The sequence below is a fragment of the Saccoglossus kowalevskii genome, chromosome 1 (assembly GCF_978046115.1).
Source record: "Saccoglossus kowalevskii chromosome 1, keSacKowa6.1, whole genome shotgun sequence".
Taxonomy (NCBI): domain Eukaryota; kingdom Metazoa; phylum Hemichordata; class Enteropneusta; family Harrimaniidae; genus Saccoglossus; species Saccoglossus kowalevskii.
Genome location: NC_140641.1, coordinates 10,674,355 through 10,746,443, shown reverse-complemented (window position 1 = coordinate 10,746,443; position 72,089 = coordinate 10,674,355). Strand labels below are relative to the sequence as shown.

The window sequence follows — 72,089 nt, the reverse complement described above, 5'->3', positions numbered from 1 at the left end:
TCCATCTTTGATGGTACGGGCAAGGTAAAAATGATGTAAAACCCTGGGTGATTACTTTCCAATTTATATATATGGTTAATCTGTATGCATAGATGACTTTCCCCACCCTATGATCTTATGCTGTGATCACCCTAACATATGTAATAATACCCTCACTATACACTAAGATCTGCCCACCCTTACAAATACAGGACAAGCCATGTGTAGTTTAACTATGTTTTTTATGGCTACAAGTCGGCTTAATTTCATTGAAACATTCAACCCAATTCAGTCTTGACCTTTGTACCAAACTTAACATGTCACCTGTTGATACCATTTCACATAGACTATCCATGGAAGCAATTTGTAGGTGATGTGTTAAAAGTGTATCTAACAAGCAACTATTTTGAGCCAAATCGTGATATCAATACCAAATTTGAAAGAACATGGCATGCCTGAGAAACTGTTGAAATGTTGATTTATGGTGGTTTGAAAAGGTCAAAAAAAAATGACATCCATTATCTCACATTATGACTTGTCTTTGTTTGAATAAAATCAGTTTGGGCATGTCTGAGTAATGTCGAACTGACACATGGGCACAGAGCCCAGTTTGAACAATGTCCAACTGCGACTAATAAACAACTTTAATAGGACCATTGTATAATTCCACACTTAATAATTATATTGTTCAATAATTATATTCTACTCACATCTTTCATATGTTTCTGTAATGCAGCCGGGTTGTCATAAACATAGTAACTTCCTATAATAGAAAATAATGATAATAAAATAATATTAGGCTTGTAAACTTATTAGAAGATGACAAAATGTGGATGGAATGCAAAGTGCCGATTGACATCAAATAAATAAAACAATTTAATGACAATCAAAATAGCTTGTTCTTTGATTCGTAACCTACCACATCCTGCTTTTGTATACTTATTAATCAATTTTCAGTCACATGGGATTATGCATAATCTCTTGCATATGTGTAACTGTCCCGACCGATTCTCACTTTGGGAACAGTTAAACCACGGTTACTAGATCTTTTTTAGTAAACAGACTATTCCTAAAGTAATAGGTCATGTGTAGATGCTGAATTAAATAACAACAGATTTGTCCAGATAACATTCAGTGATCACTCTGTTAAAAGAAAATTTGCTGACTATGTATCCTATAAGGGTCAACAAGGGTCATCAGAATTGAAGACATTCTATTCTCGGGGGGTGGAGCTACGTCACAGAACGTTCTATGTTGCTATGACACGTACCACTATACCATATATTTCTATGGGCTCTGTGCGATCTGCTGTGGAACGCCGGTCAACGAGGCGGTGAAAACAACTCAAGTTTGAAGTAAGCAACAAAATTTATATATGTTGCACAAGTAGGGGTATTTTTGTTACACTGTTCAGGGGAGTCTCAACAATCATCCCAAAGTACAGAGTTTTCTGTGATTTTCAGACTTTGTTTTGATGATTGCCAGGCAGTGAAAATGTTCGCCCCGAGAATACGTTTTTAGAATATTCATGTCAAATAATAGATTTTAATCAGATTGACTAGTAAATAGTCTGACAAAATTTTAGCACATATTGTATGGTGATCACAATAAAAATCACAACATCTATATTCATTATTTGTAGTCCAGTGCAGTATTAACATTTTGCTGGAAAAAAAGTATTTTACATGGTTGTACAAGAAGCTATGGGTCCCGGGCCATATTGAATAGTGTGATGATCACCTCCCTTTTAAACAAAGCTCCTTACCTCTATGTGAAGTTACATGTAGCCAATTCCTCTGGGGAATGTGTAAGTGTTAATCAAAATATTAGTAGTAGTAGTAGTAGTAGTATTTGTAATATTTGTTTAGATTAAAAATCAATAAAATAATTGGGCAACTACATCTTTGAATGGACAGGTAGTTATCCCACTTGACAACCAGGTTTTGTAAATATGTATTAAAAACCACGTTTTTTATTGAATGATACAAAGCAACAGAGGGGATACAACTTCTACGAGAGCCACACATTTGATAAATAGTGAATTATTGTTCTCAATTTTTCAAACAAATATTCCAAGGAGAATATTTTTGACAATAATTTCTCTATAAGTACTTGATAAATTAATCATATAATCTTGGTGAATTTTACTTTCGAAATCCTAGACTTATTTCAGTCGTGTTAGTGCATTCGTTAACATTCTTTTCATCAAATATTTTATGGAGTAACCGGAGTACGGTAGATGTTTCCATATCCTAGCTGCAACACAGTCTCAAGGTTGTCCAGTTACCCCCACCCCCTCCCCCTCCCCCGTCGTTAAACTGCATCGTTCCTTACCGAAACTAAGAAAACACATCAAAATTAAGACCAAATATCGATGAAGACCTCTTCTCGGGTCGCAGGCAGCGAAGCCCCTTGGCGAGAACGAAGTTCTCGCCAAGGGGCTTTCGCGGTCAGTCGACAAGCCCCTGTGAGAGCGGCGCTCTTCCTTTCTGGATGCTGTCGTGTCATCGCGAATAAGGGGAGACTCTCCGTTTTCTGACGAAGCCATTAGAATGATTATCGCAACGACGAATACTGCAGATGTTTGTTTATTATCGCATGGACTTTGACCATAACACTTCTTCGCGGACAGACAGTCACGTGTTCACATGGTGACCACCGAACTCGGCCAGAATTCTACTCGGCCAGTGACCGATCACGGCCAGTGACCGTACTCGGCCAGCATATGTGTTAATGGGTTTGTCAAAGGGTGTCGATTTCAGTGACGCAACAGTAAAATGTTTAAAAAAAATACACGGGCACCAAGGGTTATCGATCTCAGTGATGCAATAGCGAGCGCGATTTCAGTGATGTCTATCGTGCTTTATTAATAAAAAAAAGGGCTGTCGATCTCAGTGATGCAAGAGCGAGCGCTGTGTCTTTTGTCATATCACAGTAAAATGTTTAAAAAAATACACGGGCACCAAGGGTTGTCGATCTCAGTGATGCAATAGCGAGCGCAATTTCAGTGATGTCTATCTGCTTTGTTAATAAAAAAAAGGGTTGTCGATTTCAGTGACGCAACAGCCAGCGCTGTGTCTTTTGTCATATCACAGTAAAATGTTTAAAAAAAATACACGGGCACCAAGGGTTGTCGATCTCAGTGATGCAATAGCGAGCGCTGTATTACAGACTGCCAGAGTCAAATCACAATACAATATAAAAAAATGTACGGGCGTCAAAGGGTGTCGATTTCAGTGATGCTGAAAGGGTTGTCGATTGTTAAAAAATAAAATATGGCCACAAGGATTATCGGTTTCAGTGACGCAGTACTTTATGGTTAAAAACGTTGGAGTTCGTGTAACCGTGGTGTAACTCTCATGGTTAATTAACACATCTTGCAAGGTGTGATTCTTGTATTAGACGCTTGTTATTGTTTCCGTGTCACAAGCGGCAGCAACGAGCACTGCGTTATTTATGTAAAAATAAATACTGCACGGACGGCAAGGGTTTAATCAAGAATGGTGAGAGGCATGTAGTTCTCTTCAGTGGAAATGAAATACAACAGTTTTGAAACTATGCCATGTTATTGTATATACAAACCGGAAGGCTGTTGGCGATCCACTCCACTCAAGCAAGCAACATGTTGCCATGACGATCAAATCAACAACTTGAACATGTCGGAGAACCAGTAGCGTTTGTGTGTGTATGTAAACTTGCGTTGTTGAAATCGACAATAAAACAGTCACGGGAGTTAGTCAAAAACAGTCAGTGAAACGGATGCGTCACTGGGTATGTTGTGTAGCATATAACATCTGGAAATAAAATGCCGCCACGGCAACAGACGTGAAAGAAGGTGACAATTGTTGAATGACCAATGACCAGTTTACACCTCGACATTCACAACTGGCCGAGTTGTGCATTTTTTTCTTGGCCGAGTTGAAATCTGGCCGAGTTCGGTTGTATTCGTTCACATTATTAATGACCTTTCATCCAATAACATTTTTCTGCATGCATCTGGCGAATAGCTATTTCGTTGAAAAATTGCGAATGTTACGCAATATTCACTGATTATAAAGTTTACATTTGCCAACTACTGTAGTAATATATAACGAAGTAAAAATAATAAGAAAAAATAGTTTCAATTTACATTACCCAGCAACCATTGCGCCGGGAGTATGCGCAGTCTCACATTGAAGCGGTAATTTTGAAAGTAGAACAACAATATAATTTGTGAAGATGGATATAAGAAGTCCTCTTTCGCCTCATAACTTCGCTACCCCAACACAGCCATCTAAATACAGACGTGTTTCTGGTAGATCTTCGCAACTATCTATTCCAGCGTCGCCGTTTATGAAAAAGTTGGGATATGGTACTGGTGTAATGGTTTATTTGTATGAACGGTAAGCCAGCCATTCACAATATATGAAAATAATAACCTCAATATTTGTTTGTGTGTGGGCACTTTCCTTCTTTTAAACATTTCAAATTATTCACACCTTATTTCCAAGCCCTGCGAAATTCAATATATCACTTGCATGATCCCTAAAAGTCACACTTCTTGTTACTTTGGTATAAAAATCAAAAATGAGTTTATTTTATTGATATTGAATATTTGTTTCAGCTGCTCAAATAAAAAGTTTATGTTAGGATCAAAAATACATGTATGCATTAAAATTCTCCTAGCCCTGGATCCATTTCATTGTCACAGTTAAGATTATTTACATTTGATGGTCTGCTGCCCATTCAAAACAAACCATCCTAGCTGCTATTTATATGGGCTGGCATCCAGCATATTTTTACAGTCTGGAAACTATCACTGTATTTTCCAAACATCAACTGACCCTGCTGAATCAGTCTCTGCCACAGGTGAATTTGAATATTCTTGTATTCTTAACGTGCATGTACAATGAATGCTTGAACATCACTAGTGATTTCATCACCAGTGAAAACAAAAGCTGACAGAAAATCGTACTTTGGGCTATAGTTGTTGAGACTGTCCTGAACAGTGTAACAAGATTAACTAAGATTATAAATTTGGATTGCTTCAAAGTTGAGTTTGTGCTGCTTTCTAAACTTTCTCTTCGATCAAAGTTCCATAGCAGCTTGCACAGAGCCCATAGAAATACATGGTACAGTGGTACACGTCCGAAGAACATAGAACATTTTGTGACGTAGCTTCGCTCTTGAGAATAGCTAAAAGAGGTGGACACTGGCAGATGTTCGGTCTGCCTCTTTCCCCTGATCTGCAAGATTTTGCAGTGAACAGAAAATAACTTATTTAATTAATTTAAATGTGCATATTTTTTGTGATAATTTTTCTTGAGTGTCATTACATTTGGAAAATTGTTGTGGAAATCAATGACGACACAACTCATTTCACAATTTCATCCTCTAATCAGGCACATGGTGAATGAAAATTGTGTGGTGCTTGACTAAGCAGCTTCAAATTTTTTTTGAGTTGAATACTCTAGACACTACGTCGGACAGGTTACAGTAGTTGTCAGGGGAGTGTACATGTACATGTACCTCACAGATTTGCAAAGTGGGAGTCAAGTGCAAATTTATTAACTGAAGGTTTATGGTGAAGGGGTAGGTAGATATACTGTATGTCAACCAAATCCCTAAACCTAATCTCAGGTGGAACGGTGAACCATGTTCATGACTGGAGTTGCTGCAATATTGCACTTGAATGAACTGTCTAGTGTGTACAAGATCATGTGCGTTCACGTCGCTGCCTTGAGGTGCCCTGGATGGAGTCACAGTAGCGACCTATGGCAACAAAGTGCTCCTTTAGTCAGTGACATACTCCGTAGAACAGAAGAATAATATTTTAAAAATACTTATTTTAGCTTATTTTCACTGAAAATACATTTTGGCTTTTTTGTATGCAGTTTATTTTCACTGAGTGTTGATGAGTTGAATGTAAAATATAGAGAAAAATAGGTATTTTCTTTATTCATCCTTTCAACGAAAGTAAATTTTAAGTGAAAAAGTACTTCACAGTACAATAATATTTTGCACAGTTTCTTGAAATATTATGTACATGTACAGAATGGTACACACATGCCTCTAATTTACAATCCAGAACCAAAACCTTCCACCAAATATAATTTGTCCCTAGATGACAGCTCCAATTATATTTGTGCCAACTACATTTTTTTCTTACCTTATAATTAGATTAATATTTAAAACTGCATGTTGCATCTTGTTTTGTCACAACAGAAGTCCTGCACCTAGCGGTTACAGATCACCATGGGCAATCAAGAAGGTGAACTCAAAGACAAAACATCTAAGTAGAGATATGGAATGTAGACTAAAGAAAGAAGCTAACATATTGAAAGTATGTACTGCATCCTTGCATTCTACTCCTACATGCAAGTGTTCATTTGTTTTGCCATGACAATGTAACTGTGATTCAATAAAGTTTTGGGTGACTTTGGTACATTATATGTGTACAACTGTAGTTATTTCGATAGCGATTTACCATTACAATATATATTAGACCCCATCATCAATTATTTAATATTTATTGTGGCAGTGTGCGTTAGTTTAAAAATGTGCCTGTGGGGGTATTTGAAACTAAAAATTGGCATTCCAGCTCAGCAGCCAATCAGCGACGGCCTAATGATTGGATGACAATTTCAGTTTCAAATACCCCGGCTTAGTGTTCAAGGTTCTTCGCATAAATAGGTGTTCGTATGCAAAGGATTTTTCCACACAAAAACGACGAATTAGGCCGAATTTTGTTATCGGTTGGCCTAATATAACCCCAACAGACCGTATTTTTGTGAAAGATTGGTATTTTTGTCCTGATTTGTAAGAATCTGAAAAACGCGTTTCACAACTTGTCTCTTATTTATTTGTATGCGTCATTCAAGATGGCGGCCTCTATATAGTAAATATCGTATCTATTTTATTATCACGTGTGCGCCAGCTGACTGTGCCCTACACATGCATGAAAACATCATTGAAGCCATGTTTTCTTTTATTTCTCCCCTATAGGAACTGAATCATGTTAACATTGTAGGATTTCGTGGGCTTGGTCAAACGCCAGATGGTAGTTTCTGTTTATCAATGGAAAATGGGGAGAAATCATTGCGAGACTTAATTGACGAGAGAGAGGAATTTGGAGATGGTAAGTGACTCACTAAATGATGGTTAAACTAGCATGGTTTGGATGTACATTGTGGTGGCATCCTAATTTAATAATCAACTATCAGAAGTACATTTATCTTGTGCTTTTCATCTTGTTACTTACCTGGCTTAAATATTTTGCAACTTGATTTCTCACATCGGAAAACATAGAAGTTAGGGGCACTGAACCCTTCAGATTTTATTGGCACCTTTTGTGGTGCTAATTTTTCATCACAGGACTCAACTTGAGCAAATAGTCCACTAGTCACTTGGTACGGTAATTATGACAGAACATGATAAAATTAATTTCGCTGTATAATAACCTCTCTTATACTATGAAAAATATCATATACCACTTATAGCTACAGAATTCCAACATCACATTCTCTTGCTAACTATCACTCTGTTATTTCAAGTGACAACATTGGAAGATTACTGTACTCCTCACATTCATGATATAATCAAGGCTTGAACTTTACAAAAGCATCAAAGGCAATCGCCTTGGTGTCCAACGATGTTTAATAACCTTTCTGTCCCATACTATTATTATCAAATATAGTTTTGAAAATAGATGTCTGTTAAACTTTGAAGCATAAATCCTGAGATTTTTTAGACAGTAGTAGTTTTGTTAGCAAGCCCAGGCTAACTTTATACGATGTTGTGCTTGTACTGTACAGCCCTAACGAATGTTCATCTAGTTATTTGCATAAACATGATGACAACCTCTAATATGCAAATCATATATGAAAAGCACTTGTTGAATTATGTTTTCTTTCCAATTCAGGTGCTTTTGCTGCCAGAGAAATTTACCAAGTGGCTGTATCAGTTGCAGAGGGATTGAATTACCTTCACAATGAGAAGAAACTGTTGCATGGTGATTTGAAAAGTGCTAATGTTCTTATAACTGGGGATTTTGAGTCCATCAAAATATGTGACTTTGGTGTTGCACTTGCATTGAAAGATGACCTATCTGGTCTGAAGGTTAGCTTTCATCACTAAACAAAACACTACCTCAGATTAAACACAGTTGTGCCATCTATCTGTTAAGTTTTTTTTTTTAAAGTGGCAATAGATGTAACTCAATATTTTTGCATGATTTTTAATTTCAATAAAACATTTCTTGTGTTATTACTGTTGTAACAGTCATTTGCCATCGACGAAATGTATAGCATATATGTTATATATCATATATTAAAACATTTGCAAGTGAAAAATGGCTGTTGGGCTTGCGTGTAGGGTCTCAAACTACATAGCCTCTTCAAAGGGCACCAACCATTGAAATCCAGCCTTGCCTAGCGAAGGATTATGATGGAAGACGATGTCTTACCGGAAGCCCTGGGCGAAACGTCTATTATCAAATGTACACGTTCATCTTGAGAGGCTAAGCTCTCTGACAATTTTATTGTCATTTCCCATACCGATATGCCTCGTGGTTATCACATCTACGGTCCCCATCACATTATCGATTTCAACAAAATTGCAACTACTCTACCCAGGTAGTTTTTACATTGCATTTTATGTGACATTTTATGCTTTGTATAGAGTCATTTTACACATTCATTTGTGTCTACAAAAAGATTTCGGTAGGGCATGTTCAAAATCACAAATACTGTACTGTTACTTAAAAATTGTTTTCTCTAGAAGGCCCTTTATATTGGAATGCAGTGTATGTAAAACTAACTCTCAAAACCCAATTCAGATTTATAATTCAGGTTTTATTCAATTGATATCCACAGGAAAACAACATAATATGACATGTATCACTAAAATATCTTTTCACTGTGAATTCATTTAAAATCTTATGTGTACTCATAATCGACTGACAATTAATCAAATTTCATTATCTCGTTATTGTTGTATTGTTAGGTGTAGGGAAGTGAAAGCCCATGAGGGCGCAATAACACTGTTAGATCATTTCCACCTGCATGGCAATTAAATTTCTTGATTTAACATAAGTAGAAATAAGATGTGAAATTATTAATCAGTAATTTTTTATGTAATTTATTTGTAGAGGAAGTCTGATTTTTACATTGGTAGTGAACCATGGAAGTGTAAAGAAGCCATTAATGGTGATGAGATCACTGACAAGGCAGATATGTATGCATATGGTTTAATAATTTGGGAAATGATGACACTCTCAGTACCTCATACTGATTTACTAGGTAAGTAAACTCCATAAGAGGCAAATTATACTGAATATCTCAAGTCAAGAATAATACTACTTCAGTACTACTGTAAAAGTGTGGGGGGAAACTGCCCTCTAGTGGTGGGTTACATGTAATGCTCTGCTATTGTTTATCAGCCCAATACATCTATATATTCTATGTATATCAGTTCTAGGGAACTAAGACCCAAATGTATGGCATCATGAGTGAATTGTGTATTAAACTTTACTTGTTTTGAAATGAGAGTTGCACTAGTTTACATAATTTTATCAACCTTTTTGTAGTTACTCATCAAAGTAGAAATAATACATTAGTTCAGATAATACTTTTGTTGTGAAGTTGATATATTGTAGTCATCTATCATTTTCTAACAGATTACTCCACAAATGACGACAGTCAAGATTCTAGTTATAATGAAGACTTATTCAACGAAGCTTTGGGAAGTCGTCCACCTTTACCGGATGAAGAGAAATTACTCAAGGAGCCTAATTACCAACCACTTATACAACTCTTCCATACGTGTACTGAAGAAAATCCAAAGAAAAGGCCTTCTGTTTCTCAGGCACTTGAAGCTTTGAAGTCTCTACAAATGAATTATATTTAATGAATCATAATGTAACAAAATGTTGGAAGCAGCCACTATGTGCATGCATCTCACAGGATATGCAGTGTGTGATCCAAAGGTTACTGACACACACAGACGCTACTAGTGTTGGTCATTTTGGGTGATTCAACACTTAATACAGTAATTTAGAGAATACCTAAGAAACTAGTTTCAACCAGTGTATATACAAAATCTTATCAAAATTTCATACTATATATAACACAACTATCTAGACTCAGAATCTGTGATATTGTCTGCTGTACGTTCATCAATGTCTCTCATCTTCATTTGTCTTGGTTCATTTAGCCAGCCATTGTCTCACCTTCTGTTCAGCTCGTGTGTCATCATTGGCAAATGAATTTGTTTTATTTACATTGTTATAAGCTGTGCCAAATTAGATATAATCATTTCACCAATATGAAATGTGTTTACATCTATCCAGTAAACAGCTGAATACAGAGAAACATTATTTGTTGTGTGTGTAGTGGCATACGACTATGAGTGGAACACCCACATATATTCTTTGTGAGACTCAGTCTCAATGACTTCAAACAAAACACAAGTAGGTTATATAGTATTTTAATTTATTGGAAAAAAAGCTCTATATCTGCCAGATTAATTTTAATAAAGTACAATTTATGTATATTTGTTTCTGTATCTCTTATTTATAGTTTTGAAAACAGTAATATGTGTACAATGAGTGCTTTGTCATTCCTGGTAACCTAAAAAAAAGTTCTAATTGGTTATCTTGTATGCATAAACACTTAAAGTCAAATGCAACTCAGAATTTATTCATTTTGCAGTAAATTTTACTCCTGGTCAATAAAAGACAAAAAATGTGCACTACCAAGAAGGGCAAGCAGATATTTTTTTTTCATATTGTTCTAAGAGTGACACGCAAACAAAAAATGCTGCTTCATGGAACTATAGCACCATGATTATACGCAATCAACATGGGCAAGTTATTTATGACTAACTTTCTCAAAAATTTGCATATCCATGTGATGGACTTTCAAATTGAAGGAAACATTTTCAATTGAAGCTGACCCAAGACTTTATTTTTTTTTCAACTGGGAGGGCGTAGATTTCCATTCTTGATTAAGCCATGGTTCAAAAGAGAATTTTTTGGTAGGCATCTACAGTCAAAATAGAATTTTAATATCAGCTATATGACTGGTAACCACTCACTATAGAAAAGGTGATATTAAATTGATATGACTTTGTATCTTTGTTTTGAAATAGCTGGTTAACTCTATGCCATTTACTGTCTATTTCATACAAAACCAAGTCCCCTACCCCTATCAACATCAATTTGCTTAAATGGGGATAATTTTGGCTAAATGCATTGAATTAAAACCCAGTAAATATACAAGGTTAAGTATAGAATGTATTCTTTCTTGGCAATGTGAATATATGCTAAAATTAACCCCAGTGTATGTTCTAATTGTGCCCTCCATATTGTTCTATCACTAGCAAGTTTAAGCAAATTGGACTAACAAGAAATTAAATTGGTACATAAAAACAAAAGAGAAATAAATTGACATGATTGAAAAAAAATTCAAAGAGTATAATAGAATCTTGTATGACTATACATCGCTATCACTAAATACAAACTATTTACACATTATTCAGATTGTATTTTTTACCAAGGCCACACCGACTTAATTTTATGGATGACATCCGCGCGCGTATTAGTTTTCGCCTGTTCTCAAAAAAAAAAAAAAAAAAAAAAAAAAAATCTCTGACGAAGAGTCTCCACAGATCGGTTTTCTGTCCGGAACTTGCCTACTCATATTGTCGCAAAGCGCCGACTTGTCGTAAAACTCGTTTTGGACTAACACAAAACCAAACTCCGCACAGTTAGATGCGCGTTACGTAAAGCGCAAAGACCTATGGGAAGGAGATTGCCTCAAAACATGCACATTTTGTCATAATTGATCCAACATTGCGACCACACCACCAACATACGTGAGCATAAAAGTTCAGAGGTAAAACGGAGGGATTGTTGTAGACTGGTACGCAATTGACGTTGGCCAAGGAAACGTTTACGCAGCTATACTAGAGGTCGGTAGCGGCAAGCGAGTTTCGCCCAGACAACTTTAAGAACATATTGTCCAGAGTGGCTGTCCCGCGTTTCTTCTGCAACGATAAGAGAAATGGGAGAGGAGTGGAGGTGTATGGTGGCCTAAAAACCGGTCAGGCGACAAATTCGGTTGCTTTGTCCACATTTAAGTCGACAAAACTGCAACGAAAACAGCAGAAGCTCCTCCGCCGAAGTCCCCTTTCGGGATGCAGAAAAGTTTCTTTTTTTTTTTTCATTTTCTGATTCGGATAATTTGCTTGCACACACAGTCGGTAATATTTTGATCATATGACGCATTTTCATCAAGATACATGTACATAATTTTCTGCATCCAAATTTGTGTTGACTCTCTGTTGGTGTTTTTTTTTTTTCAATATCGAGCCTCTTATAATTTGTTACATAGTTGAAGTAGTTCTAGAGCATTTGTGTCTACACTTAGTCTATCTGAAGTGTCACTTTAAAAGCTGTAGTTTGAATGTCAAAGAAGTTAATTTCCAGATTGCTGTTGACAAACTTATTGTTCATTTTTAATTATTTTATTTTTTTCAATACAACACAGTAAGTTTTTCTTTATTATTGAGTTGATGTGTATGCCTTTGGCAAAGCTAACATCTGCCTTATTCTCTTGCCTTCAAAATCAAAGGTGATGATACCCATGACAGTAATACAGTACGAGATGTGTACATCAACATGTACCTCCTACAAATAAAGACTCGTTTTTTTGATACACTGTGGTTCAATTCGTAATAACAGCTCCGTAGTCCTGTGGTTTTAGCAGCATTTTTTTTTTGGCAGGATTTTTTTTTCGCCCTCTCGCATTAGTTTTGGGGTCTTCAGAGGATGTCATCCATAAAATTAAATCAGTGTGGCCCAATGTCCAATTAAAAATATATACAGTTGTATAAAGAATTCTATGTTGAACCATTGCTGTAGTCTAAAAAATGTCTGCATTAACTTTCATTGCTGGTTTTGAAACATTGCGTCTGACAAACACGCCACTAGCACTGGCTGGCCTGGTCTTTTTCTTGGTTCTTTTCTTTGTTTTGTTCTCATCTTCACTCTGACAGAAAAACGGGACAATATTGTGATCATCAAATGAATTTGTCCAACTGTTAATTGAATCTGCAGTACATCAGGGATTTTTATAAATCCATTCATATCACAGGCTATTACATAGCCACATTTATGGTCAAGGCAAAAATGCACCAGTTCCTGCGCACCATGTATCATATGATGTTTGACAAAATTCTTGCCAGGAATTCATTCACTCTTATGTGGTTAAACCCTAAATAAGCTTAACATCAAGTCTGCTTCATCTGAAGTCGTTTTATTTCACTCCACATGTAGAATGCTTTCACAGAGTACAAAAGTCTCATTTCAATAGTTTGCATTCAAATGGTTGAAATTGCACATGTTGAAAAAACATGCCACATAATGAATTCCTAAGTGTAATATGACTGCATGGAAGCTCCAATTTTCGGAGTATCATAACATTAAGCCAACCATGACAATATCATAAGCCAGGTCTGTTGCAATTACATACTTTGCCCTTAGGCAATACTGTATGTTTCATTGGTAGTGCATGCCTAACGATATGGGTCTATGGTTGATTTTAATCATCCCATATACCGTACAATAAATGTAATATTTAGTTTATGTGCTTCTATTTGAGTAAATATAGCACCCAAAGTTATAATTGTATACCATAAATTATACCATGATTACCCCGAACAATGCTCCATGAAATATAGACACTGATTACCCTATGTAATATACATGAAGTAGGAAACAAAACATATTAGAATATAACAAGCCAAACCATGTATTCTGATTAACAATAACAATGTCAAAAAAAATCATGATTTTAATCACCTTTCTCTATATGCAAATCAGGTTGAATATTATTAATAGCATGCAAACATGCATCCCTTGAGAGAGCCAGGGGCACATGCAATTAAACAAACCAACCCAACATCATTTGCAAAACATGCTGCAAACTCACCATGGGGAAACAAGATGTACTAGTCATTTCTCTGTTTAGCTGCGCAGTGTTTGAGTTAATTGAGACACCCACTAAATGAAAGTTACATCTATGTGTACCATCACCATGTACCAGTATAGTGTTAATATGAAACCATAATCTCTGCGGTATTTGGCTCTTAATCATAACCCTTCAACTGCCAAAGTTTGCTTACGTTTTTTTAGTATAATTCATTATTCGTCATCACTCAGACAAAGCTTACATGTGTTGATCTCAGTAAAATTCTCCTTGCTGAGAAGTGACGTAAGTTAACAATGGCAGCAAAAGGGGATTGAAAGCCAGGTGTAAAGAATACACTTACCATCATAGAACGGGTGGAATCAGGCTGGAGGTGAGGAAGACAGGCAGGCAGGTGGGGGTAATAATAAATTAAAACAAAAAAATAATCAAAAACAAAAAAAAGTGACATGCATGTTAATTAGATCAGTAGTGTGGTAATTGTGTTAATATCTACTCAGAAAAGAACAGATAACTATGTTAGTTAAGGGGATGCTAGTTTTCAAAGCGCTGGTATGTGCTCCGTGTTTTTGTTCTGTTTCTGTGCCAGTTAATGAAACCCCCTGCACCTCCACTCCTTAATGTTCACCTATCTGCTTGTGAAATTTCAGATACCAGGTAGAGTATAAAACAATTAAAAAGAGCAGCAGTCTTTACTCGGTGTGCATTGGAATTTTATGTACACAATTTGTTTATTTTACATATGTTTCATATATCACATCGACCTATATATAAGAATTTTGACTCTTCGTACCACGTCCAGATTCTGTGATATATGATCAAACTTGGCTGCAGAAGACATCAGCAATGAAAAAACTAAATAATTTATGCTTAAGGGAAATTTTTGTTATCATTGGTTTCCACAACAAACCATAAACATAACCAAGTGTGATGTATCCCATGAAACCTTAATGATAATCTGCCATGCTGCAAACAGAACAAGTTCCCGAAATTCTATGCAAGTTATCCATGGAACGGTTCAATGAATTCTCTGAATGCAACAGAATCTGAGTGTGGTATATTGACAGGCAAAGGCAGACATCAACTGGCTAATAGCATACATGAAGAATGACCTACATCTCTTTAGGAGAACAGATGCATGTTTCTGTCCTCATGACCAGTCGAAAGGTATCAAAAGGTATACACTAACTGAGATGGCTGTTCATAAACAAGATAGATTGGCTTCACATGTGACACCACACCATAAATCATTCACTTTGTGAAGGTGGAGGGGTTGACATACACTGGCAGACATCTAACAGTACATTATAGTCCCGATTGTACACTTCAAGCATAAGCAGCAGTACCTTGTTCTAATGCTAACAATATAAATACATTTTCTAAGACTTTCCCACAACAATTAAAACATGGATGCAGTTATACAGGGATGTGCTCTATACCAACTTTTCAGTTTCAGTACAGAGATGTAAACCAGGATATGGTCAGTGTCACTATGCTTGTCCATTTATTCCACTCATAATAAATCATCTTCCAATTTTCACCTACATACATCAGTCAGTATTTCTAACTGACAATATTTATACAATATTAATTTCACATAATTGCATTACAGTGACAAGCTTTTTCATTTTTATATATATTTACATGCATTGTATATATATCACATGGGATCTAGAGAAAATAATATTCCCTGATATCATTTAGTGTGGGTCTGCTTCAATAGTATTGTCTTTGGTGTGTAAACCAGACACAGATGGGACACAGATCAATTAATCTAAAGTTGAATTCCAATAATACACTCACACACTTTTAGGATAGTATGAGATTAGTACAAAAATATACACCTAAATGTACGGAGATCAAATGGAGCAGTGCACGTAGCAGGAGCTGATGTGATCTTGTACAGTCCGAGTGTATAATAATATAACCATTTTCAAGCACTAATAAATTGAGATATTCTCATTATTATACATATTTTTTGCCATTTGTCATAATATACTGACAGATGCCAGCTGAAATGCCAATGAAAAGCAGTTCACACAATTGTTCAATGACATGATTTTTATTTTAGCCACATGCTAGTAGATTTCTGCTGCATTTGATGTGAAAAAAAATGTGACATAAATCGACAAACATTTTTCAAATACAAAGGATGTCAGTAACACAATCAAACACGCCTGTAATATTTTTGACCATGTTGGTATATTTTTGACCATGTTGGTATATTTTTGACCATGTTGGTATATTTTTACCATGTTGGTATATTTTTGACCATGTTGGTATATTTTTGACCATGTTGGTATATTTTTGACCATGTTGGTATATTTTTGACCATGTTGGTATATTTTTGACCATGTTGGTATATTTTTGACCATGTTGGTATATTTTTGACCATGTTGGTATATTTTTGACCATGTTGGTATATTTTTGACCATGTTGGTATATTTTTTTCTATGAATAGCTAAGTTTCCATTGTTTTTGTTGTGAGATTTATAATAATTGTTTTTTATTGCAATTATTCATATGTATATTTTTAATCCTGGTACACATTTGTGTCCACCTTATAAGCATACAAACCTCTTTCATTTCAAGAGCTTTTTCCAATTGCAGGTTCAAATGGGAAATCTCAGCACGGCTTTCGTCCAGTTGTGATTCCAGTCGTTCACGTCTTAATCGCTCATACTCCAACTGTGCTTCCAGCTCCTGGATTATTCTGAGTAAAACATAGTGAAAGTGTTAAAGCCTTGAGTTTAGTGTGTTTAAACAATCACATCAACAATCATTATAGTGTTCGTCAGTGACCAACTCCACAGGCAGTCTCGAAGCATAACTTTTCAGCAATATTTTGCAGATTTGCTTTTGTTAGACAAAAAAAATAATAATTTAATAACAATTTCTAATTTTCTTAAGTAAAATTATTTGATTTTGATAAACTCAAATGAATGTGTATCATTATTTTCTGGACAAATATGTCATACATGTAAGTTATGAGTTGGTGACTGTATCAAGTGTAGATCGACAAATGATGGTTTAGGTCTCACAATATTGCAGCAAGTTGACAAACTCACCCACAAATTAGTTGACACATTAGTGGTTGTCTGCAACCGTGTTTAGTTTTAAATATACCCATTCCCCCTTATACACATTAAACCACACTTGACATGGCGAATCCCAGTCAGGATGCTAATTTGATTACAATCTGATACAGTATGCATGCCAATCAACCTGCAATGTGATGTCTTAAATATGTCAAATTATTAAACTATCTGCAAGCGAGTACTGTCCCAATACATTGAAGATTACCGGTACCTGCTATATGCATAATGCAGCAACAACACTACCAGTACTAGAAGCAGGTACAAACACTATATACTAGTAAACAGTTGTAATTTCATGCATAAATTTGTGTTGTACTACTTGGAAACACTGTTTGGGATCTCAGTGAATGTAGTATGGTCTTGATTGGTTCATTTCTTACCGATCACTCTCTCTGTCTCTCTGCGCACCCATCTTATCTTCATCCAGCCTACCACCTAACTGATGAAAATTCTGTTTGGAGATCTCCAACAACCTCATCAGTTCCTCAATCCGCTTAGCAGCGCGACCTTTCAATTTTGAATAGAGTCAGTATGAGTACTCAAACATTGCATTGTGGGATTGTATCTGTTACACAGTATATGTAAAAGTTTACCAACAAGGTTTTAACACTAATTCTTATTCTGATTGCATTGGACAACCAACTCTGCTGTATTCTGTTGAAAACTTAATATATAAATGTCAACAACAAAAATCGATTGATGAGGATGAGATTACATTGTCCACTATGTTGACACTGCAGACAATATGTTAACAAATAAAAACAAAAATTTGAGACATTTTTCAAACAAGGAAGCCAACCACAACCCTTTTGAACATATCTATACAGGTTTGAGTGCTGAAAGCAAAGTTATTTACCAGCACTGTACAAAAAAATACAGAGATTTTAAATCACAGAGTTTACAAATAACCACACTCTAACAAATGCATAATAATCTTACCTCTAGCTTCATGTTTTTGTTTAGGTGCGAGTTTAACACTTTCTCCATCAGTGCTGCCATGATCTAAAAACTTTCGTGCTCTTCTTTCTTCTCTCTCCTCTTTGTCTTCATCATCATATCCCTCTTGCCCATCATCAGAATCTAGAGCACATCAACACATGATTGTATAAGCACATTCAATGTAAATAGCATAATAGGTGTTTTTATTCAACAAAGCATGCAATTAAAGTACATATATTAACCAAGCAGTGCACATGATCACCAATACATGTCTATGTCATTTAAAAAGAGTATTTATTATTATTTATACATGCCAAGATGCACCAAACCAAATGCTGAATATAAAATTTATATAATAAGCATGCAAACCTCTACCAGGGTTGGTTGTATTGCTTTCTTTGATAAGATATTGCAGCCACCTTTAAGTAAAATATTATTAAACTTGGCGCTCTATGCACTATATATATATATATACCATATGCCATATGCCATATATATATATATATATATATATATATATATATATATATATATATATATATATACTTTTAATTCCTTGTTTTATGCTTCATAAATGTCTCTAAGTGGAACAAGGTATCACTAAAATAAGATTTATGGGAATACAAAAATGTACTTTGGATTTTTTTATTATTTTGCAATTTAACATTTCATTTCAACACAGCTCAGTAGCACATTTCAAATTGATTTCTCAAATATTGTTATTGCATTTCTTGTAAATTTTAATGTGAGCACATCAAATTAAATGGAGCTGCTCTGCATCGTAGTATCCTCTACACTCTGATGAACAAGAGTTAGCAGTGGAGAATGTCATAACTTTAATTTCTAACTAGTATCCTCTACACTCTGATGAACAAGAGTTAGCAGTGGAGAATGTCATAACTTTAATTTCTAACTGTCTACTTAAATACTGCACACATTAAATAACTGCACATGTATCACTGCATCCCAGTATACTACTATAAGAATGGTATGGAGTTAAATAAGCTTGCAAACTAAAATATAAGCAAAATGATATTTATCAAAGCAAGGTTCTACAGCCACCGGAAAAAAGCTTTGCTATTATCGTATTTCAGTGTTCGGTTCTAAATCACAGTATAAAACTCACATGGATTCGCAGCGTCAAGGGGAAGCTCATGTTTTATGTCATCCAGGATTTCTTGACTGCTTGCATGAGACATTGGTTGGAAACCAGACTGCAATGCAGGCTTATGACTTGCAATATTGGACACAGTTTGTTGTCCAAAAGAAGTTGTGTTAGTCGTTAAATGATCTTCTGCAACACAAGTACATCATGCAATCAATATGCCGACAGAACTGCTCTATACAATTTATGGGTAGTAAATATTTGCCATTATCCTATTGACAAACCAGTAATGTTGTAATAGATTTATGCCACGGGAATCTCAAATCGAAAACTTCAAAAAAATTTTTCACAATCAGTATTTTCTAACAAAATTGTTACCCCTAAAACTGAAAACATGCACTTTACATAATACAGTTATCAAAATTAGCCCACCAGAAAATGAAATGATAACCATATTATAAATTACACTAAACTTATGTTTTATTCTAATATTGTAATATAAATTGATGAGCATACTGGACTGTAGACACATATCATGCAGTGGTAAAACATTAAGCACACATGCTAAGTTATGATGTTAAGTTGAGACGTATGCAAATATGAATTGGTGACTCCATACTGGTGAGAGATGTGAGAGAATTCACAAGCCTTATAAAAACATACAGTTCTACTGTATGAGTAAATACACAATGAAGACAATAGCCAATTACAGATGGAGCCTGTCAGATGTGTACTATCAAGTCATCCTCCACAGAGTAGTCACCAACTTTGCAATATGTTATTGATATGTTAAATGAAGCTTGTTATATTAAGATGAACACAAAATACAAACCACACACAATATGTGACCACATCTTTACAAGATTATGAACTCACCGGAATCCTCCTCCCCCAGCAGCTTGATACAGGATAATTGGGCGAATCGTTTAGCGATATCTTTTGGTGTCTCACCAGCACTGTTCATAATGTGTACTACAGTATTATAGAGGGGGGAAAAGCAAAAACATAGAGAAAGTATGAAAACCTTGCCTCATTTATCAAATATACAGCAATTAATAGCAACATATATTATTTGTGGTCGAATGGGCAGTGTGTACGAATCTCAAACTATGAACTGAAATTTGTACACATACATGAACTGTAAACACATTGTATCCACTCGGTATTATTTTCGCTAGTGAAATTAAATACCAGTGACAATTTATACTCTTATAGTATATTCACAGCTGCGTGTCAGCTATGTGATACAAATGGGACAATCACAATATCTGTCCATCTTGACTTGAATCTCCAGTCGACAACAATCGATCTGATATTACCTACTGGTATACTTACCAGTTTACATTCATACTTACTGTTAGCACCCATTTCAATCAGCCACTGCAGACAGTCTACTCGGCCATTACCAGCAGCTGGAATCGTAAAGAATCTCAAATTTAGACACCAATAATACTGACTAATATATCAATACTAATGTATTATCAGCATATTTGCAAAATATGCAAAGATTAAAGGAACAGGATATACAATGCTGACTATGCATAAGAAGAACTAAATGCCTCTAAATATTATAAACTGAAGTACAGCGCCACCACATTGCTGCGTACCTTTGTGTACCGGTGTAGATCCCTTATCGTCTCGTTCATTCAAGTTCACTACGCCCTGCTCAATAAGCATCCTCAGATGACTCAGGTCACCATTACCTGCAGCAACGTGAGCTGGAAATGACAAATCTGCAAAGAGAGAAATTAACATATGTACATTGTCACTTACTAAACAGATTCAACACCTGTAAGATGAACAATTGTTAACTAAAAAAACCTGATAGCATTTTTATTTGGACTCTCAATCATTTTTGTATAATTTCACATAAGATAAATTTCTAGAGACAGGGCAAATGAAAATTTCACTGGGGTCCTCAAAACATTGACTGTGACTATTGTGAAAGTTTGACCTTTTAAATGACTTCCATTGAATAAAATAATCATCAAAATGTAAATATTTCTTTTGCTCGGTAGAAAACTAGTAATAAACAATGAGGAAATTATAATGTATATCATCATACTTACTCTCTTCTTCTTCTGGGTGATCCCTTTCCCATTCTGAAAAAAAAAAATAGAAAAAACATTCAATACTTGTGTATGTTCATTGCACAATGATGACAGAACTAGAAAATAAAAACTAAGATTGTACAATGTTAAAAAAATAATAATTGCATAAATACCAGACCCCATATCTATCACATACACTTCGCTGCAAGTCTAAATTTTGCATCAATAAACAATGCGTATACTACGAACACGTAGTGACACAATGACTGCATCACATTAATTTTCTAAGAACTTACCAATAGCATTAATATAGTCCACACAACTCTGTTTATAGAACTGAGCAGCTAATGTCTTAGGTGTATCACCATTGTCATTCCTTGCATTTATCATACCAGTCATACTTGGACCATTTGACACCAAGAATTTCAAACAAGGCAGGTGCCCTTCCATTGCTGATAAGTGAGCTATGAGAAAAAATATAATAAATATTAGCATGAATGTCAATATTATATTATTATTAATAAACATGCAATTAACCGATACACGTTTACATGTATGTAAATGACCTTACCTGGTGTATTTCCATTATTATCAATTTCATCTGTCCTAGCACCCCATTTCACTAATAACTGTAGACATCCGAGTCTGCCATGGAACGATGCATTATGTACTGGTGTCCAACCGTTTTGATCTCTGGCATCAACATCCTACAATCGAGGATTTAATCATAAACTTACATACAACTTTAACGGATTATTCTGAAACTATTAACAGTGATATTATTCAATGATAGTCAAATGCTGATAATATCAACTTACAGTTCCACATCTGAGTATTGATGCTAATGTGTATGAGTTACCATGAGCAGCAGATAGGTGTGCTGGGGTACTACCTCTGTGGTCTCTAGCATTCATACTACAACCATTCATTGCAAGTGCCTGTAATAATAGTAATTCATTATAAACAAAACCATGTGTGCAGATTTTGGCGAAAATAATCTGATCACACTGACTCACATATATTAACAATCACACAGAAGTATGCTGTAATTTAATAACCATGTATGTAAGTTTGCATTTTGGGATGACATTGTCTTGTATTACCAAATGTTTATATGACAGTACTGTTTAAATCTGAATTCATATGCTAATCTATATAATTATCTTCACATATCTACCTTCAGCCATAATATTGGTTCATAGATCAACAGTAAATATACATTTAAGTTTTAGAGTTTGAGCAATATAGTAGATTAGTATTCAGTCTCTTTTACATACTATTAATAAGGTATAACAATTAAATAAGTTAATATCTAACCTGTACACAGCCGTCCTGTCCTCTGATTGCAGCTATATGTGCTGGAGTCCAGCCCTGAGGAGTGGTGACTGTGGTATCTGCACCGTGCCATAACAACCAATGTAAACACTGATAAAACACAAACACAAATCATATATGTACATCAATGTATCAAAGAACATATAGACATGTATGTATGCTTAATACAGAAACCTAGCATTTAATGGTTCATCTAGATAATACACTATTCTATGACTATTTAATACTATAGGTACAATATTAGTTCTATTAAAAGCGCATATAAACAAAAAATCATATTTGTTGTATGCTGAATCATTAAAATATGAAACAATCACAATAAAAAAAAATATAAAATATTATACTGACTGAATATAAGTGACATAACAAATTTACTATGGTGATGGGGTTACAAATACATATTTATAATTTATTAGATTGCATTACAATAAGATTCATCATTTTTTTTTTCATTCATTTCTTGACTAATGAAAATGATCATATACAAATTATTCTAATATTTTATTTGGTTTTGATACTGATAGTAACTATGGCAATGCTGTATATACATACCTCTAAACTACCGGAATGACAGGACCAATGAAGTGGAGTAAATTTGTCTTTAGCATCCACTTCATTGATACTGGCTCCTCTCTTCACCATGGATTCCAGTTCCAACACATCTCCATTTCTCACGGCATCATGCACACTCGTCAAATATTTTGTAGCTGAAATGTAAAAGGTGATCACTTACTATATATGCATGTCCATATCACATTTCTTGCACAAATTAGCCACAAATATTTGTCTATTTTTCTGAAGATAAAATGTACTGAACAGCTGAACTGTTCGATAACATAATGGTTTCCACCAGTGCCTAGAAATTCACACATATTATTGTGAATACCATAGAAAAACTACCATAGAGGAATAAATGTATATGAAGTTAATGTTCATGTATAAAAAGAAATGTTAGGCTCCCTATCACATTGTGTCACTTTGTACTGCAGTAATGCATGGCATCTTCTGTATATCACAAACAAAATTTCTGATTTTTGTTTCTACTCGTCTATCCTATATATATATATATATATATATATATATATATATATATATATATATATATATAAATACATAAGTGACAGTTTTGGGGTCAATAAGAATGCCAAGTTGAGTTTAATCAGTTGCGGCATCCACTACATTTTCTAAATTGTGTCAAAAGGGAAAATAAATAAATAAATATATAAAGATACCTCACCACCTTATTTTCAGAGCAATTCTGCATGTATGTATAACTGAGATCTATAATAAATGTACCTCAACACTGAAGGACTGTGGTGTAACAGACGTTTTGACACATAGCATGTCGAGATATGTTTACTGTCGTGGGCCACAATAGCACGAGTGGTGTTTACTGTTACAGATTCAGGTTTTGGTCATTTATTATATCAGAATAATTCAAAACCGTTGATCCAATTTGTGGTCAGGATCGACAGTATATATATAACCAGCCCATCGCATCACGCTTATACCGAGCAAACAACAAGCCGGGTACAGGCGTCAGTTAACGTCCCTAGTAACGCGACAGTGGCAACTGTTATGACAATGTTTATAATCCCGCGTCAGCGGGAAAATACCATTAAACATACTAGACACAGACACAGAGCAAAGGAATGATAATTACACAGAATAAAATCTAATCAAGACTTCCCAGTTGATCCAGAAAGCTTTACTTACCAGGCATTTTATGTGTTCCCGAACGGATCGATCATAGAAACAATACTGAATTTTGAGGTCAAGGGTTAAAGACTTGAGCATGCGCGAAAACAAATTATCAAACTAGTCGGCGAGGGCAGCAAAGTCAAGCCAGTGGATTGTAGGCATTCTCCTATTGGAACATTGCATGAAAAGAAGCGCATATGGTGTAACACCTGTACTATCTAACTATATTTGGAATAAAAGAATAGTAACTGTAAATGTCCAGCAGTCTAATAATCGACAGATGGCATAGAAATCAGTAAGTTTCTAAATAAAAGTTTTAACACATCACGTAAAATTCGGGGTCTTTTCACGGGAAGATATTTTATTAACATAAATCCCGGAAAGTATTACACGAACTCAATAACCAGTCAAGAAACAAAAATACAAATGAATCATTTACACCAGACGAAAAAATAAATAAAATAAAAATAAGAAAGAAACTTCTCAAATATAGCCAGAATTATCTAATTTAGTAATAATCTTCAATACTATTGTGCCCATTTTTGAATTAAATTATTTCAGTGAAAAGCATAAATCTGGGGTCGTTATTAAAGTTTTATTTATATACATTTTTATAAAACAAAATGCATGTTGGAAGGCATGCGCGCGCATTTTTGGTGTAGACATTGTTTAACTCCTTAGCTAATCACTATTAAACTATTATATAAGTATCATTGTATTTGATAATAAGGACATGTTCCACATCTCCTATTACGAATTTTGGGCAAAATAGTTGACAGGAGGACAGGCCCAGAAGAGTCCTCGGACGCATGCGCAGGCTCTGTCCTATGCTCAAACTCTTTAAAGACGGCAATGCGAAAACTTATTTATCCGCAGAACGTCAACTACCCAACATTTTAGCAGAAAGCACATAAGGGGTAGGTCGATCTTTTTGTGGGCGGGACACTGATTTTCGTGAAAGTGTTGAGGGGAGGGTTACAGTAATCTCGGCAGGGAGTCGCATTTGTTTGTGCAATGCAAGCCTCGTGACGACACAGTAAACGTAACCGAGATTTTATGCACAGTCTGATTGACTGTGTTGCCTCAACAAATACTTATTCTTATTACTCATTAGCAGTTGTATTTACATTGAATGACATGTTAGAAACCTACGTTATATTAGTATTCAGAGCTACGATAAGGACCCACTGTCAGATGATTCTAATAATGAATAATCAAACAGCGGAAATGAAAGTTTCCAGCCGGTACTACACACCAGATCTGGGGAAAAAACAAGTTACTGGAACAAAAAGTTCTTTGGCGACTAGCAATTGACCACTGGGGAAAATAATATTTATGTACGAGTCATGATGGATTAAAACACACAGATTTATTAGCAGTGTCCACGCTACATGAATCTTATCTTCTATGTTTGCATGTCGGATATACATGATTGCGTCCACGTACGGAAGGGAACAGTGCTCAACACGGGCTAATTTTCAGGAACGCCAAATCTTATTAAAAAACATAAAATCTTCAGTCATTTTATCTATGCTTGCTCATACAGTAGATAGGAAGGTATACATGTTAGTTCTACGGTTATAACACAATACCAAGTTCAAGTGCATAATAACAGGAAGTAGCACAGAATCTCATCGTTAGTGGAAGACCAATTGATATCCTGGGGGCCAGGAAGATTTTGTGAACAAAAAATTCTATGACAATGATTGAAACAAAAATCCCACACTATATGCATGTAAAAAAAAATCTGAAACTTTCAGACCCCTGAATTTATCTGTAATTGGATTATTCACATGTGTGATGGTGCTGTTTCGGGTTGTTTGTTGAACCCTTCATCAGTCGGAACAGTACTTGACCGAATCGTTCGATTTATTTAGCTTTCAGAATGTTCGACGTTATTACTTTCATTATACAATTTAGTATAAAAATCGATTAGTTACAGATTGTACATTTCTGTAACGAGCTCATGGACCAAATTCGTTGTAACTATGGTATCGTTACCACTAATTTTAGTATAGTATTGCTCGTTGTTTAGTTGACGAAGGCTTTCATATATGCAGAGCCGAAGTAGGAGAATTCCCACTCTTAGTAGATATTCAGATCAATTTAATAAAATACTGGATTCGTATCAATAAATCACCAGACAATAATATCACAACACAAGCATACCTTGAACAAAAAAAATTCAATTTACAATGGTACTCTTCAATAAAAAAATGATGAACAACATGAATTTTTCACGAGAACAACAGAATGATTTGTTAACAAAACATATACAGCAAATTGGCAAAGTTGTCAAACAAAAATACATACATTTCTGGGGGGAAATTATAACAGAAAACACAAAACTGAGAACTTATGAAAAATTCAAAGACTCTTATAATTTTGAAAAATACTTGGATGTGTTGAGTTTGAAACAAAAAATTTCAATGACAAAATTTCGGACTAGTAATCACAATTTAGTAATAGCAAAAAGAAGGCAAATGCAACCAAAAATACCTACTGAAAGTAGAATTTGCAAACAATGTACACAGAATGAAATAGAAGATGAACTGCACTTTGTTATGAAATGTCCACAATATAAAGTAATACGCCAACAAATCATACAAGACATTACATTTCCACAAGAAACACAGGATGATCTCCAAAAATTTAATTCCTTGATGACTTAAAAAAAAATATGGCAACTATATTCATAACTCATTTCAATCAAGAAATGAAAATGCCATTTGATATGTAACACTTGCTTTATCCTTTTAACAACTAACTTTCTTTTTGAAGTAGTAGTTATCACAACTAATCTTTCTTGCTATTAACAGATAGAAACATTGTATTTCTAAGGATGTAATGAAGTTATTTATTAAGTTATTATTATTATTATTATTATTATTATTATTATTATTATTATTATTATTATTATTATTATTATTATTATTATTATTATTATATAGTCAGTTGTATTCATGATTGCAATGCCACGACCTTTCTCGAATGGTTTTATTACAAATGTGTTATCATTTATTGATGTTCTTTCGGCAAAATTCATGTTTTGTTTGTGTTTATTGGTAGTAATTTTGGATATCTCAACTTTGGTTGCCTCAATGTAATTTTCCAGGCTACTGTAGCAAAAAGTGCAAAAAATAAATAAAATTAGAGACAAGGTCTGCAAAAAAAATCATATCAGATAGGGGAAAAAAATAGGCTTCATTTCAATCTTCCTGGCCCCCAGGATATCAACTGGTCCGCCCCTTAATTTTTTTTTTTTTTCTCAAGAACAATGTCCGTAGATGCGCTCGCGTTGATTGCCATATCGGGGATGGCATGCCAAAATCAATGATTATGAATATACATGTAATAGTAAATCGTCCAAACGAACATTGAATACAATGGTGTTTAGCCATGAGCTAAGCGTTCACGCACACTTCATTACCCGTGCTAAGGGTTGGGCCGGGCCTTAAGACAGACCAGATTTAATCCTTAGGCCACACCGACTTAATTTTATGGATGACATCCACGCGCGCATTAGTTTTCGCCTGTTCTCAAAAAAAAAAAAAAAAAAAAAAAAAAAAAAAAATCTCCCACGACGAGTCTCCACAGATCGGTTTTCAGTCTGGAACTTGCCAACTCATATTGTTGCAAAACGCCGGTTTGTCGTAAAACTCGTTTTGGACTACCTCAAAACGTGTCAGTTATGTCGTAAATGATCTTCTGTACATGCGTATAGTGTTGCTGGGAATTCCAACATGGCGACCAAGCAAGGACATTTCTGTATCATTGCAATGTTTTGTTAATAGTTAATAAAGTAAGTATAATAAAGTCATAAAGTCATTGTCATAAAGTAGTGATATGTACATTCCGTCTTGACTTGTACTGAAAATGGTGTTCATGCTGTACATTGAATGCAGTGTTTCTGACTGAAGGTACTTCATCATGACTACATGTACTAGAGCTTGTCTGAAATGGTTATACATGTTACAGTAATACAGTACGAGATGTGTACATCAACATGTGTCTCCTACAAATAAAGATTTGATTTTTTTTTTCGCACTCTCGCATTAGTTTTGGGGTCTCCAGAGGATGTCATCCATAAAATTAAATCAGTGCGGCCTTACTTAGCATTTCTTAGCCCGTGCTGAGCGTTCGCGCACAGGCCACAGTCCCTAGCCTCGCTCAACTGGTTCGTAACCAGTCTTGTGATTGGTTTTTGACAAATTCTGAACAGGCCACGTCTCCAACTGTGCCGTGCGTTCGGGCCAACCGTTAATTATTCATAAAAAGAGTAAATTTGTGTAGTTTTCTTGATTTATTCTGCAGATATAGGTAAAATATACTAGGTAAGGCTTTGGCAAAATTTGAAAGAGCAACTAATATTCTTCAACCTGGTATTTTTATAGATTTTATTTTTCATTCTGTTTGTCTGTTTTTTCCAGTTTAAAAATATGAGCTTGCTGGAACCTTCATCCCTTGTCTATTTCTTACACTAGATACCAGCCGATACCTCCCCCGCTCATAGGGAGTGCGTACAGTCAGGGAGCTGTAATGAGACTCATTACAGCTCCCTGGTACAGTTGATTATACTAAGTTCCTGGACAGGGTGTGCATCAACCCTTGTCAGATTTCACCACGAAGTGTACTCTATTTACTTGGGCTCATTTGCATTATAGAACACATTATCTAAATGATAAAACCGTGAATTTAAAACCCGCTAAATATGCTTGAAATGGTAAATCAGCAAATTTAAACCCAGTGAAAATTAGTCATTTTACAATACTTTGTAAAATCATGGAGCTTGCTCCATGGTAAAATTAAAATGGTTGAATATAGAAATCAACGTGTTGCTAGCAAAGTCATCGTCCGCCTGCACGGTGTTGTTCCGTTCGGACATTCCTCCCTCTACAACACCGTGCGGTAATACCATTCATAACCGTGTATGTCACGTGGTTGCGCGATAGAAAGTTTACCGACCAATAGAAAGCTTTGTTACAAACAAAGACTGCCAGAAAGCGCTCGGAGCTCTGCATTTCTGATGTTTTCGGCTTCATTACTGCCGATATGTGTTGCAGTGATATCACGAGCTTTGGGGTATAACACCTACTCTTCTATAGTAGTCAACAGTGGTGACAACACTATTACCACTATTATTAAGTGAAGCTTGAATAGCTTTGGTCTGAATATCAGTGAGTTGCATGATGTATGGATATTGTCGCTGTATCGCCTCGACATCCAAGCCAACACAGCTTTAGCTGTGCTCAGCGACATTTATTATCGGGTCAGGCATTTTCACCGCCTGGTAACCATCATAGCATGGTGAAACAAAGGCCAATAAATTCTCAGAAAACGGTATTTTGGGATGGTTGTTGTCACCCCTGCATATGCAACATATTAAATTTGGTTGGATTTCTTCAAAGTTAAGTTTGTGCTGTTTTCTCGATTTTAGCTATTTTCACCGGCTTTTTGATCAGTGCACAGCAGCTCGCGCAGAGTCCATAGAAATACATGGTAGAGTGGTTCGCGTCTTAAATAGCAACGTGGAGTGTTTAGTGACTTAGCTCCGCCTCGAAGATTTTGATAGCTTGGCCAAGCGCGTTGAAGAAAGAAGTTATATGATTGGCTGTTGTTAAACTGATTCTAAACTGTGAGGGCATTGTCACATACACATAGTCCTAATGAAATACTTCAAGGTGATAATGGAGTGCTTCGCCGGAACATTCACCTTGAAAATTCAAGATGTAGCAAAGTCGACACGCCACCATTGTTCACATTTATGGTGCAGCAATGCTGATTGGTAGCGCCAGTTCCTTGGCGCGCCCAATCAAATGACTCAATTCAACTGCAGTGAAATCAAGGATACAGTTTTTGTTTTGAATGGCCGGATTTAGCGAAACCGTGCGATTTGGACGATGTGTGATTTGCGTTTAAGTGGGTCAATTTTCACTGTTTTTATCATTAATTTCCAAGTATTCATCTCTCACCAACGTCGGATTTTCAGTCGTAAGTATACTGTCAACATTTTTAATCGATAAAGTGGTCATATTGATATTGTGATTTTCTTACGATGCACAGTCAATTCGTCCCAATTCACTTTCGACTTTGGGACGAATTAACTTGTGGGACGAATCGACTTGGGACGAATCAACTTGTGGGACGAATCGACTTGGGACGAATGTGATTTGGGACGAATCGACCGCCCCCTTCAAGTTTCTTACGGAGTATAACACATGACCGCTGTCTGTTGTGACCTCGGATTTTGAGCACAGTAACCGTGAAGTAGCGCTTGCTTTTATCGGTTATATGCTCATATAACCACGGTTACTCTCCCAGTAACTGTAATAGTACTGATATCAAAACAAGCGCTACTTCATGCGCGACTATTCGCGTGGTTCGTTGCTGAAGTCATACGTCATGGGCTTCCACAGGCGCTCGGAACGTTTCTTGGTTAATAAAAAGGACCTCAAATAGGGTCGATATACTTAGTCAATCGGTGGTACATTCGCCGACCACTCATATAATAACAAAAGGTAGAAAGATTTTAGGTCTCATACCACTTATTAGAACTTCATAGACGACAATGTTAGCATTTGGGCAGGACTCCAGAAGACGTACCTACACTTTATGCACATTTTTAAAAATTATGCTAATTTATTCATGACGTGTCCTTCTGATCACTATGTAGACAACTGACCCAAAAGACCACTATGGATTGTCTGGTTGTGTTTGCATTTGATGAGACTATATAGTGTGTATATATATAGAAATACAACATATTTCTATTATTGAATTACAATTGTCCAAAAAATTGCCAATTTTGTGTTTTTACTTGTGTAAACTATATGCATGCCATAACCCATTAGTGTACATCTTGCCAATTGGGTGTTTGCCATTTGTGTTGCCCATACCTGACTCGACCCTAACCCTAACGGTCCTGTTAAAAATTCAGTTGCCCATACCTGATCCGATCCTAATGCCAAGACACGTTCCTGTTAATAATTGCTCAATAATGATACTCTGTTGTGCACTGTCTGCAGGTAAGTTGCATTGATGTCAACTGATTAAACAAGTCGCGTTTAAGTAATTTCCACTATCAGCAAACTAAGTGGTTAAATTGTGACAATAAATGTGTGAACAAATAATTAATTAACTTCCACCATTACAAGTTGTTAAATTGAGAGAATAAATGTATGGACTAATAATTGAGTCATATTTTGGTGTAGGCAACTCTCATTTAATAATTTTACACCATTACAAGTTGTTAAATTGGGAGAATAAATGTGTGGACAAGTATTTTAAACTTATTTTGGTGTAGACAACTTGCGTTTGATTAATTCCAACAATTACAAGTTGTTAAATTGAGAGAATGAATGTATGGACAAATATTGGCTATATATTTGTGTCGCATACGACTTATTTACCACTTCCGTGTCACTGAGAATGTTCTAGAACCGTACTGTGTCTAGGTGGAATATTCTAGATTTTTTTTTAGAAAATGGTTGAATAGGTAATAGAACACTGTAGGAGGCAATAGAAGGTAATGGAACATTCTAGAAATTTATAGTAAATTCCAGACTCATTATTTATGCTGATGTAATGGTCTATTTATAGACAGTGTGGGTATATATAGGGGAGTTGTTCAGCACTGGATCAGATCGGAGATCTCGTTGAATTGTATTGGAGTTTAAGTATCTAGTTATTGGAGTAGTGGAGTTTTACCGCGTTATTGTACTTGATGTTTGCAGAGTATAATAATACCAGTACCAGTTGAAACCTCATCTGTTGGCTCCGTGTTCGTATGTTATCATCGCCGCTAGGGAAGTCTTTATGTTACTGTTGCCATTTTGGTATTTGAACCATCACACCTGTACTATTCCAGTTTATAGCTGCACACACCCCCCCCCCCTCGGTGTTGATGAGTTTGTGTGTTTACTTCATACAGGGTATAATTTCCATGGGTGTATAAGTCATACAAAGTTTTATTTCCAAATCACAATTCACCATACAGTAATGGAAATCCAAAACTATAGGTCCTACTTATGGTGTTGATGAGTTCCTTTGTGACACCATACAGAGTAGGATTTCCAAATATAACTCTCATCATATGCTAATTTACCAAGTTCAAAACTTTATATCTGAGAATGGAAATCCCAACTAGTCCTGATTCACGGTGTTGATGAGCTCATTCGTCCCACCATCATTATCCAATTTCAGTAATAACTATTTCATACTGGCCCAATACAGTCAGAATTCCAAGTTTTTTTAGTCATACAGTGTTGGAAATCCAACCTCATCAACCGGTATGTGGTGAGATAAACTTGGCCATATTATACTTAGGAGCCATAACTGCCTGGATTTCCAGAATTTTTTTTTCCATACTCGTCTGGATTTCCAGATTCTCTTTCTCCATATACAGTTGGAATTCCGGGGTATTTTCCCCATCATACAGTGCTGGAAATCCGACCTCATCAACAGGGGGGGGGGGGGGGGGTGCAGATATAAACTGGAATGACCCAATATTACATTGCGTGTGACAATTTGTGAGTAAATGCCTGTCATTTAATTAATAATTAATTTCCACCTCTACAAGGTTGTTAAATTGAGAACCCTCAATCAACAATTCCGCAGACACAGTATAAATTCCACAACACCACAGAAGATATTTGTTTGTTGCCTGAATTGTTTTCGTAATATAGGGAACGCCATTGACACTTTAACAAAACTTACTTTGACTTGGGTCTTGTTTATCTCTTGTCACAATCTGGAAACTGTTGAACTAATTGCATATCGTCCAGTTTAAGATGCAAGTTATTAGTCCCCATTCGGATAAAGTCCGAAAAAGGGGACTTGTAATTCGGTCTCCGTCTGTGTGTCTGTGTATCCGTACGTGTGTCTGCCCGTTCGGAGTCATATTTCGGAATCCTTCAGACCGATTCCGTTCATTTTTTGCATGTGTCTAGTACTTTATGTGGAATATGCACATGCAGTTGTTTAGCAATTCGATTCAAAATGGCCGACTGACAGCAATTGTGTTTTTAGAAAATGGCGTATTTTGGACATGCTTTGTCAGTTCTCATTCAAATTTGACACATACTTTATCCATCATGTTAGGATACATGTCCATGACATTTGTTTCAAAATCAGATTAAGGATGGCCGACTGGTAGGCATCTGACTTTTTGGCCTTACTACTATATTTCCAAGATTTATGTACCATTTTCATTCGTATTTGGCACATACATCATACATGTCAGTTTGTTTCACAATCCGATCAAAGATGGCTGAATAACGGCTGTTTTCATTTTTGGCCATATTACTATATCTCTGTCACCCATGTATCATTTTCATTGATATTTAGCATGTCATAAATGGTTACATGTGCATGTCAATTCAATTTGCAATTTGATCAAATATGGCCGACTGGCGGCCATCTTGTTTGTTTAAAATGTGATAATTTGGACATGCTTAGACATTTTTGAATCAGGCCTATGCCTATCTTACTCTTAATGTTGGTGCCTTTTTTGACATGCTAGTTATTCTAAACTACGCTTTAACTCTGCTTGCCATTCACCCTCAGGGGTGATTCACATTGATTGCTACTGTTTGATTCGCCAATTACATGTCTCATTGCATTTTGTCACAGTGAGCATGCGCCTTTCGCATATCTGAGATTGCTTTCCGTCTCTCAGATATGGTTATGGGGATATGGACGTTTTACACTAATAAACTGACAAACTGTCCCCCCAGTTGGGGGGGGGGGAGGGTCTTTTAATTTTATGATTTAGATAGGCAAGTGTAAGTCACAGATAGATCACCATTTTTGACACCCATGCCATGTGAATTTAAATTAGAGGCATGACAAACGTTAAATTGTATTCAACGCATTATTATGAACTGATAATTATCAAAACTACAAATTTGAGGACACGGCCTTCATCATATTATTCAACACAAGAGGGCGCTTGACTTGTACAAAGGGTCTGTTGGCCACTTTAGTCCAGAACTAATCATACAATTACAAAGAGTTGCAACTGCTGTATTCCCTATCCCAGAATCTCAATTCGATCACTACACAAATGTTAACATTGTAAGCCCCATGTAAAAAATTTCTTGTTGGGGCACCATGGCAACAAGCATTCATCTTCATGAGATGTATGGTTATGTAATTTTAGTGCCTCATTCCCATCCTCAGACTTGCATTTTCTCAAACATGCTTTAAACAATTTTAGTAAGTGCAATAACATAGACACGCACCTCAATTTGTTAGTCCCCGTTCGAACGTAGTCCGAAAACGGGGACTTATGTTTTGCCCTGTGTGCGTCCGTGCGTGTGTGCGTCCGTGATCACCTGTATCTCGAACATGCATGGACCGATTAAGTTCAAACTTCTCTCATACATCACACATTATATGGGACACATGCACATGCATTTTTTTCATGATCCGAGTAACGATAGCCAAATAGCGGCCATTTTAAGGCCGAAAATGCATCAAAATCGCACATTTTCACTATTCCGGACCCGGATCTCAGTTATGCATGGACGGATTTTGTTCAAATTTGGTACATACATTAAACATATTAGGACCTTGATGCACGTCATTTTTTTGGGTGGGTTTTTGGATCGGGTTTGAAATGGCCGAATGGCGGCCATTTTGTTTTAAAGAATTCAGTTCTGGATCCGTATCTGAGACATGCTTGGATTGATCGAGTTCAAACTTCACACACACAAGGTACATCATGTCACAAATATGTATGTGCATTTGTTTCATGATCTCATTAACGATAGCCAAATGGCGACCGCTTTAAGGCCGAAAATGCATTGAAATCGCACATTTTCATCATTCCGGACCCGGATCTCAGTTATGCATGGACGGATTTCATTCAAATTTGGTACATACATTAAACATAATAGGACCTTGATGCACGTCATTTTGTTTTAAAGAATTCAGTTCTGGATCTGTATCCGAGACATGTCTGGATTGATCAAGTTCAAACTTCACACACACAAGGTACATCATGTCACAAATATGTATGTGCATTTGTTTCATGATCTCATTAACGATAGCCAAATGGGGGCCGCTTTAACGCCGAAAATGCATTGAAATCGCACATTTTCAGCATTCCGGACCCGGATCTCAGTTATGCATGGACGGATTTTGTTCAAATTTGGTACATACATTAAACATAATAGGACCTTGATGCACGTCATTTTTTTTTTTCGGATCAAGTTCGAAATGGCCGACTGGCAGCCATTTTGTTTTAAAGAATTCAGTTCTGGATCCGTATCCGAGACATGTCTGGATTGATCAAGTTCAAACTTCACACACACAAGGTACATCATGTCACGAATATGTATGTGCATTTGTTTCATGATCTCATTAACGATAGCCAAATGGGGGCCGCTTGAAGGCCGAAAATGCATTGAAATCTCACATTTTCACCATTCCGGACCCGGATCTCAGTTATGCATGGACGGATTTTGTTCAAATTTCGTACATACATTAAACATAATAGGACCTTGATGCACGTCTTTTTTTTTCGGATCAAGTTAGAAATGGCTGACTGGCGGCCATTTTGTTAAAGAATTCAGTTCTGGATCTGTATCCAAGACATGTCTGGATTGATCAAGTTCAAACTTCACACACACATGGTAAATCATGTCACAAATAGATATGTGCATTTGTTTCATGATCCGCTTAACAATAGCTGAATGATGGCCATTTTAAGGCCGAAAATACATCAAAATCACGTATTTTCACAATTCCGGAAGCGGATCTCAGTCATGCATGGATGGATTTTGTTCAGATTTAGTACAATGTGTTGTACATATGCAGGTGCATTTTGGTCATGATCTGCTTTGAATGTATATGTCACTCAAATATGAACGGAACGGGGACGTGTCATTGACAATGACTTGTTTTACTTTCACTTGTGATCTATGTTTTTCTTTGCTATGTCTTAAACCAGAATAATGAATGAATAATCTGTTGTATTCGCCACTCTGGACTCAAGTTTCAAGGACACGCTCGCGACAACCCCCCCCCCCCCACTTTAATATGACGAGCACAAAAAGAACTTTCAAAAAATTAACGGGGACTGTGTCATTTTCAATGACTTGTTATTATAAGTGGATTGTTCAATGGTATTTTCATTACAAATATTTGAAACTTCACATAAACAACATCAGTGACTGTCGTGATGTTATTCAATATATCATAAGCAGTTCATTATGTGTATCATGTTCCATTATATCTTTATGTTAGCGTTTTGAATAGGTTTTGTCAGTTGGTTTAGCGATACCTAGTTAAAACGATCACTACATTCTTGAATGCTACAAATTTCAACTTCACCAAGCAAACAATAATAAACCATGTTGGGTTTGTAATTTAAAATTATTGTTATTTTTATTTGGTTTTGATGAGGCCTTGATAAATCAAAAAGTTGGCTGCAAATCTACATTCCTTAAATTATTTAAACAATGTTGGCAAAAATAAATCAACATGTATACAAAACTTGACCAGTATAAAAGATTTAAACTAATTTTTCAGCAATAAAAATATTTAAGTCATACAGATATTTTATTACATAGAATTGCTCTGACCAGACTTTGAGTATCGTCCCATAATTTAAAAATTGAGAGAGGAAGACACTATCAACTTGCTAGAATAAAACAAAGATGTCCATTTTGTGTAAATAACTAACAAGTATTGAGGACGAATACCATTTTTGTCTCATTTGTCCCACCTTCCATGAATTACGTGTCCACTATATCCCGAAAGAATACAAGCTTTTCAGAGTATATTATTTTGTTCTGTATATAGTGAATTCCTCAACTATTGTATATTTAATGATACTACTATTGTATTTTAGGGCCAATGGCCTTTAGTATGGAATAGACATATATGATAATATTATAAACACTTACTGGTAATGATTTAATTATAAATGCCAACATTGGCAGGCAGCCTTATTGGTTTTAGTTTCTTAACAACATGACTTCTTCTTGAAAAGCACTAGTCCAATAGCTTTGATACCTGTTATGTTAGTAATTTTTGTGGTCCTCTGTCAGATTTGTTTATTTATTGATGCTATTTCCATTAGTCTATTCGTGGTAATTTTGTTTTGTCATTTTTAGTAAAAAAAAATATTATTGATTAATTTTTTGAATAATGCTATCGCAAGTGCCTTGATGCTTTATAGTCACTGAAAAGCTGGGGGTGAGGCGTACTAAAATAGAATCTCTGGCCATGTCTCACATGATTTCAGTTATTTAGTTTCAGTTATTTTTTTTTATTCAAATATGTAACGTATAATTCCTCCAATCAAAAAACCACAATTATTTTATGAATACAAAGCTAGAGTATAGCTAACATGCAGGACTCAGTGTAGTGTACTGACCAAATGCGAAACTTCTAAAACAAAATGTTTGGTTGTCAGGAGCATCAGGTAAGAAAATGTACAAAGGTCAAACACTTCTACCAAGTCTTCATCTTGCTTTAATAAATGTATTTTTGTTTTTTTTGTGTTCACAGTTGCGGTATTACCAAGACAGTGAGCTCAGAATATAAAATTACAAAGTGTTTATCTGTGCTATACTGTCAAGTAGTAAATATGCTGAATAGTAGGAAAAAAATGATGGTTTGCGAAAAAAGTACGAAGAGTATTACTGAGTCAATAATTATGCAAACAAACACCGATGACAAGCCTTTTTGTTGCAAGAAATGTAAGAAGACCTTCATCTATTCAAGTCATCTCAAACGACATATGCAAACTCATACCAATGTGAAGCCTTATCATTGTGAACAATGCGAAAAGAGTTTTACCCAATCAAGTAGTCTCAAACGGCATGTACAAACACATACCAATAAGAAACGATATCACTGTGATCAATGTGAAAAGAGTTATACCCAATCAAGTCATCTCAAACGACATGTACGAACACATACCAATGAGAAGCGATATCAATGTGAACAATGCGAAAAGAGTTTTACCCAATCAAGTCATCTCAAACAACATGTACGAATACATACCAATGAGAAGCCTTATCATTGTGATCAATGTGAAAAGGGTTTTACCCAATCAGGTAATCTCAAACGACATTTACGAACACATACCAATGAGAAGCCTTATCACTGTGATCAATGTGAAAAGAGTTTTAATCAATCAAGTCATCTCAAACGGCATGTACTAACACATACCAATGAGAAGCAATATCAATGTAATCAATGTGAAAAGAGTTTTACCCAATCAAGTCACCTCAAACGACATGTGTAAACACATACCAATGAGAAGCAATATCAATGTGAAAAGAGTTTTACCACATCAAGTCACCTCAAACGACATGTACAAACACATACCAATGAAAAGCAATATCAATGTGATCAATGTGAAAAGAGTTTTACCCAATCAAATCATCTCAAATATCATATACGAACACATACCAATGAGAAGCAATATCAATGTGATCAATGTGAAAAGAGTTTTACCACATCAAGTCACCTCAAACGACATGTACAAACACATACCAATGAGAAGCAATATCAATGTGATCAATGTGAAATAAGTTTTACCCAATCAAGTCACCTCAAACGACATGTACAAACACATACCAATGAAAAGCAATATCAATGTGATCAATGTGAAAAGAGTTTTACCCAATCAAATCATCTCAAATATCATACGCTAAAACATAACATGGAAATCTCAAATTTATTTACTTTGCATAGTAGCTTAAGCAAGAGAAGACGTCAAAATAAACCTGAAAATTGTTTTTGCATAAATAATGGTTATTCAATAGAGCAGTTTTACTGTCGTCAGTGTGAGTGTACATACAGTCAATTATCTCGTGAAAGAAACTCGTTAATTATTCACAGAGATAAGAAATATACATATAGATGGAAATATGTAAATGGTGAAAATCAGTTCAATGTCACACTCAACATACAAGATGAGTGTTCAAATGTGGAAGAACAGAAACAATTGTTTATTATGCATACTGGGTTCATTGTTGAGAAGAGAATTCACAAACAAATAGAAGAATTCAGATTGTACAGCCACATTGTTGATAAGTGCTGAATAATTTCATTGAATTAACCCATTACAGTTTATACAGAAATTATTTATAATCTTAATTTATTTTCGCTGAAAAGCTCTGTATTATTTCTACAGCTCATCTCAAAGGTAATATGGTGATATGAAAAGCTTTCTTCTATCGCACAAAATAGACAAGATGAGTCTGATTGAGTTAGAAGAAATATATCCATTCGTATGTCATTAAACAGACAGCTGCACGATGTAATTAACATTTTTGGTAATTTCAAATGCATCATTTTTTTTGAACAAATGTGCCATATAACATTGAAATTGTGTTGCAAAAGCTGTTGTCTGAGAAGAAAACTTGCATCATTTTGTGCTTACGCACTTGAGATAGGGTCCGTTAGAGGAGAGAAAAAGAATGGCCAACAAAGGCGTGAAGTGGAGTTGGTTATCACAACGCTTTATTCTAACAAAAGCACTCAAAATCAAGTACAATGTACAATGCTTATATAACAATAACACTATGAATATTAATGAGTAAACTTAAATGAGTGACATATAATTAACATATTAAGTAGGAGGTGTTGATGGGTGGAGCTAACATTTGCACACGGTTCCCGACACATTTGTTGTAACAGTTATATATTCCATTCAGTGTAAATTAGTGTTACTCAGGATTATTCAAATTCGAAAATAAAATAAAAAATCATTGTGATACCTATTATGATATAAAAAATTATATGAAACAATTGTTCGTCATTTTTTCCAGGATATACATGTATACTTCGAACATCACTGGAATTCACCGATTAATTTTTAGGATACTAGATGTGAATTAAGAATGTGAGTGGAAGCCTGCATAAATTATCACTATTGTAGGCTTTATAGCCATAAAACAAATGACAAACAGCCATTTTAATATTAATTAATATAATATTTAATACTAATTAAAAAGTAAGGGTCTGACTCTTTCATAGATATCTCAAGAACCATACATCGATTTTTGATGGAATTTGATGCATACTTGCTTTGTATCAATATGCACAGTTGATTAGGTTTTGGTAGAAACCATGAATATTAATTACCTAATTTGCTTGATAATAAGCTAATTTTTAGTTGTTCCATGGCTGTTCACTGATAGCCACTCATTGGGTTTTGATGAAACTTAGTACATAGATACTCTGAACTAATGCCCAAATTTGATTAGTTTTGGGTAAAAATCTGTGCATATTATTTACCTACTTTGCATAATTAATTTTCAGATTTTGATATTTCAAGTAGTAATCGTAACATTTCAATTTTTCAATATTTATGCATACTATCACGTAATTTGTGCAGTAACCCATTTTTAACTTTCACACTGTTATCTCAGGTACTAATCACATTTCAATGAAACTTGGTACATGTATGTTTTAGGACAAACCTGGTTAGTTTTGGGTTAAAATCTGTTCAACTCAACTTCCTAATTATCATACCAGTAATTCATAATTTGTTGGTTCACATTTCAATGAAACTTGGTACATAGATTCTTTGTTACATTGCGCAGATCTTATTAGTTTTAAACTCAAATCTGTTCATAAAAATTTACTAATTTGCATAATTAGTTTTCAGCTTTTCCATCAATATCTCAAGTACAAGTAATTTTGAATAAATGTTTAATGCGTCTCCAATACTCTCAGCATACAGGAGTTCTTTCTAAGCTCTCTTTAATTTTTGATTGAATTGTTTGCTTGTGATCACGAAATGATTTTATTCAAGTATTATTTCACTTGCTGGAATCTGATTGAAAACTGTTTTCACTGTGAAACATTGCCAGCAAAATCAATGTCAATTGGCACTATCTTCAACATCATTCAGAACATGACTGCAGTAAACAGTTAGAATTTCAGTATGAACGACATCGTCTCATAATATTCATCCATATTTACAACCATAATTTAAATTTTCACCTGCAACACATTAGTTATGTGGGTAAAAAGAGAAAAAACAACAACCTGTAACATATCCGTGTCTGGTTGGATTCAACTGCTATTGAAATTTAAAACAATAATACATTAATCATTTCAAAACTTCGCCATGGTTTTTAAAATTCGGATGTTAATAAGAGTTGTTTCTTAATTATTGAAATATGAATACGTCATTCATTTTTTAGCTTGGCTTTAACCATAACTCGTCATTCTATTATCCCTAATCTAGATGGGTTTGGTTGGAATAGTTGTTACATGATATGCACGACAATGCACTAAATAGAGCTATATTGTGCTTATGCAAATATTCCTTTCACTGACAGCAATGTGACGAAGCAGCGTGTGCATTTATTTCATTATATTGTTGTATTACAAATCGCTAAAGTCATTTCCGACCTCGTGGAATTTACAAGATGCTGAACTAATAAAAATGTATAACTAAGGGTAAAACACAAGAAACTGTCTCAACGGGTCAAAGAGTATATGTTTATTTCGTGTTTTGAGTAGGTGTTCCAACCTGTTTGCATATGAACACAATGGATGTTGTCGCCAACAAGTATGTACATAACATGAACCATGTCCACATCGAACAAAGCACATGCCAACAAATAAATTCAACGTAAACGTTTTGTTGAAATCATTTCTTATTCACGGGAATGGTGATTATAAACTTCATTGATGTCCCTATGTTTAACTATAGCAACAATCATGATATCTATCAAATACATGTATACAGTATTCAGAAAACCTTATCCAGAGTTATGGGAACCAGAACTAGAAATTGGTAGATGATTGTGAATGGAGTCATAACAAATGGATGGTGATGCCAGACTTTAGTAGTGAGTTCAAGGGATTCTTGCTCAGTGAAAGTGTGTGTAAATCCATAGACTTGGCCATCATTTATCAATGTCAACAACACTGGGAAGTTGCCCACAATTGACAGCGGGTATGTGACGTTACCCATCGATGATCGTAAGACGTATGAGGCAGCAGAAATGTACACAATAGTGCACTGTTCAAGTTATATTACATTATTAGGTATATGCAAACGAATTACTACACATGTCTAACAATCAGTGTTTGAAATCTACGGTATGTATTAACCACATGGGACCCATATAGAACACAACATGGTTCGACGATTGTGTCAACATTACCGTAATTTCCCTCGTTGATTCATCTTTTTCATATGGTGGTTATTATGTTTATAAAATCAACACAGATACATTTGTGAATGAATATGATGGTCTCGTGTGTCTGGGAGCAGGCTTTGTAAATGGTGTTGTGCTAAGCCATTTATTTAATATTCTGAAGACGTATGAAAAAAAATTAAATTTATGAAAATACAAATCAAATCAAATATAGAACTGCCTGAATACATATCAGGCCAAAAATATAACATTCCCTTTACTGCGTGTAATAATATTCAAGGTTTTATTATAGACTTTTGTGTTGATTTCATGTCCACGTGAACTGGTGATTTAACAATTGTATCCATAAACAATAATTCCTTTTGTAGACGCAAAGATAGGAGTGAATATTCAGAAATTGAAAAATACAATAAAAACATAATTGAAAGCTTTGGTTTATATATTTGATCCTGACTTCATATTATCAGGTTAGAACTTATTCTCAGCAATATTATCAGTGTTCCCAACCACGGCGGAGGGAGAAGGTTACACGCAATGCTCGTAGTACTTGTATCATGACGGCCAAACAAAAACGAAGTTATCATCACATTAGTCTGTAGAGGGCGATGTTGTCCGTGATTCCATTTTGACGAAACCATGCGATTTGCGTTCAAGTAGGTCAATTGTAAGTGTCTTTGTCATTAATTGTCAAGTGTTCATTCTTCACCAACGCCGACTTTCAGTCGTAAGTATACTGTCAATATTTTTAATCGATAAAATGGTCATGAGTAAGACGCATGATCTCCGTCGTGACCTCGGCTTTTCAGCACAGTCACCGTTAAGTAGCGCTTGCTAAGCTAACTTGAAAAATCTTTTGTTTTGTCTCGTTTCCGGTCTGTCTTAGAGAATGAATATGTTTGGTTTACATGCCGTAAGACGGTATATAGCTGTGGATTTTCAGCTCTTGTAGACTAGGGCAGAGGCCGACGATCTATTCATGTGGTTGGTTTTTGAATTCAGGGAGCTGTTGAATTGAAGTCAATACATGGACGACTATGGGTGTTAACCAATATGCTCCGATGCTCGCTCAAAATAATGCAAATAGAATTAACACAGTTTGATAATGTAGTGGTTGCCACAAAACAACTTTTTCCATCTCGTCATGTGACATAATGAACTGTTTATGGTATTTCCATTCCAAATACTAGTATGTCAAACATCAAAACCAGTGATAGCAGTTGCGTTCACGCACGGCTCCTTAGTATGGGCTAAGAGGTCAAAATCACGCACGTTTTCTTAGCAATGGAATGCTAAGTATGGGTAAAATCTGATCTGATTTTATAACGCGGCCCAGACCCTTAGCACAGACTAACCACAGTGCAGTCGGCAGAGCTCCAGAAGGAGTACCTACACTTTATGCAATTTTTTTAAAATTATGCTAATTTATTCATGACGTTGCAGTTTCTGTGCTCATGAATATTCATTAATTTGTGGCTCAATACACTTTAAAAGGGGCGATATATTATTTTTGGGGGAAGAGTTAGAAAGGGGGATTAGCAATCCTTAGGGGGTCAATACAAAAGAAGGGACCCATTTGGAGAGCAGCCATGCTGCTCGTGTCTGTTGTTACACGTGACCTACAGCTGTCAACTGTGTTCGTTCTTCGACGACTTCGACTGGCTTCCATGTGGGGTAGTATTCTTGTGTTCTGTTTATGTTTTTAACGTCTTTCATGTCTTTTGTAGGAGTGTCCAATCCGTGACACGTGTCCAATTCATAGGAGCACTGTCTTCACTAGCATTCAAAAATCTAACTAAACATACTGGATTCGAACCAGCGATCGCTCACATTGCTGACATAGTACAAATCAACTGAGCTATGTGGGTGGTCATGCAAATTAAATAATTTGTTGTCATATTTAGCTTTATTGCCAAATGGTGTTTGCGAGAAAAAGATGGGCAGGCAAGGGAATTGAACCCAGGTCCTCCTGATCACTATGTAAAGAACTGACCCACAAGACCACAATGGATTAACTGGATGTGTTTGCATTTGATAAGACTATATAGTGTGTATATATATAGAAATACAACATATTTCTATTATTGAGTTACAATTGTCCAAAAAATTGCCAATTTTGTGTTTTTACTTGTGTAAACTATATGCATGCCATAACCCGTTAGTGTACATCTTGCCAATTGGGTGTTTGCCATTTGCGTTGCCCATACCTGACCCAACCCTAACCCTAATGTCAAGACACGTTCCTGTTAATAATTCGTTCCTGTTTATAATTGCTCAATAATGATACTCTGTTGTGCACTGTCTGCGGGTACTGTAAAATGACTAATTTTCATTGGGTTTAATTTTCACTGATTTACCATTTCAGGCATATTAAGTGGGTTTTAAATTCACGGTTTCGTCATTTAGATAATGTGTTCTATGCTAAATTGTACATATTCACTGTGTTTTAATTTAGTGCATTTTCCAGTCAGCGAAATAAGCTAAATTAAAACCCAGTGAATAATTACCCCATTTACAGTAAGTTGCATTGATGTCAACTGATTAAACAAGTCGCATTTAAGTAATTTCCACTATTAACAAGTGGTTAAATTGTGACAATAAATGTGTGGACAAATATTTTAGATTAATTTTGGTGTAGACAACTCTCGTTTAATTATTTTACACCATTACAAGTTGTTAAATTGAGAGAATAAATGTCTCAACAAATATTAAATACTTAGTTTGATGTAAACAACTCACGTTTGATTAATTCCCACAATTACAGGTTGTTAAATTGAAAGAATAAATGTGCGGACAAATATTTTAGACTTATTTTGGTGTAGACAGCTCTCGTTTAATTATTGTACACAATTCCAAGTTGTTAAATTGAGAGAATAAATGTATGGACAAATATTTTAGACTTATTTTGGTGTAGACAGCTCTTGTTTAATTATTTTACACCATTACAAGTTGTTAAATTGAGAGAATAAGTGTGCGGACAAATATTTTAGACTTATTTTGGTGTAGACAGCTCTCGTTTGATTAATTCCCACAATTACAAGTTGTTAAATTGAGAGAATAAATGTACGGACAAATATTTTAGACTTATTTTGGTGTAGACAGCTATCGTTTAATTATTTTACACCATTACAAGTTGTTAAATTGAGAGAATAAATGTGCGGACAAATATTTTAGACTTATTTTGGTGTAGACAACTCTCGTTTAATTATTTTACACCATTACAAGTTGTTAACGTGAGAGAATAAATGTATGGACAAATATTTTAGACTTATTTTGGTGTAGACAGCTCTCATTTAATTATTTTACACCATTACAAGTTGTTAAATTAAGAGAATAAATGTGCGGACAAATATTTTAGACTTATTTTGGTGTAGACAACTCTCGTTTAATTATTTTACACCATTACAAGTTGTTAAATTAAGAGAATAAATGTGCGGACAAATATTTTAGACTTATTTTGGTGTAGACAACTCTCGTTTAATTATTTTACACCATTACAAGTTGTTAAATTGAGAGAATAAATGTATGGACAAGTATTTGAAACTTATTTTGGTGTAGACAACTCTCATTTGATTAATTCCAACAATTACAAGTTCTTAAATTGACAGAATGAATGTATGGACAAATATTGACCATTATATTTGTGAGTAAATACCTGTTGTTTAATTAATTTCCACCTCTACAAGGTTGAGAGAATAAATGTGTCGACAAATATTTGATACTTATTTAGGTGTAAGAACTCGTGTTTGACCAACTTCCACCATTGAAAGTTGTTAAAATAATGAAATAAATATACTGGTATCATTGGATATTTGATTTAATTGTGAAACTTTCTAACAAAATGTTAACTGCTGGCTTCGAACCCTCAATCAACAATTCAGCAGACACGGTATAAATTCCACAACACCACAGAAGATATTCGTCTGTTGCCTGAATTGTTTTCGTAATATAGGGAACGCCATCGACACTTTAACAAAACTTACCTTGACTTGGGTCTTGTTTATCTCTTGTCACAATCTGGAAACTGTTGAACAAATTGCGCGTCGTCCAGTTTAAGACGTTAGTTATTTTATTATTTATTCATTCAGTTTTGTATGGTGGAGTTTTGTGAGGTTTATTATTTTTTTGCGACGTTCTTTGTTTACTTGTTTACGGTTTGAGAGATTTCAGTTTATTTGATTTACGTTTTTACGGTAGCTCTGAGCGGGACTCGAACCCACTGTCTTTTCAAGCTAATTTTGTTTTATTTTGATGGCACGCTTGTGTACCACGCCACGACGTTGGTCGTTAAGTGGTGTTCATTTTTCTAACTACTCCAGTGTTCCGATGAGTTGAACGGAAAAGCCAAAACGATTGCTGGTTTCTGATTGCTTCGGTTCTGGTGAGTGTGTATCTAGTGTGATTCGAACCCATGTCGTTTGTATTGGGCGTTTTTTTATTTTCCATGTAAGCTACGCCGTAATATGCAACCACTTCCCCGTTTTATTGTCATTTTGAGTGTTTAATGATGTCTTCCTCACCCGTCACGCCATGACCCAGTTTCAACCACACGGCCATTTTGCAACACAGTTCGTGACCCTCGGCGTCACCCGACTGACTATATGAGCGTTCTGTTCAACTGTTAAGCTAGGATTTATTACCGTTATTATCATTATATTGTCACGTGATTTGTTTTACCTTATGTGTAATGTCTTAAGTATCTTTATTGTAATTTGTATATACCAATTCGTATATACCGAGGAAACGACCCCGATTGAAGGTCATGTATTTTATGACGTCACCAATTCGTGTGTAGGTACTGCTTCTAGATCTGTGCCAACTCAAATAATAGCGTCAATTACGAAATTTATTTGAAGAAACTATTACACTACGATGATTTCTCCGACTCGACCAACGACCGACCTCAGTGTGAGCGCTTCAGCGTGAACTATGACGTCATCACTTCAGCTGGAAGGCTGAAACACGCATTGTTCTCGATCTAAGCTCGCTCACACCTTTTGACAATAGCATTTCATGACCGGTTGTGGAGGGACTGTGCACAGACTAACGAAGTGTGTGCAAATGCTCAGTCTAGGGATAAGCGCCCTCTGTGGCGACCTTTGGGTGTGAATATTATGCACGTGATCAAATATATGCAACTTTCTCATTTCTAAATGGCAACCGAGCTCAGACATAACAAAGACACAACCTAGAAGACGCATGATTTAAAGAAAAAAATTCTAAAAATCTAAGAAACAAAAAGTTAATTAGTTTAACAAATCTGAAGTTTTAGAGGAATGTTTCTTTATCCCATGTTCATATAATTACACTATAGATGACTTACCCAGAAGTAGCAAGACTGGGGTGCAAAAATACTACTGCTTTAAAGGCTGAAAAAACAAACATGTCAGTTTGCTGATAGTCGATAGAAGGAAATTTTATTTTTGTGACGTTGATTGGTATGCTCAGAAGCACAATATCATGCATACAAATTTACGTTACACCCCAAAATGACATGCATGCATCTTCGACTTTCAGCTTAGCCCGTGCTAAGGACTGGCCCTCCCAATGCGTGGACGCAGTTGGCTGAATTGGGTCTAGCCAAATTGCAAACATGTGAGATAAGCCTAAATCAGCTTAAATCTTAGCCCGCACTTCGTGTAGCATGAACACTACTAGTCTAAACATATTAGCATCGCTGTCGAGTTTGCCAAGCAGAGCTTATCATATGAGTGATTGTCCGGCGTTTGGAGTCTGTGTCAACGGTTTACTTTTTCGACTTCTTCTTGAAAAAACTACAATTCTTGTTGCTTTGATACTTCTGAATGTATTCTCTTACACTTGCCTAGGTTTGAAACTAAACACAACTGGTAAACTTATCAGAGCTCAAGAAGATCTCAGCCATAGAGCGATGAAAGCTTTCTTCAAAATTTAACAATTGTTATACTCTGAAAACAATATTCCAGTCAAAACATACCTAAAACTATTTGATACTATGGTTAAACCTGCATGCTACAAATAAAGGATACTTTTGATAGTGGGCTACCTATGGAAAAATTTCCTAACAAATTTTGCAAATACATTTTACAGGTAAGCTGTAAAGCCAGTAATTTGGCATGTATTTTAGAACTATTTTACTGACTAGTATAAAACAAATGATAAAATATTGGCTAAAAATAGAGAATGAAAACATGCTAGTCCATGAAGCATACAGACTTGGCATAGAGATGGATGGTAAAGGCATACTAAAATATTTTGTACTATCTGGAAATGAATAAGTCATGGGCAAATAATGATCCAAATTATAACACCAATCTAATCAATACAATTTGCATAAAACTTAAAAAATTATTTGAAAACAAGAATCAAGAACAAATGCATGATGATAATAAAAACAAAAACCAAAAGAATAAGCTGCGTACATAAAGACTGCTAAAGAAAAATTATAGAATAGTAACAAATGCAAAACATAGAGCAGCATTAACAAAATTGAGGATTAGTGCCCGTAATTCAGAAATAGAGAAAGGACGATACAAAAAAAAATGATTATTATTATTATTGTGTACCTTGGCAGACCTCTCTTAGATTTGTTTATTGAATCATGACATGTTTAATTCTCTAATTTTGGTGAATATTTTTGTTATAAGTGATGTGGACCTCTCTCATTTTTTTTCATTTCATGATGATATCTTCAGTTCTCTAATTTTGATGAATATTTTTGTCATTTTTTGGTAAAAAGTGATATTTTTGACTTCTTGAAAACGACGCAAGTCTGATGGATTTGATATTATACATATACATACTCCCAGTAGACCTCTCAGATTTGTTCATTTTTAGCTCCCGTGAAACGGAGCTTATGTGGTACCGGTGTCTGTGACTCTGACTCAGTAACTAAAATTTGTTCCACTGATAACTCAAGATCTATAATTTCAATTTAAATGAAATTTAGCACACAGCTAATATATGATGAGTAGATGTGATGATTAGATTATGGTGCATTCCATGCATTAATTATTGTATTAATTAATTTATATCTTAGTGGTCTTTGAAACTTCTGAACAAATATTTGACTTTGGTGAGTAGCCTTATTTGCATATTGCGATAACGTATTCTGTCACAAAAATATTTCATTGGAAGTTCTAAAAATTTGTGAGTTTAGTAAATAATGATTTAATATGTCATGATGGATGTTATTTGAGCAGATACAGCAACTAAAAACATCAAATGTATGTGGTTTTATCAGTATGGCGAGTACGTATACGCAGTTACAGCCATTTTTTTTCAGTTCGACGAAAAAGCAGGATTCTTTCTGATTTTCATAAACGCAAGTTCAATTTCACTTTGTGCGTCATATTCATCAATAGACAAAATCGAAGGTAGAATCCCGTACAACTTTTCGCCAATCTTGATTCGCAAATGTGCTCACTCTGCCTGCAGTGGTCTCCCCAGAGGGTTTTAGCATATCGGCCCCAATACGCCATTTCAAAATATCTGTTGTGGGCCATTGTTTTGTGAGGATGAATAAGTAATTAACGTCAGACAGTCTGTTTTAGGTGGCTGAACAGAACAATGTGTGTGAAATGATCGATTCTAAACAAGCATCCAGATGTGGACCCTTAGGCCTACTGTCAAGCACAAATATAGAAAACCGATAACTTTTTTAGTAGCGTTCCAGACATTGCGAGAGATATATCTAATAATAACAGTGATCACTACTATTTGGTTCACAAATTATTCCATGCGTTCAACCCAGTACTGACCTTCACAGCTATTGCATCTCCACTGGCAGAGAAACGGAAGGCTGAATCCCCAGCGTCTAGCGGTTTCAATTCAAAGTGACTACACTTAATCCATGGATTAGGCAAACGTCCGACAGCAACGGCAAGGAAGTTTGTCAGTTTTATTCAAGATATACATTTTCTGTTTTACGCATTGTAGCTACACAACGTGACAGAAAGCCTTACGATGTGATCTTATCTGTAAACAATCTATTTGCATACGATCTATTTGTTTTCTCCTCGAGCATTTGTTTTGCATGGTTTCCATCTTTCTCAAATAAAACAACGCATTTTATTTCTATTGTATTCAATGTTTATTCTCATTTGATATTTTTCACAAAATATGCACTCATTAAATAATTAGTAAATATGCGACTTTTTTGTTTTTACTGAACAAAGACAAGGAAGACAAAATGCGTGTAGTTTTGTCTCGAGTTGATTGCGATCTTCGGTTTGTATCAAAAACACGTCTCACAAATGTGGTATTTTTTTTATGATCGATAATTTGATAGCAACTAAACAAATTTCAATCGTTAGAGTGTGAAAGGGCTGGACCATTTAATATCAGGACGGACATTAAACCGTGATGTTTTTATTTACTTTATCTAGGTATGTTGTGCAGACTTTATTTAACTTCATTATTTTGATGTTTGAACATATTCAGTGCATATTTCACGAATTTGTCAAGGGAACTGTTTTATTGTTATTGACTCCCGTGTGTGTCTGTGTGTGTGTGTGTCTGTCTGTTGGTTTTTAGGGATTGGTCAGTTGCTTCAGCCTAGGGGGGAGGGTCGGCAGATTCCATTTTGCCAGCTGTAAATCTCGAAAAAAGTGGGTGGACCCCTCCCCCCAACATTATATTATTATGTGCTTATGAAAACAAAGGAAACTTTGATTTTTGCTTAAATTTGTGTTGGATTTTGGTATTTTACAGAGCAAAATATGCATATTTAAAAGTTAAAAAAACAAAAAAAACTATTTATTTATTTTTTCATCATTTATTTTAATTTATATATCAGTATTTTCCACAAATTTAACTTTTTTGATTTGCTGAAAAAAAACTGTCACTGCTCTTTGTACTAATTGCTACATGTTGTCTTTCCATCTCCTGTTATAATTGGATAAATCCAGTAAATATCTTATACAATGGTGACTTCAGACTTTAAATAAAATAATCTGATATCAGCAACACATGGACTTGCGATGTGTTTAAAACTTAACTGTATAATTGGGGTTCTAGCCGCATTGCATAATCTGTTAGTTATTTGGCAACTTTAACCTCAAAATATTTAGCCTATAACACTTTTGCATCAACAAATTAATAGGCAATATATAGTTATTATTAAGAACACATTTGTACGATTAACTTTTTTATCGTTTGTTCTGAAATAAAATTTTTAAAAATATATGCATGAGCGCGTGTGTGAATTCTGGAAAACATGATATCAAAAAAGGGTGACCCCCCTATTCGCACAATCAAAAACAGGGTTAACCCCCCCCCCCCTACTGATCCACCGACCCCCCCCCCCAGGCCGAAGTAACTGACCAATCCCTTAATGAAACTTGGTATAGATGCTTTGATATTTTGATTAGGTTTTTGTTGAAACCCCATGCATATGAATTACCTGATTTGCATGATAATTAGCTAATTTGTCCCTGTTCAGGTGAAGCCTGAAAGGGAAGTACTAGATTTACTCTATTTGAAGTTGCTGCAAGTTACTAGTATCTCTCACATTTTCCCAGGGACTCTGCAGCAGATGTCAATAAAACTTGGCAGGTTGATGAACAAGTATGTGTTACATAGGCACGTAATTTTTTTTTCCGAATCTGAAAATCCTATGTGGGTCTTTTTCAAGAGTACTTGTGATATCAGTGTAAAAGCCAAAAATTGACTAATTATGCAAATTAGTTGATTATATTAATTTGCATTTTTACTTAAAATTAATCAGGTCTTTGGATTGTATCTATGTACCAAGTTGAAAAGTAACTAAGTAATAGTACTTGAGGTATCAAAACCTGAAAATTGATTAAATATGCAAATTAGGTAATTTATACTTTACATACCTGTCTGTGCATCGTTCTATGTATCTATGTAAGTTTCATTTGAAATGTGATGACCAGTACCTGAGATATCAGTGGAAAAGCCGAAAATTGACTAATCATTATGCAAATTAGATTAATTATATGCATGGATTTCTACCCAAAATTAGTCCAGAGCATCTATGTTTAATCCAAACCAAACGAATGGCTCTTTAGTACAAAGAACATCTGCAAACAGGTGAATGAATATGTAATCTATGTGGGTACAACTCATCATAAAGTGATTTCCCATAATCTAGTTTTGTACTGACAACTAAAAACTTCCACTGACCCATGTTCAGAATCTCAGAGTACACAAGTGCAACAAAACTATTTGTCATACATGTATACTTGCTCAAGAAACTGCATTCATTAATCTGAGTGAACCTTGATGTACACGACTTCTTTGTTAATTCATATTACCAGGACATGGGTTTGTTTCAAAATCACCACTGAGAATCAGAATCGTTTTCATGTTGTCAAAAATAAATTTGTTATTAACATAGTTAGGTTTATTATTTGAAATGTATTTATTGTACATAGAACAACATCTGTTAATTCTTAAACAATTGTAGAAGCTATGTTTTCAGAGCAAGTACATGTAATTTGAGGAGCATGGTCATTACTGTCAGAAGCACATCTACTTATTTCAAGGTGTAATCCTACCACATATAAACTAAATTGGCCCAATGGTTGCTGGGATAAGAGCAAATAACTGCATTGATCTAATTTGCATATTTTTGGGAGAGTGTGGTGATTACTGTCAGAAGCACATCTACCCGTGTCAAGGTGTAATCCTACCAAATATGAACTAAATTGGCCCAATGGTTGCTGGGATAAGAGCAAATAACTGCATTGATCTAATTTGCATATTTTTGTTCTACGTCTATTTCTTACGCCACGTACCAGCCGATATACCCCCTGCCCACCGCTCATATGGATTGCGTACAGTTGATTATAGTTCCTGGGCTCCCTGGGATAAGAGCAAATAACTGCATTGATTTAATTTGCATATTTTTGGTAGGGCGTGGTCATTATTGCCAAAAGCACATCTACTTGTGCCAAATATACCGTACTCGACCGCGTTAGCGCCCAGGGGCCTCAACTCAGAAAATCATGATTTTTTAGGGGTGGGCGCTTACCCGAGCACCCCGCTCGAAAAAGAGTGTAAATTAAAAATTTGATTCATCAAGTGACAGATTACGTCTTTGAGGGAAAATCAAATTACGAAATTAGTTGAGTCGTCATTGATTTTCACAATGAAGAAACAGAAATGATCACAAAAAATATGCACATTTTATTACAATATTAATCATGTACCATCAGAATTTACGAAATTAAAAACATTTGAGTCTGTTGGAACACAGTCAAAGTCAAAATTGTCATATTATCTCCACTGATGAAGGTGTTGGATCGTACGCAAACTCTCGATGAAAATCACTTTCCGCCATGATGCATTTGCATTTGACCTGAAGCAGCGTCCTTTGACCTAATGGGTCAAGTTGGTTATTTGCCAATCAGAATGCTGTGTTGTACTGACGCAAACTTTCCGGTAACGCAATGCGGAAGTGAATTATCGATGTCGAAGTGCGGTCTGTTGGAATTGATTTCAGAGAATAAACGACATGGTTTTTCAAAAAAAATAGTAACTAGCCGTTTTTGAGAGGTAGATTGAATATGGCATGAAATATTTACCGCATTTTGCTTGTATTAACAGGTCATTGTCAAAGCGTAGTTTACGCACGGTTACCGTGTTCTACGCATTCACAACCTGTTCACAGCAATCGATATCCACGCTGTATCATATAAAAACGATTACCAAGATTTGTTACGCAAGACCAAGTTTTAAATTAGTTGCATTTTGAAGGGGTGGGCGGTTTGCCGAATGTGACCCCAAATATAAAAATTGCGCAAAAGTGGGGGGTGGGCGCTTGCCCGGGCATGGGCGCTAACTCGGTTGAGTACGGTAATTGTCAGTGTTCTCCACAAGGGGTTTTAGGTGGGTTTTGATGCCCATCAAGTTTTACGGCCACCTAGTTACTCTCAACACACGCCCACCCGCCCACCAACGTACATCCAGCTGAAATTATTTGTAAAAAGCTTGCATTGTTCTTCCCAAGCCTAAACAAATGAGTAGTTGCCCAACCCTCTATTTTGCTATTGTTTCAAGAGTTCAGACATAAACAATGACCACTGGAAGTCTGCAAGCAGTTAACAAGTGCATTCATGGCAATGTGTTAATCGCCTGAATTCATTGTCGGCCGACATTGTTGCCACTTAACAAAAATTTAAATTCTAGCCGTATTTACAAAGTTCGTTCGATTTTCATCGTGAAAACAGCAAGGAGAAGGCAAACTGATGACCGTTTACCGCGAGTATTTGTAATTGAATACATATTTTAGTTATTCTTGCCATGTACTTTTTTCAGTTTATCGATTTTTTATGTCGAATCTTTTGAGAACATAACATATTCTTTTATTTTGCCGATTGCTAGCATTTTTTCTTGAATTCTAAAAAACAATGTGTGAACATGCAACGTGTCGTCACTCGTGACCGTACATGCAGAAATGTATTGTACCGTCCGTCGGCACAGGTGAGTACCGATGCCACAAATAAAAATGTTATGGGTTTTATTTTGACAAATCGTCTGTTTTGGCTTCGTATATTTTCTACATTATAACTCAATTATGTTTTATACTTGCTCTTCGTTACTCGAATTGCATTTTATGAACGCAATTCGCAATAATTCGAGAACGTATAAATCACCGATTTCAAACTTTGCATAAATATTGATATTGACCCATCTGTTTGTATTTCAAAAGATTGTAACATGTTTCGATTAAATTAAAAAAAGAATAGTAAATAATAGTATGTGTTGCAGTTCATAACATAAATGCAAGAATGCATGTAAATGATATGCAAATTAATATGCAAATTTATGCTAATTAGACCGCGCACCAGCTATTTTGGATTGTGGAGAACACTGAATTATTCTATTTCAATGAAACTTGGTACATTGGTGCTCCAGAACAATGCACAAACCCATTCAGTTTATGGTTAAATTCAGATCATATTAATTACCTAATTTGCATAATAAATCATAATTTTTGGTTTTAATCACATTTCAATAAAACTTAGTACATAGATGGTCTGTGGCAGTACTTATCTTAATTCAATGAGTCTTGGTACATATGTATTCTAACACAATGTTATGATGAAATCAGTTTTAGGTTTATATACATCTATAATAATGACCTAATTTGCATAATATTTTATATTTCAGCTTTCCACTACTTTGTACATGTGCACCCTAAAACAATATACAGTCCTAAATCTATAAAAACCATGCATGAAAAATCAAATGTAATATCTGTATGTATTATAAATTTTGATAATGTGAATCCCATTTTTTCATGTTATGCATCTCAAATAGCAGACAAAATCTAGTTGCCAAGCTTCTTGTTTGCAAAGCAAATCTTAAATTTCGAATTAATTTTAATGTGTCTCCAATTCTCTCAGCACACAGGAGATCAGAATTATATTATTTTTCTTGTATGAAGCTGTAGCCAGACATGTTATATACAACATACCTTGTTGATCTGTTGAAGTACCTCTGAAAAACAAATGTCTAAACTTTTGGTCAATTTTGTCGAAAATCCAAGATGGCCGTCAAACCTTGTGACTGATCAGAATTATATTATTTTTCTTACATGAAGCTGTAGCCAGACATGTTATATACAACATACCTTGTTGATCTGTTGAAGCACCTCTGAAAAACAAATGTCTAAACTTTTGGTCAATTTTGTCGAAAATCCAAGATGGCCGTCAAACCTTGTGACTGATCAGAATTATATTATTTTTCTTGCATGAAGCTGTAGCCAGACATGTTATATACAACATACCTTGTTGATCTGTTGAAGCACCTCTGAAAAACAAATGTCTAAACTTTTGGTCAATTTTGTCGAAAATCCAAGATGGCCGTCAAACCTTGTGACTGATCAGAATTATATTATTTTTCTTGCATGAAGCTGTAGCCAGACATGTTATATACAACATACCTTGTTGATCTGTTGAAGCACCTCTGAAAAACAAATGTCTAAACTTTTGGTCAATTATGACGAAAATCCAAGATGGCAGCCAAACCACGTGACTGATCTGTAATCTTTATTAGATTTCTGAAAGAGTTTGAACATTTTCAAGCGTTTTTTCCAGTTTTTTTCAAGAAAAAACATGGCGGAAAAAGTTGAGGTTTACGTTTAGAATTTTGTTTCTGATATCTATTACACATGAAATGTACTACCGGTATATGCCATAAAAAAACCTTATCGCTTTGAGCCTCAGAAAGCGGTCAAATAACCACTTCCTGTTTAATTTCAATCCAATATGGCTGCCGACCTAATTGACCAATCAAAATTCTAAAAGTTGTATGCACCAGTTCACAATAGGTACTACAAAGTATGCAGCATTTCAGACTATTCCGTTCAGATTGGGCCCCTAAATAGATCTTTATTGCTATCATACCCCATATTTGAGGTTTTTATGAAAAGTACAATAAAGTAATACATTCTGAAAATATATAAAAAATAACTCATACTGACAATACAGGGAAAATATCAAACAAGACGCTCAAATTTCTAAACATAGAAAAAATGTGTATTTTCTGAAGCAGCTGGTTTAAGCATTTCACTTTAATTGAAGGGGCCACCCTGTCCTTTTCCTTGATTTTGTGGTTCTGTAATTGCTAGTTTTGTATTTGCATTATTGTTATGTATTAAAATATTTGATATCTCGTACAACTTGCGTAGCGGTGTGTTTTTACAAATTCATTGTTTTTGTTGTCATGAATAATGTTGTAAAAGTATTGCCCATTTTCAGTTTTCTATCAAAGATTGGTACGTTATTGTACCTTCCGAATTCAGTCTATAAGTGATGGGTACTTATCCTCAGTTTGGTCATTGCAGAGTGATATAGTGTTTTATTTTATTATTTGCAAGTATTTTTTTTAGTTAAAAGTGTTTTATGTTAGTGTTGAATTGTTTATGTTTGGGGGGAATGTATGTGTATTAGTTGGATTAAACAACTCAGTTCAGTGATTAACTACTAGTATTTAAACAAACATGCCCCCTCAATGAAATCATTAATGTTTCTCACAGGTTGTATGTTAAACAATTATTAAAGTAAAAACAAGTATTCTGAATATATTTTTGAGTCTTTGCCGTTAGTACGTCTGTGTGTGTGTGTTTGGTCTATTGATACCTCCAGAACCAATTATCAGATTTTATTGAAATTTGGTGTATAGATGTGCTGGGACAATGCTCAGACCTTATTAGTTTTTGGTTGAACTTCTATACATATTTTAATTAATTACCTAATTTGCTTATTAATCAACGTATTTTAAGCATTTTCATTTGTTTCTCATGTACTATTAAACAGATTTCAATGAACATTGGTACATAGATACTCTGGGATAATGTGCAAACCTGATTAGGTTTTGGTTGAAATTTGTGCATATGAATTAGCTAATTTGCATATTAATTACCCAAATTTAATTGAAGCATTTTAATTTGTTTGGTGCATAGATGCTCTGGTATGATGCGCAGTACTGATTAGTTTTGTTGGAAATCTTGTGACTACTAATTATCTAATTTGCATATTAATTTGGCCATTTTTAGCATTTTTACTTTTTCCATTAAACAGATTTCAATAAAACTTGATACATACACATGTAGATGGTTGGGTATAAGCCATATACATGTTCAGATTAGGGTTAAATTTTGTACTTACTAATTACCTAATTTGCATAAATTAACCAATTTATAGGTGCTTCACAGCTATTTTGAGTGCCATTGATCAAATGTTAATGAACTAATTACAATGGAGATTTTAAATAATCCACTAATCTGATTACTTCAGGGTTGAAATCCATGCATATTAATAACCTGTTATTAGTTTCATGTGTGTTTCTTAATATACATAACTGTAATGTACTAAGTACTGTTCAGATAGGAACATGCAACCAGTGCTATAATTGTGTTGCCTGATAAGATATATGACCAAAATATAAACTCATCATATATGGACATTATTCTGTTAAATTTGTAATTGTTAAACCATAGCTACTTGGATAAGTCTATGGTCAAAAAACAACATATTTCAATGATTTTGCATGCAATTAACCCATTGTTTGCTCAATGTGTATTGAAGATGTGTTTTCAATATGTTAGTTGTAATTCATACCTCCAATACTTTCAGCACATGGGAGATATTTCTAAGCTTTCTATGATTGATGTATACATGTTAGTATTAGTACACTCTCACTTATACCAAATATTCATTACTCCCAGACATTCTGCAAAATTTTAGAAAAATGACGGTCAACATTTGCAGCATAAAATATGTGACAAATTGTTTAATAATGCATGATAAATCTAAATGTAGTAACAGTCCACACATTTGACCACATCTAAAACTCTACTCTAAAATAGCGGTTTAATAGGGTTTTTTGCTTGGTGTAATAACTAGAACATCTACAGTCATCATACTGAAGTCACCTATTTTTTTTAATTTATTTAATTACAACCATCATCGGTCACACTTGACCTCTCTTAGATTTCTTCATTTGTTGATGCTATTTCCAATATTCATGACAAAATCTCAGGTGATTTCATTTATTCTGTTTCAGTTCGTTAGTTTTTTCAAGCATGTAGCTTACATAGTTCATCCAATCAAAAAGCCACAATCATTTTTCGAATACAAGGCCAGAGTATAGCTAACATGCAGGAGACAGTGTAGTGTACTGACCAAATGCGGTGGTCTAACAATTCTACCAAGTCTTCATCTTGCTTTAATAAATGTATTTTTGTTTTTTTTTTGGTTTTCACAGCTGCGGTATTACCAAGACAGTGAGCTCTGGATATAAAATTACGAAGTGTTTATCTGTGCTATACTGTCAGGTAGTAAATATGCTGAATAGTAGGAAAAAGATGATGGTTTGTGAAAAAAGTAAGAAGAGTGTTACTGAGTCAATAATTATGCAAACAAACACCGATGACAAGCCTTTTCGTTGCAAGAAATGTAAGAAGACCTTCACCTATTCAAGTCATCTCAAACGACATATGCGAACACACAGCAATGTGAAGCCTTATCATTGTGAACAATGTGGAAAGAGTTATACCACATTAAGTCATCTCAAATATCATATACGAACACATACCAATCAGAGGCCTTATCATTGTGAACAATGTGAAAAGAGTTTTACCACATTAAGTAATCTCAAATATCATATACGAGCACATACCAATGAGAGGCCTTATCAATGTGAGCAATGTGAAAAGAGTTTTACCACATCAAGTAATCTCAAATATCATATACGAACACATACCAATGAGAGGCCTTATCATTGTGAACAATGTGAAAAGAGTTATACCACATCAAGTAATCTCAAATATCATATACGAACACATACCAATGAGAGGCCTTATCATTGTGAACAATGTGAAAAGAGTTTTACCACATCAAGTAATCTCAAACAACATGTACGAACACATACCAATGAGAAGCAATATCAATGTGATCAATGTGAAAAGAGTTTTACCCAATCAAGTCATCTCAAATATCATATACGAACACATAACATGGAAATCTCAAATTTATTTACTTTGCATAGTAGCTTAAGCAAGAGAAGACGTCAAAATAAACCTGAAAATTGTTTTTGCATAAATAATGGTAATTCAGTAGAGCAGTTTTACTGTCGTCAGTGTGAGTGTACATACAGTCAATTATCTCGTGAAAGAAACTCGTTAATTATTCACAGAGAGAAGAAATATACATATAGATGGAAATCTGTAAATGGTGAAAATCAGTTCACTGTCACACCCAACATACAAGATGAGTGTTCAGATGTGGAAGAACAGAAACGATTGTTTATTATGCATACTGGGTTCATTGTTGAGAAGAGAATTCACAAACATATAGAAGAATTCAGATTGTACAACCACAGGGTTGATAAGTGCTGAATAATTCCATTGAAATAACCCATTACAGTTTATACAGAAGTTATTTATAATCTTAATTTATTCCCTGAAAAGCACCATATATACATATACTGTATTATTTCAAAAGCTCATGTCTAAGATGCATATGTTGTGGCATGAAAAGCATTTTTGGTAATTTCAAATGCGTCATATACACAATACATAATATAATATTGTTGAAATTGTATTACAAAACCTGTTTTCCTCGAAGAAAACGTACATCATTTGTTGTAGCAATGAATATATTCCATTCAGTGTAAACTGGGATGTTACTCAGGATTATTCAAATTCGGAAAAAAAAATAAAACATCATTGTGATACTTATAAATATTTAAAAAATATATATGTAACAGTTGTTTGTCATTTTTCTATGATATACATGTATACTTCGAATATCACTGGAATTCACCGATTCATTTCTCAGGATAGGAGATGTGAATTAAAAATGTGAGTGGAAGCCTGCATGAATTATCACTATTGTAGACTTTATAGCCATAAAACGATTGTCAAGAAGCCATTTTATTAATACTAATTAAAAAGTAAGGGTTTGGGAATTTGTGCATATCAGCTAGTAATATTGTCTTATTTGCTGTGAATATATGCTCATGCGCGAACACCACGATCGTCAATTTCGTTTAGAACATTGTAATATTCTTATCAGTCAGTGTTTTTATGGCTTTGTTATGTCAACATTGCATTGAAAACTTGTATAACTGAAGTAACTACTATATTTGATAGCGGTGTTCTAATTTATATTGAATTGTACGCTTGTGGTCACGAAATAATACATTACAACTTGGCAGTGTGCATTTATTACGTGTTTTTTATATTGTTGTAGTACAAGTCGCTGCATTTACGAAATGCTGAATATAAGTGTGGCTGTGACAGGAAGGATGTAAATAGGTGGCTGCTACAAACTTCTTCAGTTGATAAATATTGACTTTCTAATGAATCAAAAAAGATGCAAGCAGGATGTCGAACTAATAAAAATACGCAAGAAACAAAACATCAAAGAGTATATGTTTATTTCCACTTTTGGAGTAGGTGTTCCAACCCTCTTTGCATATGAACCTGGAATGGATGGTATCGCTAACAAGTATGCACATGACATGAACCATTTACACATCGAACAACGCACATGCCAATAAATAAATTCAACGTAAACGTTTTGTTTAACCATTCCTTATTGGATGGTGATAACTTCATTGATGTCCCTATGTTGTTAAACTATAGCAACAATCATGATATCTATCAAATACATGTATACATTATTCAGAAGTTATGGGAACCAGAACTAGAAATTGGTAGATGATTGTGAATGGAGTCATAACAAATGGATGGTGATGCCAGACTTTGGTAGTGAGAAGATTGAACATGAAGTTCAAAGGGTCCTCTCGCTCAGTGAAAGTGTTTGTAGATGTAAATCCACAATAGAACACAACATGGTGCGACGATTGTGTCAATATTAAGGTAATTTCCCTCATAGATTCATCTTTATCATATGGTGGTTATTATGTTATTAAATCCATGTAGATAAATTTGTGAATTAACATGGTGGTGTAAATGGCGTTGTGTTAAGCCATTTATTTCATACTCTGAAGACATGTTGTAAAAAAAAAAATTAGGAAAATACAAATCAAATCAAATGTAGAACTGCCTGAATATATATCAGGCCAAAAATATAACATTCCCTTTACTGCGTGTAATAGTATTCAAGGTTTTATTATAGGCTTTTGTGTTGATTTCATGTCCACGTGAAATGGTGATTTAATAATTGTGTCCATAAACAATTCCTTTGTAGACGCAAAGATAGGAGTGAATATTCAGAAATTGAAAAATACAATAAAAACATAATTGAAAACTTTGGTTTATATATTTGATCCTGACTTCATATTATCAGGTTTGAACCTATTCTCAGCAATATTATCAGTGTTCCCAACCACGGCGAAGGGAGAAGGAGGTTACACGCAATTCCGCGGGTCACTCTATATTAAAACCTTACACCATGTGCGTTCTTGCTAAAAAAAAATAATAGGCTTCTAGGGCTGGCAGCACATTGGCAAACCATACCCCTTATTGCGGACTCAATGTAAATTTAGTACCCCTAGAGCAGACACATTGAAGAAAAAAACACTCCCTATTGCAGACATATATTGAGAACATCTACTCCTATTGCGAGCATTCTCTGCCGTTTTTTTTCACTCAAGTGGAGTGCGATGAACTCAAACAAGCTACTCATGGTTGCTGTGTATGCAACTCCTGTTGGCGTCATTTGTTGTTTGATGAAGAAAGATGAGAACTATTGACATGATTCGGGCGGACGTTTGGAGCCTGGTCGGGGCCAAGGGCGGCGTATAATAATAACTTTATTGTTATCGAATCTCTGTTGAGATATAGATAAAATTACAATAAAGAATAAAATCATGATATTAAAAAAGTAAAAACCGAAAATTCAGTTGAGACAAAAGTAAAATAAGTACATTGCATACATGGTAATATTACAATAAAATGTTATTTATTTTGTTTATGGTTCTGATATGAGACAGCTGGTAAATTTATTTATTCAAACTTTGTTCTCTCATTTAAAACAACTGTAGAAAAGTTCTATAATGGTTTCCTGGTGTGTAATTTTTAAGTGTACACATTTGAATGTATGGGAGTGCATGGAATTGGTTGTTGCAGCGGGCGCAGCAACCCTGTGAGTTTATTCCTGGGGGCCTATTGCAGACATTCGAACTTTTAAGGGGGCCTATTTGCCTCCCGCGCGGGCCCGCTTTAGAAGGTGACCCTCCCCCCCCCTTTCCCCGCTAAATTTGGAACGTACATGGGAGTAGTAACGGCATATAGAGTGACCCTCCGGGCACGCAATGCTCGTACCGGTAGTATCATGATGGCCAAACCAAAACGAAGTTATCATCATTTTAGTCTGTAGAGGGCGATGTTGTCCGTGATTCCATTTTGATGAAACCATATGGTTTGCGTTTAAGTGGGTCAATTTTTACTGTCTTTATCAATAATTGTCAAGTATTCCTCCTTCACTAAAGCCGATTTTCAGTCGTAAGTATACTGTCAACATTTTAATCCATAAAATGGTCATATCGTATTTGAAGTTCTGAAACATTTACTTTGTCGTGACCTCAGCTTTGCATCACAGTCACCATCATCAGGTACTGTAGGGCTCGATTTTATCGGTTATATGTTCATTTCAAAAATGAATATGCTTGGTTTACACGCTCAAAGACGGTATTTAGAATTTCCGAAATTTTATATAACTCATAACAAAGCAAGTACTAGTTCACGTGTGACTGTGGCTTTTCAGCTTTTGTATGTAGACTAGGACAGAGGCTGCCGATCTATTCACGTGGTTGGTTGATGACAGACGAGCCCCTGTGGTTGATGAAGTCAATACATGGACGACTATGGGCGAAACCAATATGCTCCGATGCAGTACATTTTGTACCTTATCCTTGCTAAAAAAAATGCAAATTATAAAATCGACACAGTTTGATAATGTATTGAAGGGACAACATCAAAAATTCAATGTAGGATAAAAAACTTAATTCCTTTAGTCCTTAATCCCCCCGCACTCCGGCGGTTTTCTCGTCTTGGATGTTTTTTTTTTTTTTCATTTTCTGTTAGTTTTGTCCATGATTGGATAGGAAAAAAATGAACTACAATACTTCAAGATTTTTTTACAGCAAAGCTATCTCAGCCGAGGAGCTGCTTGTTTATTATGTCATATACGCAGTTCACTATAATAATAATAATAATAATAATAACAAGTCATCTGAAGATGAAACAGCCCCCACCTGTCAGATATAATTATAGTTGGCTATGAATTATAAAGTTTGAATGTATATGTATAATCCTTGTAGGAAGATTAAGTTGAAAATCAACATTATAAGTTACATAGCCTATATCGACATAACAAGTAAGTTGTGTATAATTGTTAAGATAAGGTTCAGGGGTGGATAACAAAAGACAAACTGGTGTACACTATAACAGATGACTTTATTGAGACTCGTGCCGTGGTGTGTCAAAGCACCCACTTATATACACAAGTTTTACATTCCTTGCATTTTAGCGGGAAAGTGACTTCGGCCTTGTACATGATTGGGTAATATAGGGAAACAAGCTGATAGGTAAATAACTATTAATGAGGTTGTTTTATTGGCTAAAATTAACGCACTATGATTGGCTAAATTATTTGCAGGCAGAATCCTAAATAGACATCAAGCTCGGCTAGTTATATTTCCGATATAAGTCTATACCAAGTATGGGCTTATTTGGACTAATAATTCACAAGATATTAACAAAAATTAAAAATCAATTAAATATGCAAATGAGCCAATTAATTAATTAATTTGAAACTCAATATTGCATAGCACATACCTTATAAAGACAGATAAAGTAACTCTATAACAAGTTTTGTCTTATTTGGACTATTAGTTCACAAGATATTAACAAAAATTCAAAATTAATATTCAAATTAGCTCCTTAATTAAGTTAATATTGCACAGCACACATCTTATATTGACAGATAAAGTAAGTTTATACCACGTTTGGTTTCATTCAATTAGTTCACAAGATATTAAGAAAAAAAATCAAAATTAATTAAACATGCAAATGAGCTTGTTAAAGGAAGCATCATGCCAAACTACATAATGACTCCTCAAGAAAAATCCCCACAAATGTAGGGGAATGCAATTTACAGATTTTTTATATCACTTTTCATTCTCTAGATATTCAACTTATCATCAGCCATCTTGATTTTCAAGCAAAGGATTATGGGTAAAGTATGACATCATAGAATCTGTTGTCAGAAATTGAGAAAAATATTTCATTTATAACATGAGAAATACTGTTGCGAATTAGTTCAAATTTTTGTTGTGCATATTACTCATGTATAAAATTATGTTAGAATGTTACAAATACACATGAACTGAAGATATTGCTAAAAACGTTAAAAAAATAGAAATTGTTATTTTAGTCATGAAATGTAGAATGACACTTTTTTGTCCCCTTTTTGTGGTCAACAGGTAATATATCACCTATATAACCCACTCACATTGGGAAATTGTATATAATATGAGGAAATTTGAGCATTTGGTAGAAAAACATGAATATAAATATTTTCAGTTCTGTTTCCATGACAACTATTTTATAAGCATGTTTGGCATTAGTACATGTTCTAAACTTTCAGCCAATATAAAGTTCAACTTTTGAAGTTATAGATGAAATCATTTTGCTCAATTTCTGACAACAGATTCTATGATGTCATACTTTGCCAATAATCCTTTGCTTGAAAATCAAGATGGCTGACTACATAATAGTGATGAAAAGTTGAATATCTAGAGAATAAAAAGTGATATAAAAAAACTGTAAATTGTATTCTACATTTGTGGAGCTTTTTCTTTAGGGGTCATTATGTTGTTTGGCTTGATGTTTCCTTTAAGTTGATATAAATTAAGTTGATAAGTTGACAATATTGCATAGCACATATCGTATATTGACAGATCAAGTAAGTTTATACCACTTTTGGTCTCATTTGGACAATTCACAATTCATTAAATATGCAAATGAGCTTGTTAATTAATTTAAAACTCAATATTGTATAGTTTATATCTTATATTGACAAATCAAGTCGCTACCAAGTTTGGTCTGATTTGGACTATTAGTTCACAAGAATTCAAATTAATAATTAAATATGCAAACAAGCTCATTAATTGATTACTTGAAAAAATAAATCAATGTGCATCTGTATCAGTGGTCACTCTGTCTTTGTACCAAGTATTAGCAAAATCAGTTCAGGCATCTCCGAAAAATGATGATGGACACACCCAAAAAACTGGATTTTACAGGATTTTGACATTCAAAATGGCCGCCAGGCAGCCATATTTGATCAAATCAGGAAATAAATCTATGTGAATATGTATACCCTATTTACTGTGTCGTTGTACCTAGTATCATTGAAATCAGTCAAGGCATCTCTTGGAAATATCAATGGACATACAAATGCCATGATTAACAGTCAAAATGGCTGCCAGTTGGCCATATTTGATCATTTCAAAAAAGTAAAACAACGTATAGGTGGTCCCTTTGTTTTTGTAACAAGTCTCAACAAAATTGGTCAAGCCATCTCTGAGAAATGATGATGGACACACAAAAACCGAATTTGACTGAATTTTGGCATTAAAATAGGCTGCCAGTCAGCCATATTTGATCAAATCGGAAAATTGAAGTGCACATTATGGTTGACCGCTATGTCTTTGTACCAAGATTCAAAAACATAGCGTTCCAGCCATTTCCGAGAAATCACTCCAGACTGACTGACTGATGAAAGCGAAACTACAAGCCCCCTCCCGGGTGGGGGCTAATAATAATAATAATATTTTATTGGCCTTTGAAACAGTGTAAAAAGTAACATACAAAACAAAAAAACAAGAAAAAAGAATTAAAGCTGCAAGTAGCGTCATCAGGGCCCAAGGTATCAGACATATTCCATAATTAATGTTGTCACTCGGTTGCCATTGGGGTAGTTTGAATGATCTGTACCATGAGGTCGAAATGCTGTTGGTTCTATGTATTTACCTGGTTCGGTTATCGAGATAGGTTTTTTTTTTTTGAATATATAATTAGACATGTGCTTATGCATATTAATGAAGTTACATGATCATATATTTCTTATGTCAGTTACAGTTTTTGCTTGATGCCTTCATTATGGCACTGGTTGCATGCTCCGTTCTGCAACAGTGTTACAGATATGAAAGTTATGCATGTTAATGATCTCACATGACCATATATCTTATTTTAATCAAATTTCTTGTTCAACGTTGTCAATCCAAGTAAAAGTATTGCCCATTTTCAGTTTTCTATCAAAGGCTGGTACATTATTGTACCTTCCGAATTCAGTCTATAAGTGATGGGTACTTATCCTCAGTTTGGTCATTGCAGAGCGATGTAGTGTTTTATTCTATCATTTGCAAGTATTTTTTTAGTGAAAAGTGTTTTATGTTAGTGTTTTGAATTGTTTATGTTTGGGGGGAATGTATGTGTATTAGTTGGATTAAACAACTCAGTTCAGTGATTAACTACTAGTATTTAAACAAACATGCCCCCTCAATGAAATCATTAATGTTTCTCACAGGTTGTATGTTAAACAATTATTAAAGTAAAAACAAGTATTCTAAATATATTTTTAACATCCGTGTACGAAGCACACAATGGGAGTCTGTACGTACGTCTGTGTGTGTCTCTATTCCATTAATATCTCAAGAACCAATATTCAGATTTTATTGAAATTTAGTGCATAGATGCTCTGAGATAATGCTCAGACCTTATTAGTTTTTTTGATTGAAATCTGTGCATATTAATTATCTAATCTGCATATTATTTAAAGGATATTACATATTTTCAATTGTTTCTCATGTACTATTAAACAGATTTCAATGAAACCTGGTACATAGATGCTCTGGCACAAAGCTCAGACCTTATTAGTTTTTGGTAGAAATTTTATACATATTTTAAATAATTATCTAATTTGCTTATTAATCAACGTATTTTAAGCATTTTCATTTGTTTCTCATGTACTATTAAACAGATTTCAATGAAAATTGGTACATAGATGCTCTGGGATAATGTGCAAACCTGATTAGGTTTTGGTTGAAATTTGTGCATATGAATTACCTAATTTGCATATTAATTACCCAAATTTAATTGAAGCATTTTAATTTGTTTGGTGCATAGATGCTCTGGTATGGTGCGCAGTACTGATTAGTTTTGTTGAAAATCTTGTGACTACTAATTATCTAATTTGCATATTAATTAGGCAATTTTTAGCATTTTCACTTTTTCCATTAAACAGATTTCAATAAAACTTGATACGTACACATGTAGATGGTTAGGGATAAGCCATATACATGTTCAGATTAGGGTTAAATGTTGTACTTACTAAGTACCTAATTTGCATAAATTAAATGTTAAGATTTTAAATAATCCACAGATCTGATTACTTCAGGGTTGAAAGCCATGCATAATAATAACCTGTTATTAGTTTCATGTGTGTTTCTTAATATACATAACTGTAATGTACTAAGTACTGTTCAGATAGGAACATGCAACCAGTGCTATAATTGTGTTGCCTGATAAAATATATGACCAAAATATAAACTCATCATATATGGTCATTATTCTTTTAAATTTGTAATTGTTGAACCATAGCTATTTGTAACCAACCCTAATTATTGCTTGCAGTTATACTTTTAAATACTGTATTTGCTCTATTATTATAAGCACATGTGTTAACTGTGAGTATAAATGACAAAGACAAAATATTTCAATGATTTTGCATGCAATAAACCCATTGTTTGCTTTATGTGTATTGAAGATGTGTTTTCAATATATTAGTTGTAATTCATACCTCCAATACTTTCAGCACATGGGAAATCTTTCTAAGCTTTCTTTGATTGATGTATATACATTAGTATTAGTACACTCTCACTTATACCAAACATTCATTACTCTCAGACATTCTGTATATTTTGCAAAATTTTAGAAAAATGACAGTCAACATATGCAGCATAAAATATGTCACAAATTGCATGATATATCTAATTGTAGTAACTTGTAATAAAATGGAACACTCTACACATTTCACCACACTTAAAACTTGGTTAATCTTAAGTATTAAATATTCATGAAACAATGTTAAGTTGAATAACGTTGTTTTACAATTAGAAACATGATCTTTAAACTATGTAATTTTTGTCCTGTTTCCGGCAATGCATTGATCAATTACAATTACAAACTTCACATTTATGTTATGTACAATAAATTGCATATATATTAAGACACAATTTCACAAGTGTATTATTGGATTGTTATTGGAGGTCGAAACATGTCATTTAATTCTTGGAAAATTATGTAATTTTAGGTCTGCTGTGATCAGAAATGACAGAGAACTGCGTTTTTTATATAGGGGATTGCATTGTGTAATCTACCAACCTTCAACATAAATGACTATTTCTTTAAAAGCACTAGTCCAAGCTGTTCGGTAAATAAATAAATTAAAAAAAATAGGTGGCTTCAGTATGATGACTGTAGATGTTCTATTTATTGCAGCGGGTAACATCACTGATGATAATATAATTATTTCTGTAGATTTATTGCAACATTATTATTCATTATGTAATATTTTTGTTTATTTATAACATTTGATTCATTTGTATATTCATTATAGGGTTTTTGCTTGATGCAATAAATAGAACATCTACAGTCATCGTACTGAAGTCACCTATTTTTTTTTTTTTTTTATTTATTTAATTACAACCATCATCGGTCACACTTGACCTCTCTTAGATTTCTTCATTTGTTGATGCTATTTTCAATATTCATGACAAAATCTCAGGTGATTTCATTTATTCTGTTTCAGTTAGTTAGTTTTTTCAAGCATGTAGCTTACATAGTTCATCCAATCAAAAAGCCACAATCATTTTATGAATACAAGGACAGAGTATAGCTAACATGCAGGAGTCAGTGTAGTGTACTGACCATATGCGAAATTTCTGAGGTAGCAAAGTTCAAACAACATAAACAAAATATCAATGTTTGATTGTCATGAACATGAGGTAAGAAAGTGGACAATCGTCTAACAATTCTACCAAGTCTTCATCTTGCTTTAATAAATGTATTTTTGTTTTTTTTTGTGTTCACAGTTGCGATATTACCAAGACAGTGAGCTCAGAATATAAAATTACAAAGTGTTTATCTGTGTTATACTGTCAAGTAGTAAATATGCTGAATAGTAGAAAAACGATGATGGTTTGTGAAAAAACTAAGAAGAGTGTTACTGAGCCAAGTATTTTCAAACAGAATATGCGAACACACACCAATGACAAGCTTTTTCGTTGCAAGAAATGTAAGAAAACCTTCACCTGTTCAAGTCGTCTCAAACGGCATATGCGAACACATACCGATGAGAAGCCTTATCATTGTGAGCAGTGTGAGAAGAGTTTTACCTCTTCAAGTAGTCTCAAATTTCATATACGAACACATACCAATGAGAGGCCTTATCATTGTGAACAATGTGAAAAGAATTTTACCCAATCAAGTCATCTCAAATGTCATATACGAATACATACCAATGAGAGACCTTATCATTGTGAACAATGTGAAAAGAGTTATACCGCATCAAGTAGTCTCAAACAACATGTACGAACACATACCAATGATAAGCCTTATCGTTGTGAGCAATGTGAAAAAAGTTATTTCACATCAAGTCATCTCAAATGTCATATACGAACACATACCAATGTGAAGCCTTATCGTTGTGAGCAGTGTGAGAAGAGTTTTACCTCTTCAAGTAGTCTCAAATATCATATACGAACACATACCAATGAGAGGCCTTATCATTGTGAACAATGTGAGAAGAGTTATACCTCATCAAGTTATCTCAAATATCATATACGAACACATACCAATGAGATGCCTTATCATTGTGATCAATGTGAGAAGAGTTTCACCTCATCAAGTCATCTCAAATATCATATACGAACACATACAAATGAGAGGCCTTATCATTGTGACCAATGTGAAAAGAGTTATACCACATCAAGTCAACTCAAATATCATATACGAACACATACCAATGAGAGGCCTTATCATTGTGAACAATGTGAAAAGAGTTATACCACATCAAGTCAACTCAAATGTCATATACGAACACATACCAATGTGAAGCCTTATCGTTGTGAGCAGTGTGAGAAGAGTTTTACCTCTTCAAGTAGTCTCAAATATCATATACAAACACATACCAATGAGAGGTCTTATCATTGTGAACAATGTGAAAAGTATTTTACCACATCAAGTAATCTCAAATATCATATGCTAAAACATAACATGGTAAAACCTTATCAAGAGGAAATCTCAAATTTATTTACTTTGCATAATAGCTTAAGCACGAGAAGACGTCAAAATAAACCTGAAAATTGTTTTTGCATAAATAATGGTAATTCAGTAGAGCAGTTTTACTGTCGTCAGTGTGAGTCTATATACAGTCAATTATCTCATGAAAGAAACTCATTAATTATTCACACAGAGAAGAAATATACATATAGATGGAAATCCATAAATGGTGAAAATCAGTTCACTGTCACACTCAACATACAAGATGAGTGTTCAAATGTGGAAGAACAGAAACGATTGTTTATTACGCATACTGGGTTCATTGTTGAGAAGAGAATTCACAAACAAATAGAAGAATTCAGATTGTACAGCCACAGGGTTGATAAGTGCTGAATAATTTCATTGAAATAACCCATTACAGTTCATACAGAAATTATTTATAATCTTCTTATATTTTCTCTCTGAAAAGCTCTGTATTATTTCTACAGCTCATCTCAAAGATGTATATGTGGTGACATGAAATACTTTATTCTATCGCACAAAATAGACAAGATGAGTGTCATTGAGTTAGAAGTAATATATCCATTTGTATGTCATTAAACAGACAGCTGCACGATTTAATTTTTGGTAATTTCAAATGCATCATTTTTTTTAACAAAATGTGCAATATAACGTTGAAATTGTGTTGCAAAAGCTGTTGTCCGAGAAGAAAACTTGCATCATTTGTTGTAACAATGAATATATTCCATTCAGTGTAAACTAGGATGTTACTCAGGATTATTCAAATTCAAAAAAAAATTAAAGCGTCATTGTGATACCTATTATGATACTTATAAGTATTATAAAAAATTATATGTAACAATTGTTTGTCATTTGTTCCAGGATAAACATGTATACTTCGAACATCACTGGAATTCACCAATTAATTTTTCAGGATAGTAGATGTGAATTAAAAATGCAAGTGGAAGCCTGCATAAATTATCACTATTGTAGACTTTATAGCCAT

The 72,089-nt window shown here is 34.6% G+C and overlaps 4 protein-coding genes across 8 annotated transcripts in view; 2 read left to right on the top strand and 2 right to left on the bottom strand.

The window, feature by feature from the left end:
- The window catches only part of LOC100374200 (lysosomal dipeptide transporter MFSD1-like), an 18,390-nt gene extending 15,769 nt beyond the window's left edge, over window positions 1-2,621 (bottom strand). Inside the window, exons 1-2 of the mRNA XM_002740896.4 lie at window positions 2,314-2,621; window positions 690-742 (exon numbers count right to left, since the gene is read on the bottom strand). Coding sequence (XP_002740942.2) covers window positions 690-742; window positions 2,314-2,527 — 267 coding nt within the window. The 5' untranslated portion in view covers window positions 2,528-2,621. The remainder of the gene's footprint in view (window positions 1-689; window positions 743-2,313) is intronic.
- A 1,525-nt stretch (window positions 2,622-4,146) lies between these two features.
- On the top strand, window positions 4,147-10,507 carry LOC100374348 (lymphokine-activated killer T-cell-originated protein kinase homolog). Its single transcript, XM_006824198.3, has 6 exons — window positions 4,147-4,361; window positions 6,184-6,301; window positions 6,964-7,096; window positions 7,880-8,076; window positions 9,107-9,257; window positions 9,635-10,507. Exons 1-6 carry the CDS (start codon window positions 4,198-4,200, stop codon window positions 9,862-9,864), a joined length of 993 nt encoding a protein of 330 aa, XP_006824261.1. The 5' UTR covers window positions 4,147-4,197; the 3' UTR covers window positions 9,865-10,507.
- Window positions 10,428-24,262, bottom strand: LOC100374502 (ankyrin repeat domain-containing protein 42-like). 5 transcript variants are annotated; one of them, XM_085498684.1, is made up of 16 exons: window positions 24,191-24,262; window positions 23,027-23,181; window positions 22,457-22,564; window positions 21,958-22,077; window positions 21,711-21,846; window positions 21,436-21,603; window positions 21,158-21,190; window positions 20,696-20,821; window positions 20,444-20,500; window positions 19,965-20,060; window positions 19,110-19,277; window positions 17,984-18,124; window positions 17,425-17,551; window positions 16,524-16,659; window positions 14,290-14,313; window positions 10,428-13,007 (listed from the first exon to the last, which is right to left on the bottom strand). In XM_085498684.1, exons 1-16 carry the CDS (start codon window positions 24,195-24,197, stop codon window positions 12,882-12,884), a joined length of 1,728 nt encoding a protein of 575 aa, XP_085354810.1. In that variant the 5' UTR covers window positions 24,198-24,262; the 3' UTR covers window positions 10,428-12,881. The 5 variants fall into 5 exon arrangements, with proteins under 5 accessions (XP_085354810.1, XP_085354811.1, XP_085354812.1 ...); XM_085498685.1 differs by having other exon boundaries at window positions 19,110-19,274; XM_085498686.1 differs by lacking the exon at window positions 14,290-14,313.
- Window positions 24,263-42,906: 18,644 nt separating this feature from the next.
- Window positions 42,907-71,476, top strand: LOC102809755 (uncharacterized). The gene is made up of 4 exons (XM_085496459.1): window positions 42,907-42,968; window positions 59,032-60,135; window positions 63,167-63,238; window positions 69,895-71,476. Exons 1-4 carry the CDS (start codon window positions 42,952-42,954, stop codon window positions 71,474-71,476), a joined length of 2,775 nt encoding a protein of 924 aa, XP_085352585.1. The 5' UTR covers window positions 42,907-42,951.
- The last annotated feature ends 613 nt before the right edge of the window (window positions 71,477-72,089 follow it).

Coding starts and splice junctions, on each gene's coding strand:
- LOC100374348 (XM_006824198.3), top strand. CDS start 4,198: ATGGATATAAGAAGTCCTCTTTCGCCTCATAACTTCGCTACCCCAACA. Junction 4,362..6,183: donor ATGGTTTATTTGTATGAACG/GTAAGCCAGCCA, acceptor TTGTCACAACAG/AAGTCCTGCACCTAGCGGTT. Junction 8,077..9,106: donor ATGACCTATCTGGTCTGAAG/GTTAGCTTTCAT, acceptor ATTTATTTGTAG/AGGAAGTCTGATTTTTACAT.
- LOC100374502 (XM_085498684.1), bottom strand. Junction 21,191..21,435: donor GGACTATATTAATGCTATTG/GTAAGTTCTTAG, acceptor TTTTTTTTTCAG/AATGGGAAAGGGATCACCCA. Junction 20,822..21,157: donor TCACCCAGAAGAAGAAGAGA/GTAAGTATGATG, acceptor CTCTCTTTGCAG/ATTTGTCATTTCCAGCTCAC.
- LOC102809755 (XM_085496459.1), top strand. Junction 60,136..63,166: donor CATATAGAAGAATTCAGATT/GTACAACCACAG, acceptor GGTTTGCGTTTA/AGTGGGTCAATTTTTACTGT. Junction 63,239..69,894: donor ACTAAAGCCGATTTTCAGTC/GTAAGTATACTG, acceptor TTGTGTTCACAG/TTGCGATATTACCAAGACAG.